The sequence below is a fragment of the Dreissena polymorpha genome, chromosome 8, assembly GCF_020536995.1.
Source record: "Dreissena polymorpha isolate Duluth1 chromosome 8, UMN_Dpol_1.0, whole genome shotgun sequence".
Taxonomy (NCBI): domain Eukaryota; kingdom Metazoa; phylum Mollusca; class Bivalvia; order Myida; family Dreissenidae; genus Dreissena; species Dreissena polymorpha.
This window is the reverse complement of record NC_068362.1, coordinates 54,229,190-54,290,137: the sequence shown is the minus strand read 5'-3', so window position 1 is coordinate 54,290,137 and position 60,948 is coordinate 54,229,190. Positions and strand designations below refer to the sequence as shown.

The window sequence follows — 60,948 nt, the reverse complement described above, 5'->3', positions numbered from 1 at the left end:
AAAAAAGAAAAAGTAACCCTCAAGTGGGCTCGAACCACTGACCCCTGAAGTGAAGGTCTAATGCTTAGACCACTCGGCCATCCGTGCTCATCAAATGAATGTTGTATTTTACACTTTATATAAGCAATCATCGTAGTCACACAAACTGTAACGACAGATAGATAGATAGATAGATTTATTTCAACATAAAATGCATAGATATACATGGCAGCATGTTATATACACAAAAAACAACAACAGAACTCCAAATTTGTCAATCGTTTCGCGTAACAACGCTTTACAAATTTCAGGTTTTAAAATCGTCAAAGATACATTATAAAGGATATTTTAGAGAAAGGTTAAATGTTCAGTATTACTGTTTTTCTCACAGATATCATAACAATATCGAACATTTGCGAATCTGAAACAATTTTTTTTCAATTAACCAAAACGTGAAAAAGTCAATTTAATGTCATTTCATTTTTGGCGTGTTTTTACGATTTTTTTGTGCCATTTTGTCTTGGTTGTTTATGACGTTTCATGTACAACGTCATTTGACGTTTAAAAAGATTTAATTTATTACCGGTTTTTGTTGTCAAAAAACATAAAATTTAGTTAAAAGATTTTGTTCATTGTTTTGATAAAGGCGCAATAAAAAAACGTTTATAAAAGGAATAGAATTAGAGGATTGATAATTATTTAATATCCCTTAGGATATTACACATAACCTAACATATTCTACAGTTTAAGAAATAATAGCTGAATATTTAATCAAAATGAGATATAACTCAGTTAATTATATTTAAAGTGTAAATGTAAAATATATGTGAAGTCTGTCTGTCTATTCATTCATAAAATACCGGATTATAAGGCTGGTGGAAAATGTATCGGCATGTTTTGTTTAGTTACAGCGCGTGCTTTCAGTGTATTAGCTCCGCCCATAATTATTGCAGAAGAACCCATAGACGATTTTCTTCTTTGTTTATATGAAATTTGGCACATGCCGTGTTAAAATTCTTTATAAGCTGTATTCCTTTCTGTCGCATAATCCAAACTTAATTTCCAGCATTTTGGTCTTGGATATATCAATACACATTTATTATTGGAACTTGGCTTTGGCTTATATCAAAGTCTGCTACCAGTAATCACATATTTACAGAAAAAAAGAAATGCAAAACAAGTGTTATACGCGTAAATATCGAATGTTGCAAAGATATTTTAATAAACTTTGATGGGTCTCTGAAAGGTGTGGCAAAGCTGCAAAGGCATACGTTTGTATTAACAGGAAAATATAATGCGTGTTATTTCATTAATACTAAAACGTTTACTTCATCAAATGAACAGTTAATAAAAAATTATTTATATGAACCTTTAACATTGTAATTACAATGTTAACTGTCTTTGTTATCGAATGGATAAGCGACGATGTGTTTAAGTCTTTTGAATTCTACCGGGGGATGTTGTTAATACTTTAAAAGAGGACAATACCAATAAAATACACGATTTTACTCAACCGCTGTGACAACGACCATCACAAATAATGAGAATCAAAATAATTGGAGTAAAGTGGTATAGCATTAATTACTTTAATTTGATTGCCACTTAAAGTTCATTAGTTAAACAAATTGGAAATAAATGACCACTCTTTGTTGCCACACGTTGACTCGTTTTACTAAAGTGTTACGTGTTTGTCACGCGTTGCTAACAAGTTTGTAACTAATTAAGGATATCCACGTGACGTGTTAATGACGATCAACTCGTGCGTTTAATTGACACGAAACAATTTAGTATATAAGTAATAATAAACCTCCTGGAAGCATACAAGTATTATCAGCTGAGAAAGAGTATTACAGAAAATCAAAAAAAAAAAAGAATCAAAGCGGGCTCGATTTTTCTTTGCAATTGTTACTGATATTTTTTGAACACAATGAAAATGTCTACTATGAAACAAGCTGAGTCGGAGGACTCCAGCTATTTGAGAAAGGTAAGTTTCAATCTTAGATAATGTATATTAAAGAATATTTCAAAAAGACAAAATATCTGCTGGAGATGTAAATTACACGAATTCAGAACCATCTTATCCTGAAACATTTTGAGTTTTAGTAATAACCGAACCCATAAAATGTATAACAATATAACTTCTGCTTCTTAGGAAGTTTCATTAACACACATACATATAAAGGATGCATTGTAACTTAATAGCAGAAATGCCTCTTATCTGTAATATCAGGGTACACCTGTTTACAAGTAAACGCATTTAATACAGGCCATTACCCAATTCGCTGCCAACAAAATATTGCTATTGTCATAAAAAGTAGCTCATAATTCACTTTAGAGCCAAGATGGTGGTATACACGTTGAATTTTTAATGGGCACTGAACAGCATCACTCACATTATGTGTCCCTCTGTTCTTAGATCCGAAAGCCGCTGGTGGAGAAGCAGCGACGGGAGCGCATGAACCACAGCATCGACCAACTGAAGCGGCTCATAGCGGACACCATTAGAGAACAGGTAACGCACGGTGTTAATGTTTTATTATTGTTTCCCACGTGTTACTTAAATATTAAACGTTATTGCACAAAACTATACACGACGTACGTGTATCTTGATATCATCAAGATCGTAAACTATACCATATTTATTCAGTGCGTACGGTAAAGTATAGATATAGAACTCATCAAATCTTGTCCAGTTTCATAATTTACCGGTATCTACTTTTGTTGTAAAACTTCTTACTGTTTCATTGCGCACTGTGTCTAAGTGTAAATTGAATTACCTGTAAATTTTCCATACTGGGAATGCGTTTTGTCATATATGTACTATAAGTGTATCTGTAGTGAGCTTTGTTTTACTAGTTCAATTAATGGTTGTTTGCATTGGACTATAATTCAGACAAAGATGTCGAACTAGTGTAATTGTTTTACGAGGTAACTTCAATAAATTAGTTCATATCCAGTAATGTGCATTTTTATAAAAAGAAGATACATTGTACTCATTATTTAAAAGCTTCACTAGTTTTATTTGATAATAGCAAACATGCAACTGCAATTTAAGACACTGACACAGTATGTTCGAACAAATACTGTAGCCTAAAGCATTACGTCTTTGATTTATTTTTCAAATGCACAATACATTTGTTTATTCTTATCCCCAGACGTCTCCCATGACGCGTGTAGACAAGGCTGACATTCTGGACCTCACAGTGCTACACCTTCAGCAGCTTCAACAACGCCACCGCTCAGTTTCCATGGCAACCGAGTCGGTCGCCTACACATCCGGGTTCCAAGCTTGTGCAAGGGAGGTAATCACGTACCTTACCTCTCAGAAATCTGCCGATATGAAGACGATCAAAGCGCTGAGTGATCATCTACAAGCGACGCAGCATGTTCCTCAAAGGTGTGTTCGAAATCAGATGCCCGGTGGATATCAGATGTCTACCCCAGTGAGAATAAATGACGTCAGCAAAATGTCGACAAATACTCTCAACACTCCGGATTTTTCTCCCATCACATACGCAAGTGCGTTTTCTAAAGGATATTACCATGAGCGACCTTTCTCAGAAAGCAATTCAAGCGTCTCGCTCTCAAGCAACGAGAGTATATCGGACTCGTGTTACTTGAGTATGAATGTCTCATCTATGGAAAACAGCGACGTCATATCGGAAGGCGTTGTTTCTATTGGACATGGTGACAAAATTGGTCATGTGATTAAGGATTCATTGTGGAGACCGTTTTAGTTTGAAATGAATTTTTATTTAGACTGTTATATTTTCGGTTTGTTAAGTTTGCATTTTTATGTACTACTATGAATAAATAAGAAGTCAAGTACTTTCGATTCGTTTTTTAGTGCAGTAAACCTTTGTTTAATCTGTATCTCACATTCCACGGCTAATTAAAATGTGATAGTGTCTTACTGCACGGCATGCAATTTATCTCTATAGGGTAGAGGTTGTGGCGAGCACCGGTAGGTTCATTCGGTGGTGGTGCGGATGTTTGTGAGTGGCCTAAAGTTTTAGGTCTGACCGCGTGTTATTTATTCACCCGATGGCATTGATATCACTTTCCCACGTTACTAGCACGTTCCCGTTACCACTTTTAAATCTTTAGTAACACATTCGCGTCTTCTTCGTATCCTGAATGAAAAGACCTGTGTGGCCTTATGTAAAGTTTGGGGACCTTCAGACAAGATTTGTGTTGTTAAGCAGATATTTATTTTACATCGGAAAAAACGTGAACTCTATTAAAATACGAAATGAATAACGGACATTTTTGTTCGCGAAATATTGTGGCTATGGAATTTATTTTTTGTCACCACAATGACGCAACTATTTACTATGGAATACTGTTAGTGCTATCGTAGTTACACATTAAAAATCCAGAGGGCGACAATGCGATAGTACGATCGCGTCAATGCGACAACGCGGTAGTACGATGGCGACAATGCGATAGTCATATCGTACTGTCGCCATCGTATCATTGCATTGTCGCCATCGTACTATCGCGTTATCGCACTGTTGTCATCGTATTATCGCATTTTCGCCATATTACTATCGCACTGTCGCCATCGTATTGTCGCATTGTCGTCATCGTATAATCGCACAATCGCATTATCGCCATCGTACTATCGCACTGTCGCCATCGTATTGTCGCACAGTCGTCATCGTATTATCGCATTGTCGCCATCGTACTATCGCATTGTCCTTATCGTACTATCGCATTGTCGCCATTGTACTATCGCATTGTCGCCATCGTACTATCGCATTGACGCCATCGTACTATCGCAATGTCGCCATCGTACTATCGCATTGTCGCCCTCTGGATTTTAATGTGTAACCACAATGGCACTAACGTTATTCCGTAATTTTGTTGTATAATAATCTTTTATTTCATTGAACAATATATAGAGGATATTTGTTCATGCGCCATGAGTGAACATATTATTTTTCTCTGAACACGAGTGAAATAACAAACGATCTTACACTGACATGTACAAATTTTCAGTTTCTTTTATGCCCCTTTTTCAAGAAAATAATTAACAGCTGTTTCCCTTTCTCTGAAAAGTTACCCTTTCTCCCGTGGCGTGCCTCAATACATTTCAGTACACAAAATGACGTCATTATACCAGCGAAAATCTCCGTTTTTTTAATGAAAATTAACCGTGAAAAAAGCATAAAATATAAAGAAAAATTGCTGGATTCGATGGAAATAAATTGAGTCATTTATTAATGCTAGTAGTGTGTGTAAGCGGATGTGTGAATTTAAAAATGAAGACATGTAACATTTACGTAATTATATTTTTGTTACAGATCGTATTTATTATTAAATATAAAACTATATTGTGTTGTGTTGTTTTATTGTTGTACCAATTTCTAAATATCGTTAACTTTAAATGTAAATCACGACTTGTCTATGAGTTTATAACGGTAGTTATTTTAATACTTATTGTACTCGTTGATTAGTTGGTTACTAGTATTCGATTTATTCGTTAAGGTCGTTTTGCTCTAGGTTAGATAGGTTTAGCTCATCTAATCCATACAGTTGCACGTTTTTAATTTGTCTAATACTCAGATCACTCATCCCTTTTCCCGTGCACTGATATTTTTAATGTCGATCTCGTGAATCGTATGATTGCTAAAGTCATTCGATTCTTTACATTCAAAAAGTATACATCTCTTTGTTGTATATTAATGATATTTATTACCATTAATAAATATATTACAGGTAACTATGTTTTAGTATTTTCACTATGTTTCGTTGCTAAATTGTATTTTGTATTGTGTGTATTGTTAGTATTGTTTGTATTTTAAGGATCACCGTCGGATCATGCATTACTTGTATTTGTGTATTGCTATATTTATATAGAATTTGATTCTTTACATTCAAAGAGTATACATCTCTATGTTGTATATTAATGATATTTATAACCATTAATAAATATATTACAGCCAAACGAGTTTATCCTCCACGATAGAACCACACGGAAACCTTCCGGCAACATATTAATTGTATTGACTTTAGTCCTGTTGATAAACACAAAAAAATGGTGTCAATAAAAAATAAAGTGTATTAGTTATGATTTCCCCCTAATATTATTGTGTTTCCATGAGAACTATTGTATCAAGTACATGTGTGTTTTTGTTTTACTTCTCACAAAGCGTCCCTGGATATATTAATCGCATACATCTTAGGGAAAAATCTTTAATGAGGAACCTAAACTAATCAATCCTCTGTACAGTTCAGATGAATTATAATAGTATATGATGTTTTATTGTTGAATTATAAAATGTCAATTTATAAAGTATGTGAATCACATATTTTGAAATAACATGATGACATGTAATATGTAAGTTAGGGACCTTTTCACTGATTTTGGCATGTTTAGAAGTTTGTCATGAAATGCTTTATTTTGATAGATGTAAACATTGAATCAAAAAAGCTCTAGTAAAAAAAAACAAGAACAAAATTAGAAAAAGTAACCCTCAAGTGGGCTCGAACCACTGACCCCTGGAGTGAAGGTCTAATGCTTAGACCACTCGGCCATCCGTGCTCATCAAATGAATGTTGTATTTTACACTTTATATAAGCAATCATCGTAGTGACACAAAATGTAACGACAACAGAACTCCAAATTTGTCAATCGTTTCGCGTTACAACGCTTTACAATTTTCAGGTTTTTAAATCGTCAAAGATGCACTACAAAGGATATTTTAGAGCAAGGTTAAATGTTCAGTATTACTGTTTTTCTCACAGATATCACAACAATATCGTACATTTGCGAATCTGAGACATTTTTTTCAATTAACCAAAACGTGAAAAAGTCAATTTAACGTCATTTCATTTTTGGCGTGTTTTTACGATTTTTTGTGCCATTTTGTCTTCGTTGTTTATGACGTTTCATGTACAACGTCATTTGACGTTTAAAAAGATTTAATTTATTACCGGTTATTGTTGTTAAAAAACATAAAATGAAGTTAAAAGATTTTTTTAATTGTTTTGATAAAGGCGCAATAAAAAAACGTTAATAAAAGGAATAGAATTAGAGGATTGATAATTATTTAATATCCCTTAGGATATTACACAGAACCTAACATATTCTACAGTTTAAGAAATAATATCTGAATATTTAATCAAAATGAGATATAACTCAGTTAATTATATTTAAAGTGTATATATAAAATATATGTGAAGTCTGTCTCTCTGTCTATTCATTCATAAAGTACCGGATTATTAGGCTGGTGGAAAATGTATCGGCATGTTTTGTTTAGTTACAGCGCGTGCTTTCAGTGTATAAGCTCCGCCCATAATTATTGCAGAAGAACCCATAGACGATTTTCTTCTTTGTTTATATGAAATTTGGCACATGCCGTGTTAGAATTCTTTATAAGCTGTATTTCTTTCTGTCGCATAATCCATACATTAATTTCCAGCATTTTGGTCTTGGATATATCAATACACATTTATTGTTGGAACTAGGCTTTGGCTTATATCAAAGTCTGTTACCAGTAATCACATATTTACAGAAAAAAAGAAATGCAAAACAAGTGTTATACGCGTAAATATCGAATGTTACAAAGATATATTAATAAACTTTGATGGGTCTCTGAAAGGTGTGGCAAAGCTGCAAAGGCATACGTTTGTATTAACACGAAAATATAATGCGTGTTATTTCATTAATACTAACACGTTTTCTTCATCAAATGAACAGTAAATAAAAAATATTTATATGAACCTTTAACATTGTAATTACAGTGTTAACTGTCTTTGTTATCGAATGGATAAGCGACGATGTGTTTAAGTCTTTTGAATTCTACCGGGGGATGTTGTTAATACTTTAAAAGAGGACAATTACAATAAAATACATGATTTTACTCAACCGCTGTGACAACGACCATCACAAATAATAATAATCAAAATAATTTGAGTAAAGTGTTATTGCATTAATTACTTTAATTTGATTGCCACTTAAAGTTCATTAATTAAACAAATTGGAAATAAATGACCACTCTTTGTTGCCACACGTTGACTCGTTTTACTAAAGTGGTACGTGTTTGTCACGCGTTGCTAACAAGTTTGTAACTAATTAAGGATATCCACGTGACGTGTTAATGACGATCAACTCGTGCCTTTAATTGACACGAAACAATTTAGTATATAAGTAATAATATACCTCCTCGAAGCATACAAGTATTATCAGCTGAGAAAGAGTTATACAGAAAATATATAAAAAAAGAATCAGAACAGAACAGAACAACTCTTTATTTTCACCCAAGTATACAAGGTATACAATAAGGGCAACATGACAAAAACAGGTTTTAACAGTATTATCCGGTTCAAGTTGATCAGCTATAGCATGCATAATGTAAACATATAATACAATACTATAATACACAATACAAAGGGAAACTATTAAGTGGAGTGTTCAAACACAATCAATTTTTACTAGTTTGTTGGGAGGGGGGGAGTGGATATGTCTTTACATGTATATATACAATAGTTATATATCGAGATGACGAATCCGGCAGACAATGATGAAAACAGAAAATGGGAAGTCTTTTTTAGGTATTGGGCTTTATAAGTAGATTTAATTCAATGTCAATCACTAGTAGTCGTAGTCAGGTGTAACCTGAGTTTATTTTTCGAGAGAGAGAGAAAAGTCCACAGTTGCGATATTTGAATAATATGTACACTATACATAATAAACAATTTACATACACAGAGCAATGCAATACAACACAGATTTTATACTGTATATTGTCGGGAGGCATATTAGCAAAATAACATTTGCTGTGAGTAGCAATTAACACCGACATTTATGGATAGCTTTCATTTTATTTACATTAGCTATTTTTATTATGTACATTTTTATCCGATGTTGGCAAACATACAGTTTGATTCTAAGAAAAAAAGGATAACTTAAATACAGCCGCAAAAACATAAACATAGAAAGGCAGTATAGTAGCGTGTAGCCCGTTCCGGGAATAATTGATTTGTTCGTTCGCGTTTTAGAGTAACGAGTGCAAAAAAAGAACACCTGAAGACGAACTCGTGACAGCAATTATCGGATAAAATTAAGCTAGAGGATGGAACGTACCGTTAAAGCGCCAGGTAAGCAGGTAATTTATTTATTAACTAAGCTTAGTAAGTAAATTGGTGTACGGTATCATTTAATAGTCTACTATATAACTGTCTTTTTTAAGCAGAAAAAGAAATTATCTCCCTTGAAGTTGACATAAAGATAAAACATTAAACATTGTTTTAAACAATGAAATAAATAAACGATAAAGAATCCGTTACTGGAGAAGCAATACGGAACAACAATAAACATATAATACATTGTTAATGGTTGTCATTTGTCAACTTGGGAAGATCAGGAGGCATTGGGTTGGACATATAATGCGACAAGAATACATGTATGATAGTAATGGGATGAAATGGTAGTGGAGTGGTGTGACATTACTGTTGTTTAAAACTTTGAAGAATTATGTTTAAGAATTTGCACACTTCTTTAAGTTGTGTTGTTGAAGTTGTTGATAGAACTGTTTTAAGAGTAAGGTTTGAAGTTGGTGTGTTGAATACACTTAAATACTGTTCTCTTTGTGTTTGAAGGTAGGGACAAAATAAAATGTAGTGTTCTTCACTTCCAACCTGGTCATTTGTACATTTTGTGCATTTTCTTTCAGCATATGGGGTGCCATCGTATCTACCTAGTTCGACTGGGAGGTTATGGTTAGCTGTTCTGATTTTGAACAGGCTACTTCGCTCACGCTGAGGCAAAAGTGTAAGGTATTTTTCCAGTTCAAGGATCTCTTTGAATATTCTATATGTTCTGGTTTTGTTTGAGGTAGTGAGACTGTTTTGCCATGTAGCTTTATATTGCTCTATTAATTTGTTTTTAATGATTTTATTTGTTTTTATAGTAGTATTCAATTGGTGTTGGTTGTGCCATAAGTCTATAAAACCTGTTGCATTGAGAATTTCTTTTATTTTATTTATCCATTTGAAGTTATTGTCAGGGAGAATCATCATATAGTTATATATCTGCGCTGCAAACTTATTTTGTTTCCCGTTAAGTATTCTAGTCCAGAAAGATATCATTTTTGCTTGAATTGTAATTGATATTGGGTACCTTCCAAGCTCTCCGTGTAAGAAAGATATAGGTGTTGAAGTTTTAGCATATGTGATTTTTCTTAAAAATTTATTGTGGATTCTTTCAAGTATATCAATGTTTTCGTATCCAAATATTTCAGATCCGTAGGTCAGAATAGGGAGCACAGTGTGGTCAAAGAGCTTTATAATGAGGTCGATTGGGAGGCTGGCATTGTTTGCCCTTGTGAAAAGTAAGTGCATGGCTTTGGTTGCTTGTTCTGCTATATGTTTGCGTGCTTTAAGAAATGATCCATTGCTTGAGAAAGTGAGACCAAGATAATGATAGCAGGGTTCGCCAAAACTTGAAAAATCTGTCAGTCATTCGGACTGACAGACTTGAAATTTTTGTCAGTCCGAATCAGTTTCTGTCAGTCCCACTGTCCGACTTAACTATAACAGCAAAACACAACAAAAGTGAGTACCTTTTAGATGTTTATTGGTTTTGATCACATTAAAATACAATAAAAAACATGTCCAAAGTCGATATAATTAAACTATTTTTATATTAATAATAAACCACATATAAACCAAAGGTTTAGACTTCTTTTTGTCAAACTGTTTTTTAGCCTGCACAGCTCTAAAAATCCGTGTTCTTGAGAAGTTAGGGTGACATCCAATCAAGTTTTACTTAATTGCACACACCCATTCACACTACTTTGGATGACTTCAATTTATGTCTATTAGCCAATTTCACAAGTTCTAAAACAACACCTATTGTTAAAATATTTCTCTTAGCCGAGGTTGATTTCCAGGTTCAATTAAATGAATGTCTTTTACACCTATTTCTTGATAGAAAGGCCCATTACCACCATCCATTCTTGTTGTCTGAAATAACACAAAACATATTGCTACAAACTATCAACAACAAATCAAACATAAATATCCCATGTCCGAATTTTAAAATATCCGAAATATAGTACATCGGGTGAAAAATCTAATTTTGATTTCAGAAATTGTTAGTGTGTAAATTAAAATATATCCTTCCCATAACAATATAATAATGAAACTATTTAACAGAAATGCTCACAAATGCCTGTTGAAACAAGTTTTCATGCGGTGTTTGTTGTGGAATAATTAAATGGAACAAACAAAATGGCGGACGCACTCGGTTGCTTTTTTTGAACAAAGACCGTTGATTTTGAACTCGCATGTGATAGTCAATTCTAATCCAACTTTAAACATCAAAACATCAAAATGAAGGTAAGAAAAAAAGGATTTTGACAGAAGTTGAACAAAAAGCATTTACCTTCTATTTATCCAATAGCATATTTTACACTTTGAGTGACCTTTTTGAAACCATTTTTCATCCGATTGTGTCGGTCAGTCGGACCGATTATCTTAAATCACTTGTCGGTCCTGAGAAATATTTGCCAGTCAGGACCGGCGGACCGACGGTTTTGGCGAACCCTGTGATAGTTGTCTGTTATCTCAATAGGTGTATTACCAATGTAAAAATTGAAGTTTTGTAATTGTCTTGCTCCGAATATTATTATTTTAGTTTTGTTATAATTAATATTAAGGTGCCAGTTGTTGCAATATTCATGGAAAGTGTTAAGGCTATTCTGGAAGTCATTTTGGCAATCGGAAAGTAATATAGTGTCATCAGCATAGAGTAAAATAAGGAGTTTAAGCCACAATGTTAGGTCTAAGGGGTCGTTTAACTCTACACCGACAGAACCATTCAGATTTAAAGATGATTGCATATCATTCAGGAACAAAGAAAACAGAAGTGGGGAAAGGTTTTCTCCTTGTCTGACTCCAATTTCTGAAATAAATGTAGGAGAGACAGTGCCATTGTGTGAGATACAGGATTTAATATTACTATACATGCTAAAAATGATGTTAAAAAATTTACCGTTTATTGAGGTTTTTAGAAGCTTGTGCCAGAGGCCTACTCTCCATACCTTATCGAACGCCTGCGAGAAATCAATAAATGCACAATAGAGTTTTTGTTTCCGTTTTTTTAGTATTTCTATTAAAGAGTGTAGTGTAAAAATATGGTCGCTGCAAGAATAACCTTTTCTGAATCCTGCTTGGTTTTCATCTAGAAGATTGTTGTTTTCCAAGAATTGAGTTAATCTTTGATTTAGTACAGAGGTGAACAGTTTTCCAAGACAGCTTAATATTGTTATTGGTTGATAGTTATTGGGATCTTTAGAGTCACCTTTGTTTTTGAAAATTGGGATGATAGTACCTTCAAGCCATGTTTGGGGAATAATTCCAGTATCAATAATACAGTTAAACAGTTTGCAATAAAGGGGTAGTAGGATTTCTTTGGTTGATTTAATATATTCATTAAGAATGTTATCTGAAGGGCTTGAGGCTTTAGAGTTTTTTAGGTTATTTATGCTTTTAATTATTTCATGTTCAGTGAGTGGCGCGTTTAGGTACATATTTGAGTCATTCATGGTGTGTATATCATTTTCGAAACGGTCATCATCAATTGTATTTGTATTTATGATCTTGAAATGCTCGTAGAATTCATCAATGGAGGGTGCCTTATTTAATTTGGTTTTAGGTTTCAATGAGTTAAAAAATTTCCAGTATTTTTTTGGGTTTGTTTCATTTAATGCTCTAAGTTTGGAAGAAGTGTTTTCATTATGTTTATTAATGAATATATTCATTGTTCTTTTGTATTGCTTACTTGCGTTTTTTAATCTTAATTTGTTCTCATTATTTTTATTTTTTGTATATTCGTCTTTAGCATTATGGTAGTTTTGTCTTGCTTGAAAACATTTTGGTCCGAACCAGGGTTTGTTGTTTGGCCTATTTACTATATGCTTGTTTCTAAATTTTTCAGGGAACGTTTGAAGTGCTGTGTTGTGAAAAATGGACTGTAGTTCGCTGGTTATAAATTCAACTGTTTCCTTGGATTGAGGGTAGGTGTTAAGTTGTGATATTAGATTGTTTATGTCTGCCATATTTATGTTTTGCTTAAAATTGTTTTCCATACCTTGTTTCCAGGCAGGATGATGAAAGGCTAATTTAGTGTCTTGTTTTGGCATTTGGTTGTTCAATATTCTAAAGGTCCATGTAAGAGCGCTGTGTCCATCAGAGAATAAGGGATCTGTTTCAATAATCTCAAATGAGGTAATGTTTGTGAAGCAATCGGCTGTTGCAATGACATAATCAATGACAGACTTATCTCGAAAAGTGAGGGCACCTGAATTTTTATCTGTGTATAGTCTACCATTGAGGAAAAAAATGTTACAGTTTTTACAGATATCGAGCATTCGGAACCCATGCATATTTGTTTTTTTGTCTAGGGAAACCCTTGTGAGTGGAATTGAAAGATTATCCAGGATAACACATTTATCAAGTTGTTGTTGAATTTCTTCGTCAATATCAAACAGGTTGTTAAGGTGTGGGTCAGAGCGTATAAAATCCTTCATTGAACCTGTTCGCGCATTTGTATCGCCAGCTATGCAAACATATTTAAAGTTACTGCATTTGTCATTGATTTCATTTTCCAAAACGTTAAACAAGTCTTCATTAAAAAACCTTGAATTTTCTGGTGGCAAATACAGTGCACCTAGTAAGATATCTTCATCTAAATTGAATAAGCTTTTGGATATAGAAACCCAGAGTATGTATTCCGAGTTATTTGGGACAGCGTGAACATACTGGCTAATATTGTCTTTTATATATATACCAATGCCTCCTGATTTTCTTCTATAATTTTGCATCCTGTGTTTGGATATTAAATGGAAGCCATTAAGATCAACAATGTCATATTCATCAAGATGTGTTTCTGAAATGCAAAACAAGTCATACATATTTACAAAGTCAACAAATTCAGGGTAATTTAAACGTTTTTTCAGGCCACTTACATTCAGACAACATAATTTTAAGTTTGTTTCTGATTTCAGGTTACGCAGAGCGCCTCTCCCCCCTTGGGCCTATTTGTGAGAGTTCGAGGGATTTGCACAGCTCGTGTTCAGGGGATCCAAATGAACATCGTTTTCATTAGTGTTTGTGTGAGCAGTTTGGAGAGTTCTGGAATTAACACCTGCTGCAGATCGATCAGTGTTTGTTTGGGTGTTCTTTGCCTTTGATGTCCATGGGCGCTGGAAAGCGGATTCCCCCGAGGCAGACGATCTTTGGTTTATCGGGGCGTGTGTGCGTCTTCTTGCTGGAGCAGGAGATTCAGATTGAGGACGCCTGGAAATGTGTGTATGTCCATTTGACGAGGAGGTTATTTTGTTGGTGTGGATTTCCTGGACTGTTGGATTTGGGGCTCCTTCATAGTGCTCTATGGACTGTGTATTTTGGATTTGACTGTGCTGCGTGACTTGTGGAGTGGGCACCTCATCGCCAGAAGCGGGCTTATGGTTCCCTTCAAATTGTTGGGATTTTGAACTAAGTGATTTTGGACTATAGTTGCTGTTTGGAGAATAGTTGTGCTGCGTGGCATGTGGAATGGACGTCTCATTGCCATAAACAGATTTGTGGTTCACTTCGTATTGGTGGGGTTTCAAACTAAGTGATTGGTGACTATAGTTGCCGTTTGGAGAATGGTGGACATTGGTCGTGATTCTGTCGCCATTTAGGACTTGGCTCCAATCAGGGAACATGTCTGCCACGACACAACCATCTGCCACTATCTTTGCTGGGAAGACAATGCTTATTTTGCTCTTTGGATGCATACCACGGAGTCTTGAGCTCTGGCCACAGAGTTTTGCGAGCATTTACAATCTCTTTTGGGAAGTCTCTATTTATGTGAAAATTTGTATTTCTTAATTTATTTGCATTTGCCAATATAAGCTCTGTGTCTCTAAAGTCAAGGAAATAAACGATGATAGCTCTTGTAGAATTTGAGCGGAATCTACCTAGCCTGTGTGCTCTAGGGATTGCAGGGCATGGGTCAATTTGGAGTTTGTCTTTCAGGAACCTGGCAATTAAAGAATGGCAGTCTTCACCTTTCATTTCATCTATGCCACCTATAATTAGGTTATTTCTCCGGCTTCTTGCTTCTAAATCAATTGACTTATATTCGAGTAATTTCAGTCTCACATCATGTTGGTTACAGTTGGTATACTGAATTTTCTATAGATTTCACTTGGTTGTGTAAGCTCAGACAGTCATCAACTTTCTGTTCAATACTGCTCATCCGTGCAAACATTACACACAGTTTATCATCAGTATTTAGGCTTCCATATTCATGTTGTGATATTGAATGCTCCTCACCTTGAGTACTTTGACTGCCCGTGTTTACTCGTGCCCGTTTTCTTGAGTCGGCCATTCCTTTGTTTGCTAGAACGTTAAACCGGTTTTCTGTCACAAACACGTCATACTCACTGTTATTGTACAAGTTTTTATTGCTTGAATGATCCATTGTTGCACATCTTATTTAATGCTATTAAAATATTATAAAACGTTTGTCTTGGTTGTATATGTTTTTAATTTAAATTTTTTCACAGCAGAGAAAAAAAATGTCGACCATCTTGACCGGAAGTAGAAAAAAAAAATAAATAAAAAAAATCAGAGCGGGCTCGATTTTTCCTTGCAATTGTTACTGATATTCTTTAAACACAATTAAATGTCTACTATGAAACAAGCTGAGTCGGAGGACTCCAGCTATTTGAGAAAGGTAAGTTTCAATCTTAGATAATGTATATTAAAGAATATTTCAAAAAGACAAAATATCTGCTGGAGATGTAAATTACACGACTTCAGAACCATCTTATCCTGAAACATTTTGAGTTTTAGTAATAACCGAACCCATAAAATGTATAACAATATAACTTCTGCTTCTTAGGAAGTTTCATTAACAGAACAGAACAGAACAGAATAGTTTATTTGACTTAAAATACCGGATTATTAGGCTGGTGGAAAATGTATCGGCATGTTTTTTTTAGTTACAGCGCGTGCTTTCAGTGTATAAGCTCCACCCATAATTATTGCAGAAGAACCCATAGACGATTTTCTTCTTTGTTTATATGAAATTTGGCACATGCCGTGTAAGAATTCTTTATAAGCTGTATTCCTTTCTGTCGCATAATCCATACTTAATTTCCAACATTTTGGTCTTGGATATATCAATACACATTTATTGTTGGAACTTGGCTTTGGCTTATATCAAAGTCTGCTACCAGTAATCACATATTTACAGAAAAAAAGAAATGCAAAACAAGTGTTATACGCGTAAATATCGAATGTTACAAAGATATATTAATAAACTTTGATGGGTCTCGGAATGGTGTGGCAAAGCTGCAAAGGCATACGTTTGTATTAACACGAAAATATAATGCGTGTTATTTCATTAATACTAACACGTTTACTTCATCAAATGAACAGTTAATAAAAAAATATTTATATGAACCTTTAACATTGTAATTACAATGTTAACTGTCTTTGTTATCGAATGGATAAGCGACGATGTGTTTAAGTCTTTTCAATTCTACCGGGGGATGTTGTTAATACTTTAAAAGAGGACAATTACAATAAAATACATGATTTTACTCAACCGCTGTGACAACGACCATCACAAATAATAATAATCAAAATAATTTGAGTAAAGTGTTATTGCATTATTTACTTTAATTTGATTGCCACTTAAAGTTCATTAGTTAAACAAAGTGGAAATAATTGACCACTCTTTGTTGCCATACGTTGACTCGTTTTACTAAAGTGGTACGTGTTTGTCACGCGTTGCTAACAAGTTTGTAACTAATTAAGGATATCCACGTGACGTGTTAATGACGATCAACTCGTGCCTTTAATTGACACGAAACAATTTAGTATATAAGTAATAATATACCTCCACGAAGCATACAAGTATTATCAGCTTAGAAAGAGTTATACAGAAAATATTAAAAAAAGAATCATAGCGGGCTCGATTTTTCCTTACAATTGTTACTGATATGCTTTGAACACAATGAAAATGTCTACTATGAAACAAGCTGAGTCGGAGGATTCAAGCTATTCGAGAAAGGTAAGTTTCAATCTTAGATAATGTATATTAAAGAATATTACAAAAAGACAAAACCTCTGATGGAGATGTAAATTACACGACTTCAGAACCATTTTATCCTGAAACATTTTGAGTTTTAGTAATAACCGAACCCATAAAATGTATAACAATATAACTTCTGCTTCTTAGGAAGTTTCATTAACACACATACATATAAAGGATGCATTGTAACTTAATAGCAGAAATGCCTCTTATCTGTAATATCAGGGTACACCTGTTTACAAGAAAACGCATTTAATACAGGCCATTACCCAATTCGCTGCCAACAAAATATTGCTATTGTCATAAAAAGTAGCTCATAATTCACTTTAGAGCCAAGATGGTGGTATACACGTTGAATTTTTAATGGGCACTGAACAGCATCACTCACATTATGTGTCCCTCTGTTCTTAGATCCGAAAGCCGCTGGTGGAGAAGCAGCGACGGGAGCGCATGAACCACAGCATCGACCAACTGAAGCGGCTCATAGCGGACACCATTAGAGAACAGGTAACGCACGGTGTTAATGTTTTATTATTGTTTCCCACGTGTTACTTAAATATTAAACGTTATTGCACAAAACTATACACGACGTACGTGTATCTTGATATCATCAAGATCGTAAACTATACCATATTTATTCAGTGCGTACGGTAAAGTATAGATATAGAACTCATCAAATCTTGTCCAGTTTCATAATTTACCGGTATCTACTTTTGTTGTAAAACTTCTTACTGTTTCATTGCGCACAGCAAAATGTCGACAAATACTCTCAACACTCCGGATTTTTCTCCCATCACATACGCAAGTGCGTTTTCTAAAGGATATTACCATGAGCGACCTTTCTCAGAAAGCAATTCAAGCGTCTCGCTCTCAAGCAACGAGAGTATATCGGACTCGTGTTACTCGAGTATGAATGTCTCATCTATGGAAAACAGCGAGGTCATATCTGAAGTCGATGTTTCTATTGGACATGGCGACGAAATCGGTCACGTAATTAAGGATTCATTCTGGAGGCCATTTTAGTTTAAAATGAATCCTTATATAGACTGTTATATGTTCTTCTTGTTAAGTTTGATATTACTGTACTACTATGAATAAATACGAAGTCAAGTACTTTCGAGTCGTTCTTTTATTGCAGTTAATTTTTGTTGATCTATATCTCACATTCCACGGCTTATTTAAATGGGACAGTGCCTTACTTCACGGCATACAGTTTATCTCTATGGGGTAGATGTTGTGGCGAGCAGTAATATATTAAGTTGTTCAGACTTGTCCTTATGCTGATATATTGAAAATAAGGACTGCCATTTTCTTCAATTTCAGAAAATTCAGACTGAAAAACAGATAATTGGATTTTTTTATCATTTATGGCGGCCATCTTGGACGCCATCTTGAAATACAAACAACGTACCATCTCACGGCACGTCCACCCAAAATTTTCTGACACTTCAGACATTTACCTACAAAATGATATATAAATCAGTTTTCACTCTTTTTTGCACACGGGAGATGCCAAGGGACTGGATTACTGGGAGGCATAACACGAACGAGGGTATACTAAACAACAATTGCTGGTTTGCAATTTTGCTTTTATCAAAGATTTATGGAACCATTCGTGATGTAAACCCCATAGTCGCAAATACTTTGATTTAATATGTACTGATACTGGTTTTGTGTTTTCACGTGGCTTGGATACGAACATGAAAAATTCTACTGATGAACAAGTTTTAAAAAAACAACGACTTTAGCAATGTGGGGGAGGGGTGAGTCAACTACAGAAGAAGTTCGTAAGAACAACGACGTTATTTTACGATTTAAAGTCGCAAATGACACATGGGATCTAATAAACTACTTGAAGGCTAAGGGCACATGCTCTGAGAAGCTTAAATAAAACATTTAACTGTGTCTAGGTGTAAATTGTATTACCTGTAAATTTTCCATACTGAGAATGCGTTTTGTCATATATGTACTATAAGTGTATCTGTAGTGAGCTTTGTTTTACTAGTTCAATTAATGGTTGTTTGCATTGGACTATAATTCAGACAAAGATGTCGAACTAGTGTAATTGTTTTACGAGGTAACTTCAATAAATTAGTTCATATCCAGTAATGTGCATTTTTATAAAAAGTAGATACATTGTACTCATTATTTAAAAGCTTCACTAGTTTTATTTGATTATAGCAAACATGCATTTGCAATTTAAGACACTGACACAGTATGTTTGAACATATACTGTAGCCTAAAGCATTACGTCTTTGATTTATTTTTCAAATGCACAATACATTTGTTTATTCTTATCCCCAGACGTCTCCCATGACAAGGCTGACATTCTGGACCTCACAGTGCTTCACCTTCAGCAGCTTCAACAACGCCACCGCTCAGTTTCCATGGCAACAGAGTCGGTCGCCTACACATCCGGGTTCCAAGCTTGTGCAAGGGAGGTAATCACGTACCTTACCCCTCAGAAATCTGCCGATATGAAGACGATCAAAGCGCTGAGTGATCATCTACAAGCGACGCAGCCTGCTCCTCAAAAGTGTGTTCGAAATCAGATGCCCGGTGGATATCAGATGTCTACCCCAGTGAGAATAAATGACGTCAGCAAAATGTCGACATATACACTTCGGATTTTTCTCCCATCACATACGCAAGTGCGTTTTCTAAAGGATATTACCATGAGCGACCTTTCTCAGAAAGCAATTCAAGCGTCTCGCTCTCAAGCAACGAGAGTATATCGGACTCGTGTTACTCGAGTATGAATGTTTCATCTATGGAAAACAGCGACGTCATATCTGAAGTCGATGTTTCTATTGGACATTGGTCACGTGATTAAGGATTCATTCTGGAGACCATTTTAGTTTAAAATGAATCCTTATATAGACTGTTATATGTTTTTCTTGTTAAGTTTGATATTGATGTACTACTATGAATAAATACGAAGTCACGTACTTTCGAGGCGTTCTTTTATTGCAGTCAATTTTTGTTGATCTATATCTCACATTCCACGGCTTATTTAAATGGGACAGTGTCTTACTGCGCGGCATACAGTTTATCTCTATGGGGTAGATGCTGTGGCGAGCACCGGTAGGTTCATTCGTCGGTGGTTCGGATATCTGTTCACCTAATGACATTTAGATCACGTTCACACGTTACGTTGTTAAGAAGAGCATTATTTTACAAAGAAACAACAACACAACGGGAGCGCTATCAAGGTACAAAAAGAATAACGCAAGTTGTTCTTCGCGAAACATTGCGGCTCGGCATTTCTTGACACATTAATGACGCAACTGTGAACTGGTATAATGATCTGTTTTTCTATTGAACAATATATTACAATAACGTTCAAAGTGAGTATTCTGGTTGTGTCTATTTTTTGATCGCTTGTGCAAATTAAATAAGGAGTTATTTAGGTGTTGACGAGTGTGATTAGAATGTAATTTATACATAAATATATTTCATGTTGGTCAGTTATTATTCCCCCATCGCAAAGCTTTATGGGGGAAAATTTACGACTGTCATTCGTCGTCAGTCTGTCGGTAGAGTCGATATATACTCTACCATTTGCAGATATTCATGAAAACTGCTAAAGTATTTACGTTACTTAATAAAGTACATGTACTGAGTCATACCAGCTCAGGTTCAAGGTCAAACGAGAACGCCAAAGGTTTTGAGCCTCCATGTGTGAGTCCACTCGATATCTTATATACCGGTACTTTTTGAAGGATTTATTTGCACAACACTTGCCCTAAGTGTTTAGGTAATTATTAAAATGCGCAGATTCATTCTAACCTTAGGTTAAGGTCACAATTAAAGGTATTATGTATTAGTCTTCATATCCCTTGTACTCTTAAAAGAATCGACGTGAAACTTTGATCATTTTTTTCTCATTTGGGACCTTAATATGAAGGAATTCATTATAAGCCAGTCATCAAGGTATTAGCCTTCATTCACATGTACAGTTATTGTGTCCGCTCGACTCATATACGATCCCATATGCTCTTAAAAGTATGGTAATGTAACCGTATCTCAAGTGTTTTTTGATTCATACAATGTACAGACGCCAGTCATGCCAACTCAAGGTCAATGTTAGAAGGTCCAAATTTTAAGCATGTATTGCAATTTTGTTGTTTATGTCGTATCAGTTCTCACTAAACTCTCAGGACGTTTATATCATACAAAGGATGGAACTATTAAGCCACAGTATGGTGAAGGCTACCATTTGAAGGGTAAGAGAATCACATCGGGAAATATAACGGTCTCGTGAACTGTTTTGGTATATTTGAAAAAAAAGTATTAAGCAATAATTATTCTACATTTAAAGTATACAATTATACGCAAAAAGTGTAAATCAAAGATGTATGTTTTATTCTACTATATTGACAATATGTTTAAGATTTTTTTTTTATATAACTTTTATATTTGTTTTATTGTTTGTAAAGTTTAACAACATAGTCCCTTTATACATGCTTGTGCAAAAGCTGATGTGGTGTTACTTCGTTTTTTTCTTTTGTAAGAGACAAAAGCTAATTAAATATGATGTCATAATTACATCCACTTCATACAAGATAATATATGGTTTGTACATTTATTGATATATTTTAGATAGACATACAATGTAAGTATTTGTTCAAGAATTCAAGTAAAAAATAAACCTATGTATTAGCTGTGTTGTTTACCTCCTAATAAACATGATTTGTTTACTGCTTTGGTCAGAGAAAATGCTCATATATTTATATGTTAATGTTTACTTGGACAGGCGTATGAGATCAACATTAAATGAAGCTTACGAATAAAATAGGTTGTAATAAAAAGAGTTAATGTGCCGGCAAGCATACAAAAATTGTATATTGTATCTGTAACTTTCAATTAAGTATGTATTGGGCTCATGAATGGTACTTAACGCCTGGTATTTATTACATAAAACATATCAGCATTATTTTTAACAGTTCTTTTTTGTTTTACGAATCCATGGACACATTATTTGATAGTTTACTCACATAACGCACAGCTTATAACACAGCCTATAATTTATTAACTTAATTTAATTAATTAAAACTAATTTAAAATATGTTAAATATAACTGGTAAATTGAAAAGTTTAAATAGTAGTATTATTTTAAATTGATGCTTATACATAGTCGCTTTACATATGATGTGTTGGGTGCTTCGAACAGGTTGGATTGAACAGTTTGGAGAGAACAACAGTATTTATTACATGAATCAGAGAATAATAACTATTATTAAATTCCTGTGCCCATACTTCTACTCTATCCGCCGATAAATTATCAATTAATTTGAGTAAAGTGTTATTTTATTGGAAAAATACTTAAATTGTTCCTTTAATTTATATAACTAATTGGTCTTTTATTGATACATACTTTGTGGCACACGTTGACTCGTTTTACTTAAGTGTTACGTGTTTGTCACGCGTTTATTACATGTTTGCTGCTAATTAAGGATATCCACGTGACGTGTTAATGACGGTCAACTCGTGCCTTTAATTGACACGTGTAAGTGGGGTATATAAGTCTTGATTCATATCTCGTAGTATCAAAATAGTATCAACTAAGATAGAAAAATATCGCAAATTCAAATTGGTGTTTAAAGTTGTTTAGATTTTCTCTTGAGCAAGAGTTACTTTCGCTGTTTCCATACACGATGAACATGTCTGTATTGCACAAATGTGGAAAGGAGAACTCCAGCTATTTGAGAAAGGTGAGCTTTGATCAAATATCATTACAAATTGAATGTTATTTTAATATGGAACTTTGTATAACCTACTGCAAACTGTCTTTTAGACTACATCTGTTTACCATTCAAAAGGGAAATATATCCTCGAAAGGGAAATATATCCAAGACCATCTAACATTAATCTTGAAGTACCAATCGAAGCAGTGGCGCATAATTATAACACATATTTTAAAACGTCAGCTTTTAACGTGATCGCATTTAATATTATGCACAACGCAATTTTGCAAGTGGTTCGAGACAAGTTGCAATTTCATACTCGAACGGCTGTTGCTCAGTACATCACAAAAGGTGAATTTACAGAAAGAATTGTATATAGGTGAAGAATCAATTAACTACCGACGAAATATTACCATTATCATAGAATCAATCTCAAAATTTGCATAATTCAATATGCTATGCTATTCACGCATCTTATATAGCTCCAACAATAACGCCATAGGATCCTGTGTTTTCAGATCCGGAAGCCGCTGGTGGAGAAGGAGCGACGGGAGCGCATGAACCACAGCATCGACCAACTGAAGCGGCTCATAACGGACACCATCAGAGAACAGGTAACGCATATTTGTTATTACTTATTTAGTCAAAAATTCAAGATGCATGTGTAATGTAGACATAACGGTATTTGTTGCGGAAATAGTAACTCAATCAACACCAGTATACTTCTAATAAAGGTAACTGTTAAGACAAGGTCATTATCACTGTCATCATCACCTCAAATTGCAGCATTTTTGCATGTGACAAGGTATGTTGTTGGATATCTTATCTGTTCACATACAAGTAGCAAAGGCAAGGCGTAAAGGGCTCAACATTAGTTCAATATGCGTGTATTACATTAACATACAATGTTGTTAATTTTGTGCAATTATTATAGATGTGAAACTTAAATGAACTAACCACAAATAATTAGCATATATATTATACATACAACAAATGCATAAACATTGATATAAGTCTTCGTTTTATTTTCCAAATGCACAATACAATTTTCATTCGTAACCCCAGACTTCTTCCATGACGCGTGTAGACAAGGAAGACATTCTAGACCTCACAGTGCTACACCCTGAGCACCTACAACAGCGCCACTGTTCAGTATCCAAGACAACCGAGTCGACAGCCTATTTATCCGGTTTCCAGGCTTGTGCAAATGAAGTTATGACGTACCTAACCGCTCAGAAATCGACAGACTTGAAGAAGATCAGCGCACTGAATGATCATTTACAAATGGCGCTGAATGTTCCTCAAAGATGTGTCAGAAATCAAATTCCTGGGGAACATAACATGTCTACACCTGTGAGGGCGAATGACGTGAGCAAAATGTCGTTATACGCGCTGAACACTCCTGGACTTTCACCAATTACCAATCCTAACGTGCTTCCTAGAGGGTATTGTAAAGCTTGGACTGTTCCTTTGAATAATTCTGGCGTCGCGTTTTCTAGCCACGAAAGTTCGATAGACTCATGTTACCCAAGTATGAACGTCTCATCGTTGGACAGTGACGTCAAACCCGAATCAGAAGATATTGTTTACATTGGTCATAATGACAAGATTGGACATGGGATTAAGGAAACCGTGTGGAGGCCTTTCTGTTTTGATGTGCGTGTTTTGTTCAAATGATTGTTAAGTTTGCATCGTTTTCGTCCACTACAAATAAATAATAATTCACTAATGGGTCGTTTTTTTTCCTTTATTGATGAAATCCATATATGTGTGGTATTTTTTTACATCACACAGACAGATAAGTAAATTCGAATATTATTTGTGTATACCTCGTCCAAAAATGCATTTACTATTACTCTTATTTAGCACCAAACACGATGTTTGTGTCGAACTAAAGTAATCTAGCGCCATATCTTACTTAATTTTTGTGTGTTTGCTTATTTACTGTCTTTTACAGGGAATGGTTAGCCGAAATAGTATATAGAGACAAATCTGACCCAACGTAATCGGAGTACGATCCAACATTTGGTAGACCGCAATTGATCCCTGGCAGCCTGACGACATATCTGTCATTCATAACTGTCATCCAATCCAATCAATATGTTTGTTTTAAAACGGGCTTAAAACATGTTATAGTACAAGAACGATGAGCTAAAGAGAATTCAAATTACTTAATAAGTTATTCAATCATTTTATCCCTGTGATGGTAGGAATATACTGTTTTACGTTCTGAAATTCAATTATTGCATGTGAGTTAGTTTTTAGATCGCATTGTCTAAACAGTTGACATTCTAGTTTCATCGTAAGCGGACATTTTTTATATTTCGAAGGTGTTTTAAATTGCCGCCCATGTTTTGCAACACAAATACCGCATACATTAAAATCATGCTTAGTTTTACATAGCCTGCATTGAAATTATCAAGTATCCTAATATCAATGATACTCTACCCTTGTTCAACGTTTTTTGTTCTGTTCACGGGTAAGCATGGCATTATACATAATTACACAATTATAATTGCTCATACTGCGATACAACCGTACATGCTAACGCAAAATACGAATAATTGTACAGGTACATGGGCATCTCGATTGCGATGCAAAAATATTGAAGTAAACGGTGTGCCTTAAGTCCACTACGGAATGGAAACATATAAGGTAAACGTCATTAAGAAAATGAAAGGAAACGTTGATATGTCCACTGGCACTCGGCATAAGATGCCATCCTACTCCAGCTGAACCCCTCTCCCAATTTCGAATCACGTTTTTTTGTTTTGTTATTGTATCACAAATAGTCATTTTGTTGGTTTTGGGAGGGGGGTGGTAGCAGGTGAGGGGTGGGTGAGGGCAGTGGTTATGTCTCAAAGGCTTTTTGTCGAAGATCGTCTGTAGTTGCAATTGGGGAGGCATTGACCTGCATTTGAGGTTATAACAAACAGGGGTCCTTGACAATCTTAGGGTTTAGGGGTTGGGTTAGAGTTAGGGTTAGCCTTAACCCTAACCTTAACCGTAACCCGACCCCTAACCCTAACCCAAACCTAACCATAACCCAGGGTTATCTCCCCTAGACCAGGCCTCGCTCGTTGTCGTTGCCCGCTTCCCCAATCTTAGAGGCCGTTTATTAGTTGTATGACTCTATGGTGTGTCGCACCGTCGGTGTGTTGATAGCATTATATGAATTATCAACTCCTCATTGTTTGTCATAATGCGTGTTTTTAATGATGCTGACCCGATGTTTGTCTGAAAAATATAACTTAAATAATGAAATGAACGTTTTTTATCCATAATTATAATTTATTGATAAATCTAAAATATATGTGCGAGTCTCTGTGTACACATTGACTATTCCTAATGATCCATGACATGTTTTTGGCCAGGGGCGTAGCCCTTAGGCCATAGCAATGCTACAAATTTCTGAGACAGTCAGAATTGGCTGGCTGCCAAAACCCACGAATGAATGAATTCCCAAAAGTCCGATTTACCACTTGGCGGTAATTAATCCGCAATCAAATAAGTTCTTCGCAGATCTCAATAACCCGCCTTGTACATACAAAACATCACTATATAAGATGGCAGTGTCATAAAACGTAAACAAATATTATTGAAGCAAAATTGCTAAGCATTGGCTACGACATAGTTTTTATAATTGTTTGCATATTCATGCAAGAATAAGTTTATCACTCGACGGTATAGGCCAAAGAGATACGAGTGTCTACGGAGACATTAAGAAGATTTTTTTTCTGATACATTTTTTGAAATCGTGACATTTGGTATTTATAAACATATTTTAAGATATTGTTATTTTATTCTGCGTTAACAAAAGAAAATGATGCCGGTATAGACACGGTTAGTGCCGGCGGTGTAACGGTATACCGGGGCTCTGCCGTCTTTCACTGGGGATCAACCGGGGCACTACTGGCGACAACCGGGGCTATGCCGGGACGCTGCCGGCTTTCAACGGGGCCCTACCGGCGACAACCGGGGCTCTGCCGGGGCTTCACCGGGATAAACCGTAGCCAGTCCGGGTTGACCGGGACTCTGCCGGGTTGTTGACCGGCTTCAACCGGGGCGGCACCGGAAAATAGTGTGACTGCGTGAAAAAAATTATACGAATCATCCCGGTCCTCGCCGGTCGACCGGCGTTAGCAAACTGGGATGGACCGGGGCTCTACCGGCAAAAGTGGGACTTGGGCTTAAGTGGATTTTCTTTTGTATAAACATTGCAAAGGAAGTATGAGTGTTTTCCTGATCTGTTAATTATGTAATAGAAAGCTATTTTAGGCTATTGAAAGTGATTTATTTGATGCCAACAATAACAGTTTTTTTGCGGCCATGTTGTTGTTGTTGTTGTTGTATATCTTCACCGCCTATGTAGACGAACCTCTACCAGATCTGTATATTTGAACAAAAGGTTATCGTTCCCACAACCAGTATCGTGTTGTCCTCCACCGTCTATGTACACTGAAGTATATGCACAGCTATTGTTTTGTCTTACAGTCTCTGAGCTTCTGCACTCAACCGCTGGGGTCAATCCGTATAAATTCGGACAAAGGGAGAAATTCGGACTAAACATCGTAAATTCATTTTACGTCACATTAAACCTAGCCCCAGGCCTTCAGTGCCTACAGCGCTTTGATTTCTTGTGTACCTAAATTTGGAAAGACAAAACCAGAAAAACATTATTATTTAGGTACATGGTGTGATATGCCATATTGGTTCCATTACGATGAGGTTGGTAATAAACAAAATTAGATTGTTTTCTATTATTTAATCGTATCTCTGACACAAGTTTGTGCATTAACATTATATAATAAATGTTTTGTATTGCTTTTGTTCAGTTATAGATTATGACAAACAAGTAGGTAACTAGTGTCGCTCTCAGGTCTAAAACGACCCAGACGTATCTTCAGACGTCCGTTACGACGGAGCATCTCTTAGACTTCTGACAGAGATAAATTAGTATATTACTAAAGAATTCGTTAAAGCGTCGCGATCGAGCATAGTTTGAAGTGTATGTAAATACCTGTTCCTAGTTTTCGTTTGCCAGCATTTTGTCGCAATGGTGTTGGTAGTAAACAATAACTCACAACTCATATCAAGCATAAACATCGAAAATGAAATACAAATATATGCTGTTTGCTTTGTGATTAAGTGTATACTTTTTATCAACTTAAATGTTCTAAATGTGAGCTTCGACACTGCCTTAAGTTTGCTTAACCGATTTAACATTTGGGCAGCACTTTATCAAATTAAAGTAGCCAATTGTATAAATCCGGATAATCTATCCATTAAGACAGTGTTGCATAGCAGACGTCCAAGTCGTCGGTTGAAAATAACACATGAAACGAGCTGTAAACGTTTCAATTGTCGCAAATATAGTTACATGCTTATCAAATAAATATTTATAGCAATGATTACAGAATATAATAAAAACCCATTTCAAACGTTAAGCATATAATAAAAATGAATAACAATATGTCATATTTATTTTCTGACTTTACATGTAGAATCCGAGCTTCAACAAAATATTTAAATAACTAATTTAAAACAATTTCAAAGTACAATAAGATTTACAAATTCAACTTTTCGCCATATTTGCGATAAATAATCAAACTTTAATTTTCGAAATCTGAATCATTACGCAAAATTACAGTCACTATATTTACTCTTTTTGATTGTATTGTAGAGAATTCTCTGTATCGTATTTAAATGTGTATACGTATATATTATGAAGTTATAACCCATGGCTCAAAAACGTACCACTAGCATCTACATAGGCCACTGCAACCAATACACAGAGAACCCTTAAGTCCATTTCAGTTAGAAAACATCTGATGCAGATTGGTAAACAGTTCAATTACGTTTAAGTGAGATATAAAATTGAAGCGGAAGTAACAAAACGCTGTCAAAGCGGTAATGTATATACCAGCGCTAATCAGTTGAGGTTCATTTGTAGGTGTTCTGGGTCATCGACTCACAATGACGATACTCAAGTTAATCATACCGCTACACTGATATCTGCCTAACATAACACTGCATGACATATATTTACATCATGTCAACAGAATGTTGTTATCTTGGTAAATATTAGCGGATAACTCGGATTTAACTATAAAATCATCTTTTTTGTTGAAATAGAATATAATTCAACAAAACTAACAATTTCATACCAAGATGAAATACATTCAAGACACAAACGTAACAAAACAGTAAAAACATATTTTACAAATATTAACCGCAAGTACTCGTGACGTCATTACAAACACGTCAGACGTCAATCTTCATAGTAATTCAGCCTTTAAATGCAACATAGTTGCTATTATATTTCATTATTTCTTTTTAAGTGCGTCTTAAATTAACAGAAAATCTGTTTACTGCCTTATAGTATTAAAACCTATAGGCAAGGGTTAATAAGTAGAGGTGTATAACAAATGTTCCGGGTCATCGTACGATGACGATAATTAAATGAATATTCTCGGAAAGACCTAGAACGGAAAGTTCATTGATGTGCATCTGTTGCCCGTTTAACATTTCCTTGATTACAACGTGTTTCTTGTTTAAAATCCTTTCTCCATTAGTCATACATGTATAACATATATACTATAGTTGAACGTCATTCAACGTTGCAAAATTATGACATTATTGGTTTCAACGTGGTTTTAAAACTCGTTAAAACACGTAGTTAGTAAAGCGCTATTTTCTGTAGGTATGATAAATGCGCAATGCTCAAACATAAATATAGGGATTTTGATCGCAAAAGTTTTAAATGTATATTGTATTCATTACAAAAAATGTATAACTAAAATTCGGAAATTTGGTAAAACATAGCTCGTAAAAATGCAAACGCTTTTTCCAACAATAGCAAAGAAAATTGTATGCATAATTGTATTGATCAAAATAACAAACTTAAACATATATTTAATACAAGACAAATTTTATATGGTTTTGATGAATGTCAATATGTTTATTGCAGTTGTACACAAACACTTATGTAGTTTCATATAACATTTTTACCAGCAATCTCTTGTCGGTTACATCAAATCCGTAGGGTGTATGTACCATTAAAATACAATAGTATTGAAACTAAAAGTACTACGTGGTACATTTAACTTCTCTAAAACATTAATGAGGGAAAGCATATATTCGCCAGCTTTTATTTTCCGTACCTTTTCTTAAAACTTATTAATCAGTGCTGTTTCCAGTTGTCAGTTTTACAGACATATCCACATCATTCGACTAAAGAATTAATTATGCTGATTATTTCATTAGTATTTTGGTGTCGATGTCATACTTGCATAGACATGCTCCTTCTCTCCATCAGTTTTTATTTTATCTTATATATCAACCTTGAAGGCCGCATTTGTTGATTCTTCACTCTTGTTTATTTCGTCATAAACATGAATCATCCAACTCCTTGTGCCCACATTTTTGTCTGCTGCGTACAGAATCGGAATTAATTTTCCTACAGAAAGAAGACACTAGTGTTTATAATATATATGTTCGCTGTTAAAAATAGCTTAACGGAAATCATTTAAATAGGTGTTTTTATTAACGTTATTGAATGTATTTAGGTCCGTGTTTCCGTGGATAAATGTTAAACGGACTGGACATACATGTACATGTTTGACTAAAGTTTTCTTAAATTTTATTGAAAAGTTATGTGCCTAACTAATTACGTATCCAAAAATTAGGGGGAATACTAATTACTGTTTTATTCATAATAATTTATCATTTCGCAAACGCAGACACCAAAAATGGTAATTGTTAATATGACCGCAATGCTTAGGCTTAAACCTAAACCGATGTCAAGAGCTGAGCCTGCACATGTATCATTAAGGTATGAAAACCATATATGTTACTAAAGTATCAACAACGAGCCAGTGCATAATATATTTATAAACAGAGTTCTCTAATTGTGCAGTTGTGATCGAATTTACAAGAACAAATTAATTAACAAAACTCTTGATTGGAGTGTTAGATACTTTTTTCTTATGACTGTAAACCACAAAATACTTATTTTTAAATTTAACGAAACAATATCATGTTACGTTCTTCACATACAAATTGTTTACTTACTTCACACGTGTTTAGACGTTAACTACTTTTATGTTTCGTCATTGGTCAGTCCAAAACAGTGAACAAATAGAAATGTGGCACATGAGAAACAAACAATTATGTATATGATAATGACACAATATGTGTTATTCAAGAAGATGCACTTTTTATTGATTGAAATTAACCTCGGGCAAGAACATTTTAAGATACTCAATTTCGCTATTATTATGGTGTTATACGATTTACTAATTTGAAGGGCTAGTTTCATTGAAACGAGACTCGATCAGATATTTCAAACATTTAATATATATTTTAAGCATATAATGAAATGATTTGGTTAGGCCAAAACAACCATCAAACGACTTAAGTTAACTTATAAGGAAGATCAAATAAGAAGGTGGGGACGTTGTTTTGCAATAACGCGAACCGAATCCGGAAGGCCAGTTTAAACACTGTCGATCTAACCACCTGGTCATTCCGACTGTGCTAATTGTGTTATTTGTCGTAATTGATCTGCGTTTTGTTAACGCTTTTAACGGAATCCAAGAATCATTACACGTATTTCAAAGAATTCCATAGCTGTATAAACTATAATTGCGTCACTTTAAGCGCTTAAATTATGTTATAGAAATGGTACTTACAATATATCTGTACGTTATTTACATTTACGTATGTATTATTTAATTTAAACAATGAAAATTATAAATGCATCAATCAGTGAACAAGTGCCTTTAACAAACATATCACAACACTTTATTGTGATTCATCCATCGCTCATGTATAATTTTCTTTAGAAGTCATGAAATGTTGAAATGTCATGCAATACAACTGAATAACTTTAAGACAGCAGTCAAAGAACGTTATTGTCTTCTGGATATGTTTGTCAGTGAATGAGCATCGTAAAATTCTGCATTTACATCGTTTATACCAACTTGGTAAATATCTTACTGTATTTTACATAAATCTTTTTAAATCATTCCCTGATTTAGTTTTATTATGATGCAATACGAGTTTGACCGATCCTTAGCTTTTCCGGTGCACAATACAAAAATAGAACATCAAAAATAATTATATCAAAGATACAGACCATATAGAACATTATTTTAAATATATGATGATCGAGTATTAAAATGGTGTTAGTTTTATAACATAGGTTATATGTTAAGCCTAAATTTATATATTTATTACTTTACTGCTGTTATTTACCGAATGAAGTGGAAGCACGACTAAGAACTATAGTTTCTGTTGACAGTTGTATTCTTTTTGATTGACATCATTGTTGATATTAATGTTTCTGTTTTATGTGAAACAAACGTTGATGGGTGGTTTGAGGAAGGCTACTTTGTTATAATAGTTAATCTACAAGCTGAAAAGAATTAAGTACGTCACCATCGAATCGTTATAAAACAGTAAACTGCCATGAAACACTAATTATAAAGATTCTTTAATGGGTATATTGGACTATGGTAAATGTTCAGTAATACTGTTTCCTCACAAATATCATAACTAAAACGAAAATTTGCGAATCTGAAACATTTTTTTTCAATTTTGTCAAATTACCAAACCATGAAAAGATCCCTTTAAGCATAAAAAAATATTTATTTCGGCCCGAGGCGTCTCAAATTCAGATCGGGCCTAGGAAAATAGAAAGATCGTTGTCCCGACGATCGAGTGTAAATCGTTTTGAGTTTTCTAATGCAAAAGTTGTTGTTCCTAAATTATTGTGTAAAACGTCCCTTGTGTGCAACCTTTTTGATTTTGCCACTTACATTATCAAATAATGCTGGTACTTTTTCGTCTTGAACGATTGGTTCAATAAAAGCAAAAAAAAAAATCATTGTTTTTATGTTCGTAACGTAATGTTTTTTCGGAAATTTCCGTCAGCATAAGATTATTCAGGAAATTTGATACTATCATTATTATTGTTTAATCCTGAAGTCTTTTTTTGTTTTGAAACTCAGGTATGAAACAGTTTACTAAACACCAGGATTAAAATAAGACCCCAGAGACACGTCCTGCAAGGCTATATTGGTCGTTTTCGGCTCGGATACAACTACTCGAATACTACAATGTGCCGCAGGTAAGGAAAATACGCTTAAAGGCACCCGGCCAAACTCTGGGGTACCTGTGAGTAGATTTTCCCAACGATGGGTAATTTGTAGAATACTTAAGGATGCCAAGTGTAATTTTAAGAAGTACGTGAGCGGACATTGACAAACCAGTTGGTGTGATAATCAGGCATCGAGAAATCTCTTGTTCTGGAAATGATTTACTAATCCCAAATTCATCTTGGTTGAGTTACGGTTCTGGCTTGAAACATTAAAAATAGGTTAAAGGTTATCAAATGGTTATTAAATGAAACTCTTAAGTAGAGTACTGCATGTAATGTTTTTGATACTTAACCTAGATTTACAATTATTTTCATTGATTTCTATGTTACTTTGGTTCATTGTAATAGTTTGCTTAGTATGAAAATGCCAGTTTGTTATTCGATTTGAATAAAGAATAAGGAAACAGTTTCTTATTCCTTATTCACACTGAATAAGGAACTGTGTTATTATTTTATAAAACTATGTAGATATACGTGTATATTGCAATAAATTTCTTTAATTTCGAACCTACATTTAGTAATGTCATTAAGTATTCTTTGGTTTATTTTAATTTTTGTTCGAGAAAGGCCATACCATTTCCTTATTATCGTCTTCATAATACTTGTTTTCAGCGTTTATTGTCAAATAGAATATAATACGAAATGGGACAGAAAATATCCATATAACATAACCACGTTTAAATAACACACACACAACATTTAAAATATAACATATCCGAAAGTGATCGTCCGAAATACAGGCTTCCGAATAAGGAACTAACTATACACCAAATTCCTAATTCAGAGGCCACACTTTCGGCTACTTAAATTCGGATCATTATCGCATAGCACAGCTTTATATTCGTTATTATTGTTGATGTTTAATCTAAGATTTGTTATTTATATCTCTGGTACAGTTCTTAATGGCTTATCTGACCCTGAACTTTGGTCAACACTATATGATAGCTGAAAACTAAACATGTTTTAAATATCTCATTCCGTTTTCATACGAAAATAGTTACAAAGGGGTATGATTAGGCATGGGAAAAGATTTCAACATCAACACGTCACCATAAAAGAAAGACTGCACCCGAAGCAGCGGTCCGTTTGCTTCTTGAAGACTGAAAAGTTTCATCGAAATGCCTAAATATTTTATTGTATATTATAATTGAAACGAAAAAGCGCGCATCCGAGCTGTAAAAGTGTGTTTTCGTCTTATTTTTGTTTTAGTGCGAATACGCGTTTTCTCGCTCATGCAGACCAACGACTTTCAACGTCGGCACACGATTATTGACCGTGGGATCAAAAAACGGCAATGGTCTTGATGGTTAACAGTCCTTCGTCGTTCTAAGCGTAACAGACCTGTATTCGCCCGAACGCCAATATGTCGGACAGCGTTGTCATCAATGCGACGTCACAATAAAGATGTCACAATAAAGCGAGACTGAACCGGAAGCATCGGCCAAGGTGCATCTATTAGACTGGAAAGTTTCATCAAAATTCCTCTGTATTTCGTTCTTGTTGTTGTGTGTGTTCTTTTCAGTTAAAAACCAAAACTCTCTATGATGTGATTGGTTTGTTTTATTTCAATAGATTTGTTAGCTCAAAAAGCGCGTTTTCTCGCTCTCGGATGCCAACGTTACATTTGGCAACCTTCAACATTGGCGCACGATTTAACGTCGTGGGAACCGACAATATGGCGCTGTTCTCGGTGGTAATCAGTTATATTTTAGATAGTGCAACTGGTTACGCTTTCCTTATCCAGCCGCAAAAAAGGCACTAAGTTATTATTACAAAAGAGATCTAAGAAGAAATGTACTGCAATAAAAAAAAATCCCAACCTACATTTACATAGATTTTCATTGATTTATGCGTCTCTTTATTCAAATTAATGTATTTGTAAAGTAAGAAAATGCCAGTTCCTTATTCGTGTTGAACCAGTTCCTTATACCGTATTTAAACCGAAGAAACTATATTATACTTAAATACAACAAAGTAGAAATGTACTGCTATTTATATTTGTATACCCGTCCTACATTTACAATAATTTTCTTTGATTTATTCGTCACCTTGGTTCATCTAAATTTATAATTTATAGAAAGAACATTCCAGTTCCTTGTTCGCTTTGAATAAGCAATATGGAACCAGTTCCGTATTCCTTATTCAAACTGAATAAGGAACGGGATTATCATTACTTAAACCTAAGTAGGAATGTATTGCAAGTAGTATTTTAAATATACAAACTATATATAATTATGTTCATTAATATATGGTTAAGCTTGGATCTGTGGCAATGATGTTTGAGAAAATGCCAGTTTCTTATTCGGCTTTAATAATGAATAAGAAAAGGAACTTAATTATAAATAAAAGCAAACATGTTGAAATGTACAAGGCTGCACTTTTATTCACAAACATGTAAGATAATGGTATATGCTTTAGGTTTTGTTGATGAGAATTTAGTATTCGTATTAGAAAATATCGGTTGGATTTAAACCAGGGCGAAGAAGGAACAATAATATTTAACGTAATACATGAAGTTAATGTATTCGAGTTGTTTTGTTTTGATTTACTTAAGAATGGTATGGATTATTTTTCTTTAAAACCCTATATCAAATATGTCAAGCTTTAATAAGGAATAAGAAACAATTCCTTATTCCTTATATAAAAAGGAACTAGTGTCGCGTAAGCGCTTATTGTTCGTGGCGAACACACAGTAACAAACAAAGTTCATTTCTCTTCATTTAATAGTGTGTAACCTATCGACCGATTTCTCTTGCCATATTGCCATAATGACGTGACTCGCATTAACTACATTTTGTTAGATGCGAAACGGGCAAGTCCGTCCCTTTCTATTAATGTCAATTTATCCGTATATAACAACGTGTAATGAAATACTCAACAACAACGCCATATGTAAATTCCAGTCAAATTTAATATCTAATATAATTCATATTTTCAAATATATAAGTACAGTCTGACAACTACATGATTGGATCTATCTCGATCCGTTCACCTCGAAATCTGAGTCTTTTATTCTGACAACACATCTACATTTTTTTACAGGTTAATTGCATAAAACTCAATTATAACTTTGATTTGTTATTAGTGTTTCACTGACTACTTGTTGACTTGTAATTGGTTTGGTCATAGAATTCTCTTGCTATTTGTTAATTGCCGATTGGTTGTTCGATTACTGTTCTACAGGACACTCCCCCATGAGTAAAGTAACCAACTTATTTGTGCGTGTACCCATTTAATCCCTCCAGACATTTGATTTGATTATTTGTGGTGATGGAAAGTTTTAATGTAATCTTATAGTTGAATAAGATTGCAATGGGTATATGAAAGAATCTAATAAGATTAGAATTCCTGTATCAATACTGTTGACTATTTTATCAATTGGAAGCCTTATTAAATATACGTCTCTAAGAGGCAGATTCTCATATCTAAATATACTATCTTTAACCTTTCAAATTGTTGATTTAGTCTACTTTACAATGAATGCAAAGATATGTCATGTTTCTACTTGCGAGAAATAGTAATTTTCAAATCCTATCATCATGGCCACTCTATCACAAAGATTTACTATTAAATTTCCAAATTTCATTTATGTTATTATTGTTTTTAACATTCAAATATTTTCCTTATTATTATGATATAAGATGTATCATTAATTACAACAGTTATTTTATTTATAAATATTTAGGTAAATAAACTTTTAACATTTTCTTACATTATTCAAACATTTATTTAATTTCTGACATGCATACATGATTTTGTCATATTATTAAAACATATCTTGATAATTCTCACATACAGTTATGATAATTAAATGTACTTACACATTCCTATCACATTATTTATATTATCTGTAAGCAAATTTCTATCATATTAACAATAAAAAAATATTTATGTTATATGAATAAACAATAACGGTGCTGTTACGTTACACTAGGAAAAATGAACCAACTTACTATCCATAAACACTTGTTGTTATCCGGATATCCTAATATTTTGACGATCACAATTTTTGTTCGCCATATAGAGACATAAGGTTCATATATTTGTGTACTTGAATATATCCGACAAGTTGAAGAAATACGAATCAAAACAAGTCAAGTGCAAGCATACACGGAAATAATATTAAGGTTATCTTACAATATATTTTACTAGGGATGCAAGAGGTTACAAAAATCATTAACCGGTTAACCTTTTCCCGTAACCGGTTATTAACCGGTTAACCGAAACGCCTTAAGTAGTGAAAATGATTTAGAGTACGTAAAAAATTTCATACCGCTCGAACAGCTCTGTAGAAACAAACGTTATTTCAAATTTGAAATCGCTTGCGTTGATAACATGCCAGTTTCGTAATAAAATGTATTGTACATTTTATTTTAATAATTTTGTAAATGTATGCTATATATTTTATTTAGTTTTCCTGCGTACATGCACAGGGGTAAAAAATTTAAAAACTACACAATGTTCATTTTCACGTGTTAATAACTTATTTTTGGTTGGGCCGCTTATTTTGCGTTCGCGTCGTATCGCTCACAAAAATGGTGTGTTCATTCTGTTTTAATTTTTGAAACTCAAATTGGCTTAATATAGAAACGTTTTTACCTTTCTATTCGCTGTAAAGTGGGTCATGTGTGTCCAACGAATTCGCATCTCTTCTTATTCGATACTTACATATTTTGTTGTTTGCATTTGAGCGTTTGTAGCCGAAGTAGTATCGTTTGATTTTCATTATACAATTAAAAAATGTGGGTAAAATAAAGAACACAGATGCAAATTAAATTAATTTTGCACGATACGTAAGTTGAATGTTTAATATAATCAGTACATTTATTTAATAGCGAAGTAACTAAGTATAATGATCTCAAATACTGATAGTTACGTATGTTTGTTAACGTACCATAGCGCGAAAATTTTAAGCAATTACACAAATACTAAATTCAACGGTTTTATTTTGTATCTATTTTTAATTGATGTTTAATTATTTAATAAGTTAATAATTTGCTTTCTTTAATAACACTTTCATCGGACGGTAATGGTGGAATCATTAGACGAAATATTATCATAATTATATTAATTTTTGATAAACAAAAGCACGTTAACTCGTAAAGATTTCAACTACGGATGCAATTCTTGATAAAAATGTTACTTATAAACACGGTATTTTTGCGAGCAATCAGTGTTGGGTATTGGTAAACAAAACATCAAAATAAGCCGTCTAATGTCTCAACTGTTTTTTTTATCGCGAGTTCAATAAACGTGTCAATTACGTCTTCGCTAATAGCTCCCACTCACCGCAGTTCGCTAGTTAAATTTAAGCGAGTCAAAAAAAAAATATAGTGTCAGTTATCAAAACGTACTGCCTGTTTGTTATCACAAAGGTATTGATTAATTGTTTTATTACTTTGATTGTTGACACGTTATTTATTACCGTCGATCGTGCGGCATGTTGTTCTAACTAGTCGCCAGCGCAAGTTGGCAGTATGTCACGCGAAAAAAGTAAAATCGTACGAATTATTCCATGAGAAAAAAAATTCAAATATTTTTTTCCAGGTTAACCTTTTTCCGAAAATGTAACCGGTTAACTGGTCGTTTCGGTAGGTTAACCGGTTAACCGGTTAACCTCTTGCATCCCTATATTTTACAATATTATATATTTTATTGGATGAAGCAACTAAAACATTATCGCTTAAGTGTAAAAAGCAACAACCAAAACAGATGATATTAACTGAATATAACCTTGAGTAGAAATATCAAAGTTTGGTGTGATCTTTACCGATTTCGCCACTCGAAATGGTTATTAAGTTTCAACCATTCAATGCATGAGCAGATTATTGAGACAAATAACGCTACATGCTTCGATTCAAATGTAATCATTATTCAGACAGTTGCACATTAAAGTAGAACACAAAAAGTTTTGTTCAAGCTTAAAGTCTCGTTTTAAATATATAAATTATCAAACACCAAAGAAGACTGCAATTAAAATGTAGAAAGTGTCGGTGTTCATTGTTATTGTAAAGAACGTTTATCTAGTCTATCGTAATCATTCATTCCTTCTTGCGTCTGCTGTTTTTGAGTACACGAAGCGACGTCGTATGCGTCATCGTGATCATGGCTACAAAGATGGCCATACACGTTCATGTTGATTGGTTCCGTTGTGGCAGAGAAATCATACTCGTTACTCGCTTCAACCGCGTTTTCAGCTTTAATTACAGTGGCATCACCAGAAAAGCCGGTGTTATTTTCTTTTCTAGACTGCAAATCCATCGTATTCACGTTCCTTTTTGTCCTTGGTATTACTTTACTATAAGCATTAAGGTCAGCAATTTCATGTTCAATACCCTTTACTCCACGTTGGTTAATGTCGTTTTTCCGCAGCCGACTTGGAACTGCGTACTCATAACTTTCATTTTGGTGCTCTGGTTTTCTAGGCGTCTCATTTTGGCTACTGACGTCATATAATGCGTTCATTTGAACGGACACTTGCTTATTTTGGGGTTTACGCCTATATCTGAAGCATATTCAGTGAAATAAAAACAATTGATGTTACTTGTTTGCTTCTAAATAATCGCCTAACGGAACTCATTTAAATCGTTTTTTAATAATTAAGTCTGTGTATGTACTCGGTCATCGTTTCAGTAGGGAAATGCAAAATATGCTACACATATAGCCACCATTTACTCAAGTTTTATGAACAAATTATAAGTTCAGCAATGCGGGATAATGGGGAATTCAAAGTAATGTACATCTACTAAACTTAAAAGTTTCGCAAAGGTTATGTATTTACCTTCTTCTATAAACGCAGACTCCGAAGGTGGTAATTATTACGATGACCACAATGCTGAAGCTCACACCTAGACTGATGCCAAGAGCGGAGCCTGAAATAAAGGCAATAACACAATATACCTAAATATATTATCAGTTATGAGACACCTGACGCATAATACATGTACACATATTGTTAAACACATGGTTTTGAACGACAAAAATCGTCTGAGTTCAATTTTACGAAAATATTTTGATGAATCCTACAAAGTCTTTACTGCTTTAACACGTCATTAGTCATTTAAGACATCTTGTCTTGCGATTTTTCAGGAAAGAAAGAGAACAATAAACATTAACAATGACGTGTCTTCAAAGTGTTACAGATGATATAAATACAATGGATGTAGGGCACGGAACAAAGAGTAATGTTACAATGGCACTATAAATAAGTAAAATTGACAAACAGTCATATGTTATGTTTGTTAATGTCGAACAAGAATATTTCGTGCTACATTATTTGACGTGAATTCAGGTTATATATCTATAACGATTTGAGTTTACCAGTTTTATTCAAAAGAGACTTGATCACTTTTAAAACTTTTAAGGTATTCCTATAAATGTTTGAGATTGGCCGAAATAAACATCAGACTGAAAGCGTTAAGTGTATTAATCAGGAAGATCACTGAAAAAGGGAAAATATTTGACCACAACGCGATACCGAACCCGTAACTGTTGGTTTGCAGACTGTGACATTCACCACATAACATTTCCGATCATGCCTACATTTTGTTTTTGCTCGTAACCGTTATCCACATAGTGATATATTACTCCCTTAGCTGCACTGTTGTTCCTTTTTTTAAACAAATTACGATAAAACTATAATTATTAAATATAAACATAAATATATAAAAGATTTAAAAAAACATCTAGAATATTATTAAAAAAATATGATGAATGAGATGTAACAGTGTGTAAGTTTGATAATCAAGGTAATATGTAAATCCTACATGGGCTTATTTATTACTTCACTGCTGCTATTTTACCTGATGAACTTTGAGCATGGCTACGAACTATAGATTCTGTCGATGTATTCTCATTGATTGGCATGATTTGTACTGTTAATCTTTCTGTGTTTTGTGAACCAAACAGTGTGATATTTGAAGAAGGCTGCGTTGTTACAATAAGTGATCTGCTCACTAAAAAAACACGAACGTATTAAATTGCTGTTAGTTTGCAAAGTGATTAAGTTTATTAAACAACGATTTGTTATTCATTATATCGGTGTCGCTATTTTACCTGATGAGCTTGAAGAATTGTTAGGAAGTATTGATTCTGTCGACGTATTCTCGTTGATTGGCATGATTGTTGTGGTAAGTGTTTCTTGCTTGTATGAAGCAAACGATGGGGCATTTGTGAATGACTGATTTGTTACATTAGTTGATCCGCACACTGAAAAAGTACGTCATCGAAAAATAGGTTCCAATTCAGCCAACTATCAATAAAATACTGCTTCTCGCGAATCTTTAATATCAATAAGTTGTCCCGTTCTTAAATGTTATTTTTTATTCGATAAACATTACTAAGGTTTGGATCGTAAAGTTGAGGTTCGATTTTTTTAAGGTGACATCTGCAATGCGAAAACGTTCATAAGAAGTAATACGACAGTTTCTGTTTCTTTTGACAATAATTAGATCATTCACAGTGTTTTTTATAAGTGAAATTAAGATACGAAACCATATAATGTTTGCATCTGTTATTTTATTTAAGTACAGATGTACCTGAAAGTTCACTTCTGGTGTAATTATCTGAAATGTATTGATAACAATAATGATTTTATTTCCATCATGTAAACATACATGTATATAAACTGTTAAACTATATACTTGTACAATTAAAGGACAATCGTGTTAATATATTGTTTAGTTTATATTTATGCAAATAATTAAATTGAACGTGTGTAATAATGCAAATATAGCAGTAAATATATTGTTTAATTATCTTCTTCAGAATATCTCATCGAGACTGCCACCATGTTTACATAGTGTGATAGTTCTTTGAGACATAATGTTTGATGATATTTGAATTGTATTTGCAAATACTAAACGTTCATATCTTATCAAATATATCGCACATTTTATATATACTCATGAACATTACTAGTATTTTATTTGAAAATTCTCACCAACTTCACAAAAAGAATACTGCGAAGTTGCACAGTTAGCTTTACTGACAAACTGGGGGTTTCCATCAATGCCCAATATCCCACATCGGTCAATGCTGTTCGGAAGTCCACCTTCAAACGCAGCACACATTCGTGTTTAAACCTTGTTATGTAATTAAACTTCCTTCTTAAGATTAAAACTCGCTGCACACTTATAGAAAGGTTCACGCAGATATAAAATGTATATTCGTCTATGTAAAAAATACGTAAGTCGGAGTGAGAACTTTATTTTTCTTAGAATTTACGGATCGAAAAAATGGTTGTTTGGTCCAACATAAAGGGAGTTTTTTTGTGTGTAATAAAGTATTATTTAAAAAAACCATTTACTTCAACAAGCAAGCATGACATTTTTATTCGAAAAAAACCCATATCAGAGAGTGTTATGACTCGACTTTATACAATACAATAAAAAAAGTGGATCTACTTGTTTGAATCGGTTACGTTATACAAATGTTATTGTCTACAATTTCCTAATCTGTAAAGTATGCCGTTCGCGTGTTTTATTGCAGTTGATACATTTGTATTTGTTATTCCAAAGTACCTGTAAATGTGTACAGCTGGTTGCCGTATGCACCTCTCAACCAGTAATCACCGTTTGGTAGCTTTTCTGGTGGTATTGGGTAGTTTTCAGTACATTTGGACGCTTCTCTCCACGTCCCATTCTTTACACATGATTCTGATTTTAAAGATGTGTGCTCATTTTAAGTGAATGCATTGAGGTTTCGAAATTGTGCCACATTTAGTTATTTTCACCAGATTTTGTATTATACTTTCAAGTTCTTTTATGATTGTCTAGTCAATTTATCTGTACAAAGTTACTGTAAATACTATTTACGTCAAACATTTCCATTCTAAACAATTTTCGTGAATCGCCGTTAAAGGAACTCGTTCATAGATGTTCGAGTTTTTTTAATTAATAAAAAGAAGTAACAGAAATGCATTATTAGGCATAGTTTGAATTATTAAAATAACACGGGAAATATATAATACAAAATGTGTTCGGCCTGGGGGTCGAGCCCGGAACATTCATAGGAAAAGGTTGTTCGCTACCTCTACAACACGCAGCGTTTTTTATAAGACGGTAGTTTGACGTTTTTCTTTTCATTATCGACCACACGCGATTAACACATTTTATTTATATTTTTTTTCAATTTCGATACATGATTTTTTTAAATCAGAATATATTGTGAACACTTTTCATAAAAAGAAGTGTTATTTTGCTTGTTTAATTATAATTCATACATTCTGTTTAAAATATATGACTTATTTGCATTGTTATTGTTCCAATTGTAATTTAGTCAGTTTGTAAACAAGTCCTTTTAATTCTTTAATGTCTTACACAAGTTTTTTTCAAAATAAGTTAGTATAAAAAACGTTACTTTTACAACAGTCAAACAATCTATAACTCAATGCATTATTGAAAGATACGAGTGTCGCAGGTAATGAAAACTAAAAAATGCATTTAAGTGAAAATAAGCAAACACAGGCAAAGAAATAGCCCAACCGATGCACGAACAATGAAATTAATATTTCAACAGTTGGAAAAGGTTGTCATACTTATCATGATGTTGTCGCAACAAATGTAATGCCTTATTTCTAAACAATTGCCGAACGTTGACTCGCTTAACGTATTGCCTTTGGCAAGCGTTCGGTACTCACAATCGACTGGATTATCTGAAAAACGTGTTGCGCGTTTAAAAATATTTATATTGACAATCTTTAAAATTTTAAATATTTCATATTCAAAATCAAGTATATTTACTTGTATTTAGTATAAAATGATCGCTTGAAGAACAGTACATCTTACCTGAAGTCGGAATCCGGGTTGCATAGTCTGAAGTCCAAAACGTTCCATTCAAATGCCATCTGGTAAGCGACGGAACGGAATTATAACTTACTGGAGTACCACTAAGATTGAGGCAGTGTTGCATTGCAAGCGTCCAACTCTTCCGTTGGAAATTACACATTATACGAGCTGTAAACGTTTCAAGTGGTGCTTACATGAAACAACATCCACAACGACCGCTAAAATATGTTTTTCACAAAAGGATTTAATTAAATTTTTAAAACTTATAATTGAAATCCAGTTAAATCGTAAAAATATATGGAAATAAATAGCAGTATGTAATAATGAGTGTCTGACTTAACCAGTAGAATCGCAGCAGGAAAGATATATTTAAATAACTAAGCAACAGTTAACTTTCAACCGCTCACCTCGTTCGCGATAAATGAGCTGGCTTTCCAATTCGAAATCTGATTCGTTTCATGAAACGTTATAATAGTAATTTATAAGACTGTTTTCGCTTATTACAATACCTATTCGTAAATAATATGAAGTTATAATTCAAAACTTACCAATAACATTGACATATGCCACTGCAACAAACACACAGAGAACTCGTAAGTCCATTTTTTATTCAACACTCTGGTGAAGATTAATAAACAGTTCACTTACGTTAACTGTGTGAAAAAAGTGAAGAGGAAGTTAAAAACCTTGTCAAACTGGGATATGAGCCATATTTATCAGTAGAGGTTTATTGATATGTTTTAGATGTTACGCTGACGATAACCGAATATAGTCGAGACGACACAGAGAGACAAGTTTATTGATTAACTTGTTTATTTTATACACCTGCTGTCAATTCATCATGTTCTTATTATCAGTATTTATCCTGTCACATGCCTTTAAATCAGCCCGATAACCAGGTAACATTATATCCCAAAAGATATTAGGCTAGATGACCACGTGACCTCGAATATCCGTCAGTTGCTGTCCGCGCATGCGCACGCCTGTACTATTTTCTATTTATAAAATACACTTGTTTTCAATTAAAAAAAATACAACATACGTGTAAAGTACTGTTTGTTTAAAAATTATTATTTTAACAGCATAATTTCGTCTTTGTGTATTGAATTAATAACGATTGACTCGATTTCTGTGTTGTTTAACAAGACGGAAGCTAGCCTAAGCGTTTTGCATGACGTGCCGTCACAATGTTTTTGCTGCGGCGTGTTTTTTCCCATATTAAATATTTAAACACAAAATACTGGAAAACTATATATTTTAGAAGCATTTCAACCAATGTTGTACATGTGACAGGATAAATAGAATAATAGGTTGGTGACGTGGATAGAGAATGGTTATCTGGCTCGTCGAAGGATCTTATCGGATTCGCCTTCGGCTCACCCGATAACTTCCTCCGACTTGTCAGATAACCATTCTCCATCCACGTCACCAACCTATTATTCTCTATAAAAAAGTGTTCTGTTCAATTTGTTGTTTTTAATAACAACGCATATAAATACTTAATTGATTGATCAATACGGTAATTACTCAGAGCACAATTATTGTGCACTCTCTTAAGGTAACACAAATGAATAATCATCAACGGTTGAGGTGTTCGCCTTTATCATTTTTACGGAAATTATATTTTAACAACATGGTGATGTATTTTAATTACACCATACAAAATTACATACGCTGTCAAACTTACTGGCAAAATCTGTAAACAACAGCGGAAGGCACACGTGGAGTAAAAATACATTAAAATAAAACTAGTTAAGAGATAATTTCAATAATTTGGATAAAGATCCAATGCTGAAACATTAATTAACGGAGTTTGATCATATTATATCTTAAAATGCATTATTATTTTAATTACCAAAACGTAATGTCTAAAGTTAAAATAATATATATAATTTTGTAAAGCATAACTGGAAGCATACACGCTTGTTGAAGCAAAAGTTAAAATTATCGTATACGTTGATAAATGTATTGTTTAAAATAGCAAACGTTTAAAGAAAAACATATATAAGAGTGCATCATGTCCGGTTTTTTTCTGCATAAATTGGGCAGGAACTGATTACCCTTCATGAGAAAGCTTCATACCCAGTAAAGTTATGAAATGACCCATGCAAAATGTTCGGCTTTATGTTTCTCGGTGTTCTGAGACTGCAAAATTTGTAATCGAGGAAAGCTTCATGACCCAGAGGCGTGTACTGAACAATCGGCTTTAATAAGGTTCCTTCAGAATATTGAGATTCCCGACTGCGAATAAGGTACATAATTCCAGCCTATTGTACTATCACACGTATACCTGTTTCCAATTGTCATTAATAAAGATATGTCCTGATCGTTCAACTTTATAAATAAATGAGAGCATGTTATTAATATTTAGGTGCCGATGTCACACTTTCATAGACATGCTCCTTCTCTCCATTTCTCATTATATCGCAAATGTCAACCTTGGACTGGAGGCTGCATTTGCTGATTCTTCATTGTTGCTTATTTCGTCATAGATATGAACATCACCCAACTCCGTGCGCCCAAGATCTTGTATGTTGTGTTCATTATTAGCATTCCTTTTTCTACAAAAGAATACTTGTTTCTCTACAGAAACTTATCATTGCATGATGTCTTTATGTCGCAATTTAAACCAAATATAACTCCGCTTTCACCTTTAATAAAACTTTTTTAAGCAGCATAGTGTTGGTTTTGGAGCCGCTTCATCTGAGAAAGGGACTTATCCCAAATGTGATTTGCATAGCTCAGGGCAAGCTTGCGCATTCCTGAATTATGGTCAGGAGCTACCGTGTCCGCTATAAAATGCATGCAAGACTTCATAGTCTTATTAGCGGAAGTGGTAGATCCTGACAAGTATGCGCGATTTCGTAGGCTGGTCTGGCGGTACACTGGCCGCACATGGCATAAGAACTATTTTCGCACAATGCGACTTATCTAAGGCAACTGACCAACAAAGTGGAGAAATATTAAAACATGTTAATCGCGGGTAATCGGCTTGGAATGATCAATGGAAATATTTTTTATCAAAGTAATAGGTTTATGTTTCAAGATCTAACTGTTTCATCACGTCAAATCGTACGTATGGTTCAATAAAGTTAAGACGTGTTAATGATATTCTAAATGTAATGCAGTCTACTTTACTTACATTCGTATGTAGCTGTTTTTAACAAGCACAGCCAAGAGGACAATAACAATGCCGAAAACAAGACAAACAACGGTGCCTATTATATAGTCTGAAATGAGAAATATCCCTCAAGAGTATTAGCGATAGAAATGGCATATTTTTATGCAAACATATCTTTTATTTTTTTAAACACACATAATAGATTTCTTCCTTATGCTTACGCAAAAATGGAATTATATAAATATACAAACATTCGCAAAAAAATAAAATTATACATTATTGTGGTACTACAAAGGTATTAAACTAAATAACTATAAATACAACTTACATGTATTCTTTTAAAACTATTTGACCTTTACTCGTACATAAATTTAATATGAAATAAAAATTAATAAAAAAGTGATACATTTTTTTTATTTTAACCTTAAAAAACCGTTGGCAACTTTACTAAGAAATAGGGCTATTACACAGCTTACGTATATTTCAAATGGAAAAAAGTTGAGAATGAAATAGATCGTCACAGTTATCACAAACAGATTTATGGTGATTTATTTCAATTCTTTGTTTTTGTGTCAATCAACATGTTTTAACAAGAGAATTCTAACATTTTCACGACCATACCTTTTTTTTCTAAAGCGCTTGGGGCCGTGGGAGTCGATGCTTCAAGTACTGGTTTCTCGGTGCGTGATTCTTTAAAATGCATTGATTTAATGATAATGAAACGTGTAATTTAGGTATTTAGGTTGTTTTTAAAGTTAATACAACATATTCTACATATGTGCAAATATGTTTAAACCGAATGTAAAAACAGTAAAATATGCTTTATTCATAATAACGTACAGGACAGTTACCATTACCTGCGCAATAAACAAACAAAATATGCAAGATGCAAACTTACCACTAAATTGAAAATGTGTGAGTGTAATAAATACACAGATAAACCGTAAGTCCATGTCCCTTGTAAGATGCAGCGTAAGTATTACAAATCAACATAGTGCACGGTGAGATATGAAACAAACCGAACGCTTTAAACATGCTTATGTCTGCTATCTTATCTGGTCATGGCCATATTTGTTTACATTTCAACAGATTTCATATTTCTGATAGATTAGGTAAAGTCATAAATTCATTAAGTAAGTATATACAGTTTTATTTTTAGTTTTTTTATAAAAGTTAAAACGTCGATGAACAGCAAACTAGAATAAAGATTTAAAAGAAATGGTGTAAGATTGTAAACAAACTTTTATACATCTTGACATACTTTTCGTTCGAACAATCAAAACGGTCATTTAGATAAAACATAACATTTTTCGCTATGCGAATTTGTTTTTTCACAGAGATATACTTTTGTGTAAGCAACAAATATGAGGAAGTGTTGGTATTAGCATAGTGCTTATAATAACTTGCGGTTTGTGAACGGCATTGAAGAAACGAAACTGTGATAAACTGTACCATTAACATATAATTTCAAATACCGCGTGTATATGTATGTATTGGTTTAGGATTTATAAACTAAATTGTTAAGATTATCATCGTTAGTGTAGTGTTAATTCCGACATGTACTATCGTATTCAATGGTTGGAACAATGGTTCGAATAAATGACAGTGCAAATTACAAACATTAAATTAATAGCATCATTTTATTAATCAACTTGATAATATTGCGCACATTAATAGTGAACATATATGTTTTTTTAAAGTTGACACTACTAAAGAAAACTATCCAATATTCCTGTTAGAATTAACAGACACAACGTTGATGAATAACAACACATAGAATGCAAATTCACTAGAAGTTGTACCAAAACATGTACGATAGTACCGACCATTTGAGTTTTATTAAATTGCAAATAATCATATTTTGTGCAATCAAACACTTATAAATGTACAAAAGACATGTTCATGGTTTGGAATTCTCCACGTTATTTTCAGATTTGTTCACACAATATTTAGACGCGAATCCTTCTATGTAATCTATAAAGTTTACTGAACCATAGTATGAAAAAAGCTCAAAATTCAATTCCAAATGCACATCAAAGACTGCATAAAGACAACCAAGACATGTATCTTTGAAAATCACTTTATTAAGATAAAGAAACATGTAAATCGCATTGTTCAAAATGAATGTTTTTAAATTTAAATGTTCTAATATGGACGCAGGTGTACAACTGGTCTTAAACACATTTTGTTAAATTGATTTAATATTTTTACAGAATTTAAGATATTTCTACAATTTTTGAGTACCCACAGACAATGGATTAATAAAAAATACAACTATTACGATTTCACTATGTGTAAAAAAACACAAACACTAAATTTGTTTTCCTTGTAGTCAATATTCCGGCATTTGTATTCAATAAATTAGGTACTGTAAGCAGCAACGTGAATGGCTTGGTATTGACCCAGGCGAAGTTTAACCAATAAAATTTCGTTTTAGAAATGCATGTAGAAAATTGTCCAAAATGACAGTAAAAAGTAAATTGTTCATTGACACGTTTACTACTAGTTTCTAGCAAATAATTCAACAAAGTTTTATAACACGATAAAAAGAACCACGCCAAGGAATACCAAGCAATATAAGATATTAATCACTCAGAAAATATTGGCATTTTCACAAGAATCAGTTTTCTGCGCTTATACATAGCTTTTTCCAAATAAAGATTTTCAGAATTTTGAGTAAACTTTAGGTCTTTATTCTATGAAAAGATGGTACAAAATATTAAAGGTGCCTTTATACTTATTGGCTTATTTACAAAATTAAAAAGTGTTTCAGATTCGCAAACTCTCGTTGTAGTTATGATATTTGTGAGGAAACAGTACTACTGAACATTTACTATGCTCTAAAATATCCATTTTATTCATTTTTTTTCTAGTTAAAAAACCTGAAAGTTATAAAGCGTTGCAACGCGAAACGATTGAATAACTTGGAGAGTACTGTTGTTGTCGTTATATTTTTTGACACTACGCCTATAAAGTATAAAATACATCATTCATTCTATGAGCACGGATGGCCGAGTGGTCCAAGTGTTAGACTTTTACTCCAGGTGTCAGTGGTTCGAGCAAAGTTTAGGGTTACTTTTTTCTTTCTTTAATTATATTATTTTTACTAGAGCTTTTTAGATCCAATGTTTACATTTATCAATATGAATCATTTAATTACAAACTTCAATAGTTTTCTGAAAGATAAATGTCTTTTTAAAAGATAATTTCTTTTAGCTTTTGTTGGTTTTTGTTCATGTTTAAAACACATTTTTTGTCAAGAAATTTAAGCCGATACTGCTTCCTCGTCTGTCCTTAGCGTGGCTACGTCGCTGGTATACTAAAATCTATGTATCCTTTCTGCAAGTTTGCCGCGTCGAAATCTTTATAGTCATGTTTGTTCGTAGCTTTATTCGGTCTCTTAGGGCCATCGCGGTGGCCTGTTTTTTTTTGCACTCAGGTGAGCAACCCACTATACCATGGTAATTTAGTTATCATATCATATTTAACTTATTTCATTAAGCTTCATTGAATAGAAAAGGCCGCCCTTTTTGTAAATGGTGTCATTTTAAAATAAAACCTATATTTTAACATAGGTACATTATATTCATGTGCACCGTTTATGTTACATATCGACAAATAGTTCTTTGAGTCCCCAGTTACTAAAAGTGTATCTTATGAATCCTTATATTCAAACTGTTGAGTACCATGTTGTTAATCTGTTAAAAATAAATAAAACGTTAATAAATTACACACTAGAAGAACAGTTTCAAAAAAGCAAACCATTGAAATAAGAATTCATGAAATTCAAAATACTGCTTCGTATTCCTGCCAAAACCCCATATTTGAATATAAGACAAGAACATCTTTGGTAATTCTCAACATTTCTGAGCACATATGATTTAACAACACTTTGCCCGGCAAAATACTTGGAAATACCTAAGAAAATATTGTTTACATGTCCTTATAGCCCTTAAGCAAAATGTGTATATGTAACCGTCAATTTATTTATTTTATGTCGCATTCCATGTGTCCATCACATTATCGGAAAGGAATATCTTTAGATTTAAAACCATATACCAACCAAAGCCCATGACTTACTGGAAAATTAACACAACACGAACTTGAATGCGAAAATTATGATTCTATGCAACTACCAAAGCATTTGAGATCTTACATTGCTCAAATCCGACACCTTTCCGCTGCGGAGTAAAACCGGGCGGTCAAGATACTTAAAGGTCGAAGAAAGACTGTGCTTACTGTGTAAAGAAGCATATCATTTTGAAACAGAATACCATTTCTTATTTGAATGTAAATCTTTCCTTTGTGTATTATTATCTTTTACTAATTGTCTCAAGCATAAACCAAACCTAAATAACATCCCGTATGGAGAGAGGCCAGCATGTATGCTGACCGATAAGAGACTTTAAAAAAAATCTGGATTGTTTATTCAAGATTGCTAAATTAAAGGCTCGGAAGGATTATATTTATGTCCGACAAACATTAAAAACACATCAAAATTTGCATAATAATACCTATGTTAAATAGTATGACTTATTTTTTAAAGAACTTGCAATACTATGATTGTAAGTCCACTTGTTTATAATTAAGGGAAGTAAATCACCTTGGTAATATGTAAAGAAATGTTACGCTTATTTATTACCACGATCCTTACACTTTCCTGCACTATATTGATATAAGTGTATAAAAACATGAAGACTTGAAAATGTGACAGGGAAAATAGACAATTCATAATTAAGAAACGTGGCACTTAAAATCATTCAATCATACAAGAAATAGACAATTCATAATAAAGAGACGTGGCACATAAAATCATTCAATCATACACGTTCATAAGAAAACAGATCGATGAATAATGATAACATTAAACTAAACATGGTATTCAAAACAGATACGTGATTTTCATCGTCGATTTTAGAAGTAGTCCGCCAGGTTAGAATAAGTGTCTCCAAACCCCGCTCGGTATTGGTGACTCTGGGCTGACAGTCTGAGTTCTTCATTATGAAAATATTCAATAGACCATCATTTCCATCACGTTCAAAGGGCATTCTAAGATGCACGAGGTTGATTTTTGCGCCAGCTATAATATTATATGTTGTTGCGGCCTTACACACTTGACTGTAAACAAGAACACTCAATGACTTCAAGTTCCTATCTTTTTCTTGGTTGAATTTGAGTCCATAACCTGTCGGGTCTCATGTTCCTCCTGCATAATCCATAATAATATGTAAGTGTCATCGCTTGTATTTATTAAGACATTCATAATATATCATGTCATTACTTGTATTTTATATGAAGCGCACTTTGGACTTGTTAATTGAAATTATTTTAATAATTTGAATAGGGATTAAAAATTGCAGAACGTTTGTTCAAAAATATAGCGTGCATGCAATATTTTGCGTATTTTCAAAGTCGTTAAACATAACAACAACAAAAAGAACAAATTGTTTCTTTCTGATTAAATGCAAATGAAGCGATCGTAACTGTATAATGATTAGTAAAAGAGCAATAAAAACATATATAATTTTGACCTTAGCTTCCGAATGAATAGGTCGTTCAGTCTCGTAAATAGTAATGATGAAATGATAACGTTAATTAAAACAAGAGCGTAAATAAAAGTCTAGCCAATCAGAAGAAAAGATTAATATCCGGGTATTTACTTGCTCGCAAATTACCAATCTCCCTTGATACATATTTCTGATTTTCGATTGATATAGGATGATTTGAAATATTTCACAACTTTTTGTAGCATTTTTGTGTACCCATTTAAAAAAAACTTTTATTTTTGATAGCCTTTTATATTTTCATTCAATTCATCTGTTCCTTAAGTATCTACTTCAGCAGGAACTTCCCGATATCTTACAAATGGACTTTTAACACCGTCGGCGCTCTCGTTTTACGTAGTGTTCGGGTCTTACATATCGAATATTCGTGGTTTTGGTACATATCCGGATAACGATCGGAGTGACGGATATGGACGAAATAAGGCGTTATTGCACGAAGTTCATTAGAGTGATAATATCTTAATTAATATATCAGAAATTAGAAAAAAAGATATGGGTATGTACGCTATGAATAAAGTAGTTTAATGAGTATTTTATCAAGAAATTTTATCAGCGCATTGCCTGTAGCGTACACGAGTAGTGGTTGAGGCCTCATCATTTAATCTATGAAAAATCGTTTGTTGTGTTGTTTGCGTTTGTTAAACGTGTTGCTGTTTGATATAGAATAACATTCAGACAGAAACAAACAATTACTTTACACTGTTTTGCTGAAATTATAAATACACGCTTTCTGTATGACATAATCTTAACTTTTTACATAACATACACGGTTACTCTATGAATAAATTAAATGAACAAGACGACTTTATGTACGTTACCTTTTTGTCGGTATATCAGTAACTCGCATATTATCATAAAAAGTCACTGCCACTCCCTGTAACCCTTACAAACGGTTTTTCACGAGGAGGACTTAGCCTCAACTCCGCGATGGTCGTATTTTTTGTTGTGAATTGATTATCCAGAAGAGATTCTGTCTTTAGACCAATTGACACTGTTATGTTGACCCTACAAACAAGCATTACCTAAGTACGGCATTCGAATGACAACGTGAACATTTGATTAGGCTTTTTGAATTTCCATATCTGAACACGTGTTAAACCATTAAAAATCTGCAACAACACCCAAAAGTCTTACTATTAATATAGGCAAAATAACTGATCAGTTACATTAAAAAAAACACGCGTCATGAGAACATGCATGATTAAGCTAGCTTCAGAAACAATACTTATATGTGTTATACAAACGCAAAACAGTATGCATACACAAATTATTGCAAACCAAAACAAGATTTATTTCCACAATATAAGCCTTGTTCAGTTTCAATTGCACCCACGATTGTCTGGCTAGTGCGGTGCAACAATTACATTCGTCAGCGTTTTGACATATATCGCCCTCATTGACTTTATACGCGGTCAAGTACCCATAATGAGAACTATCTGCTGTCACATTTATGGCCGATGTCGGGATCTGAATGGGCTCTGAATTGAAACAAATAACGACATGATTGCAATAGTGCAAACTAAAACCTTGTTAAGTTTCGGATGTGCATGTTTAAGTATTGCAGTTATTTACAACGTTCTTAAAATACCTTGCGAACTTCCCTGTCATCATAATTATTTTTTTATTTTCAATTTCATACTGTATGTACGTTTACTTTCAGACTGACTACTTTTTGCAGAACAAGAATTTTTTAATGTGTATTTTTAATTCAACAAATTTTTTGGTATGGCATTTCTTGCATGCTTAAATTATAAGTTATGTAAACAGAAAATAAACCAGCCGGCACTTCGTAACCGCGTAACTTAAAACTGATCAAGAAAGAAAATAAACTAAAATCTTTAAAAAAATATTTAAAAAAGCAACAAAGGAACACACATTATGTTTTCACTTGACCTGTTTAAGAATGTGTTGTTGTACATTGTTTTGATTGATGTTTTTGAAAACCATGAAGTTAACCTTTATATGCCTAGTGTCTAGAACAAAAGGCCTTGGAAACAGCGCATACCTAGATGAGACGCCGCCTGATGCGGCGTCTCATCAGGGTCTGCGCTGTTTGCTTATAGGAATTTCTGTGAGAAATATTCTAAATATAGAAATAAGTATACTAAAAATCCCTAATTTTGGAAATAAATTGATCCAATTTAGAAGGATGGGAGAGTCCACTAGGCATAAATGGGTTAATATACAGACATCGCTTTGACTTTGAATGTATCGGCCACAAAGGCTTATCAGGGACGACACGTTTCGCTTAAACTTGATTTTCATTTAGATGGGACTTCATTTCAACAAAAAAGTTAATTAAATTGCAAAACGTCGTCTCTGATAAGCCTGTTCGGACTGCACAGGCTAATTTAGGACGACACTTTACGCAAATGCATTATCCCAGTTTTCCCAAAACGACTCTTAATTTATGCTTGTTTACCTTTATTACATTATGAATCAACAAGTTGTTATTCTGTTGCTCAGATGATTGTAGCAGCAGCAACAGCATCTGCTGCTGGTGTAGTAGTAGTAGTAGTAGTAGTAGTAATAGTAGTAGTAGTAGTAGTAGTAGTAGTAGTAGTAGTAGTAGTTGTAGTAGTAGTAGTAGTAGTAGTAGTAGTGGTAGTAGTAGTAGTAGTAGTAGTAGTAGTAGTAGTAGTAGTAGTAGTAGTAGTAGTAGTAGTAGTAGTAGTAGTAGTAGTAGTAGTAGTAGTAGTAGTAGTAGTAGTAGTAGTAGTAGTAGTAGTAGTAGTAGTAGTAGTAGTAGTAGTAGTAGTAGTAGTAGTAGTAGTAGTAGTAGTAGTAGTAGTAGTAGAAGTAGTAGTAGCAGTAGTAGTAGTAGTAGTAGTAGTAGAGTAGTAGTAGTAGTAGTAGTAGTAGTAGTAGTAGTAGTAGTAGTAGTAGTAGTAGTAGTAGTAGTAGTAGTAGTAGTAGTAGTAGTAGTAGTAGTAGTAGAAGTAGTAGTAGTAGTAGTAGTAGTAGTAGTAGTAGTCAGTAGTCGTAGTAGTAGTAGTAGTAGTAGTAGTAGTAGTAGTAGTAGTAGAAGTAGTAGTAGTAGTAGTAGTAGTAGTAGAGTAGTAGTAGTAGTAGTAGTAGTAGTAGTAGTAGTAGTAGTAGTAGTAGTAGTAGTAGTAGTAGTAGTAGTAGTCGTAGTAGTAGTAGTAGTAGTAGTAGTAGTAGTAGTAGTAGTAGTAGTAGTAGTAGTAGTAGTAGTAGTAGTAGTAGTAGTAGTAGTAGTAGTAGTAGTAGTAGTAGTAGTAGTAGTAGTAGTAGTAGTAGTAGTAGTAGTAGTAGTAGTAGTAGTAGTAGTAGTAGTAGTAGTAGTAGTAGTAGTAGTGTAGTACCAGTAGTAGCAGTAGTAGTAGTAGTAGTAGTAGTAGTAGTAGTAGTAGTAGTAGTAGTAGTAGTAGTAGTAGTAGTAGTAGTAGTAGTAGTAGTAGTAGTAGTAGTAGTAGTAGTAGTAGTAGTAGTAGTAGTAGTAGTAGTAGTAGTAGTAGTAGTAGTAGTAGTAGTAGTAGTAGTAGTAGTGTAGTAGTAGTAGTAGTAGTAGTAGTAGTAGTAGTAGTAGTAGTAGTAGTAGTAGTAGTAGTAGTAGTAGTAGTAGTAGTAGTAGTAGTAGTAGTAGTAGTAGTAGTAGTAGTAGTAGTAGTAGTAGTAGTAGTAGTAGTAGTAGTAGTAGTAGTAGTAGTAGTAGTAGTAGTAGTAGTAGTAGTAGTAGTAGTAGTAGTAGTAGTAGTAGTAGTAGAAGTAGTAGTAGTAGTGTAGTAGTAGTAGTAGTAGTAGCTAGTAGTAGTAGAAGTAGTAGTAGTAGTAGTAGTAGTAGTAGTACTAGTAGTAGTGGTAGTAGTAGTACTAGAAGTAGTAGTAGTAGTAGTAGTAGTAATAGTAGTAGAAGTTGTTGTTGTTATTGCTGTTGTTGTAGTAGTAGTAGTAGCTGTTGTTGTTGTTGTTGTTGTTGTAGCAGCAGCAGCAGTAGTACTATAAATTAGGAGGAGTTAAAGTAGTACTAATTGGTATCATTGTCAATAAGTATTTATTTATTTAAAAAATATAAGATAATGATAATTATAATTTGCATGATCAAGATAGTTATGATCAAGATAAAAATGACAATGATGTCTATAATTCAATTCAGTTCGAACTTAACCTGCGCCTGAACATGACCTAAGTTATTATCCTAATATAAACAAAGCAATCGTTTCTTGCGCAGACATCATAAATCAAATTACTGCTTGGAAAGCAGCTACTAATCTCAATTAAAGTCTATTAAAAGTCGAGTATATTCAAGCGAACTTGTATGCCGAAAAATCCGGTTGTAAAAGATCCTACTTTAAATACATATCAGCAAGTTAAGATCGAAGCTTGATAGTTAAGCTCAAGTGAACATTAATATATTTTTATGTGTGTTGGTTATGTAAAATGTGTCTCTTTCTCACTGGCTGGCGAATGATTAATAACGAACCGCATATTAATATAATATATATAATTATGTAATATTGTATTTTGAAGGAGACCTTGCAATATGTTATTTTAGTTTCGCCCAGCAGTCGAATCATAATTGAAAATAATTGTACGATATTGGTAAAAAATGGGTTAGACAATAACGTCACCTTTACAAAGAATTACCGACAAAACGCTCCTATACGATCACTATCTTTCAAAACGTACACAAGTCACGCAATTTTACTTTACTTTTCACAAATTTTATTTCCAAAAGCATATATTGGCATTATCACAAATGTATGAAATAGGACCATATGTACATAAGAAAAACGGGAAACTGGGAAGGATTTGGAACATGGTAACAAGACTTCAATCCATAACGCTTTGAGAAAAACGGATTGGCAAGTAAAATGCACAATGCGATGTTTGTTAATGAAATCGTACTTTGGTTAATACTTACATACTCTAAATAACTTACTCTAAGTTTATTGTTACCATTTCCTTATTCGAAACTGTAATAAGGAGTAAAGCTGTAGGGGAATATCATATTTAAGAAAAAAACTACAACAATACAGACATTAAGTATAGCACGCTTTAAGTCTCGATTCGAACTCATTTGTATTTTTTTAAACTTAATAAAGTTAAGTTCAGAAATTGTTCGTTATGTACAACCTACACATGCATTTTATTCATTCGTATTATAGAGACAAAATACTGCTTACATTCCCTTCTTGTTATCATTTGCCCACATGATGGGTTTTTTACAAAGTGTACAATAACCAATAAAAAGCAATGCGATACAAAAAAAAGCGATCACAGTAATCCCACTTATCAATATGCATTTGTTTTAACAAAAAATAAGCACTGAACGATGCCTGCTCGCTTATCGTTAGAGGACCGTGCGATGACAGTGCGACAAACGTCTCCGTGCCCTGCACAGTGATATCTCACTAACTCGGAGCAGTTTCTAAGAGGATCATGTAAATAATCATTTGGAATTTCGACGATTTTCGTAAGACCATAATGTTAGCCCGTTTTTTCCGCAAAAATGTGCACTCAGCTGCTAACTAAAGTCCATACAAAGGCATAGCACGTAATAGCATGCAATTAAAAAGGAAGGCGTCGTCACCAACGATACACCTATACCGAACAACATATGCAGCGTAAATTGGTCTGACAATCGTAAATTAATCTTACTATTATATATTATATCTTGATCCAAAACGCGTGCGACTCCCACGTCTGTTTGTTGTTTTATCTACAACAGTTAAGCAAACAAACGATCATGAAACATACGGTAATTCTTATTTTGAACACTTAAATGTGAATGCCAAACATTATGTTCTTGTGGGATTTGTCAGGCACCATATTTGACAGAACTTGAATAATTCATATTACACACACACACACCTGAGAAACTTTTAATAGTATTGTCTAATGGTATTTTGATACGACGTGGGTTATGATAATTAGACTGTCTGACATTTCGCTTACAATTATTACATACTTTTCCTGTTGTAAAATTAATGATCGTAAATGGTACAATGCGTTAATATTGTATTTTATATCATTGCGACATGTATGTCGATATAACCGTTATTGCCAGTAATCCTTTACTTTCAATGTAAACAAACTTCGGTGACAGAGAATCAATGAAATACATTATTATAAATATTTCTCAATCGCGAGGTTACAACAGACAACAAGGAAAAGACTGTCCGTTGGTTTTCCCTATCGGTTGACGCTACTTCGATTCCTCTTAGTCTTCCAATGTTTATGTTTATGTTTATTCCTGCCTTCGAAATTTAATGAATCCGATACAGTCGCATTATTATTGGTTTAAACAACGTACAAAATCAAGCTAAATTGTAAAAACAATTAAATCTATAATCAATACATGACAAACACAATTCTATGAAACGAAGTTTTATTTTGCTCTCCCGACGTTGTCTCTTCAAACTAAATATAACGGTAGACTTTCACGTAGAGTTCACATATAATCCTCAGTTGTTTTGTATGTCATAAACACATTGTAAATATGTGTTATCAAGCAATAAAGAAAACCGAACTTAAAAGGAAATTACGTCAATATGTTGTCAAATTATCAAATCATCTTTCTACGCAACAGTATGAAGCGGAAAAATCTTCATACTTTTTAACCACACATTATTGTACAGTTTCATATGCATATATTATTCAAATCTACATTGTTTTTTTCTAAAAAAACGTGTATACTGTAGAGTAAAATCGTTAAATAAAAATACATGTTATACATATATTTATGATTTTAATCTGTGTTACGTGCATTAAAACACTGTGATACAAGGTCAAACTGTATTACCACTTGAGAAGCCCCATTTATTACTTAATCTTAATTATATTATTTTCGGTTCTAACCGTAACAAAACTTTCTCAATTTATTTCTTTCAATGATATATGTGGTTTTCGAATCTGGTCAAGTACGTCCAACAACAGGAACCCCAGGTTAAATCTTATGAAAGAAGTAATACCAAAGAAGAGATCACATTTATGACGGAATCTTCATGAACTTTAGTCAAACATGTTTATCTTTGTATTATCATGATAGATTTTGAATTAGGTTTAGATCAGAAAAAAACATCGTTACCTTTTGTATTGAATCCTACCTTACTGGGCCATTTAAAGTACACTTCGCGTTCAGATTGTGTTCGAATTAAGTCAAGAAAGCAACGACCATTGAAGGGATAACGGTTAATATTCAAAAGCAAACGACTAACGGTAAATATCATAAAGCGGACACCGACTACACTTTTACCATTTTGAAAATGCGTTGTTTGAACGGCTCTATGGCACTGCAGAATTGGACACGTAAAGCAATTAGATGACTTATTACACTGAAAATATGCTTGCCTTATCTTCTATATTCAATTAAAAAGAATAGCCGATTTCTGTGAGCGAAGGCGACTACGATGATATGTACAATTGCGAATTCAGAATAGTTATCTACATTAATTTGATGATAGTAAATAGATTATTTGAGTAAGGAGTTGTCTCACTAACGGTAATACACATATTGATGTTATTCAACTGATATCCAAACATTAAGACTAAACCATATCGTGTTTGATGCTACTATTATTATAGTAATAAAAACCATTTATGGTTAATAAAAATCTCCTTAGAAGTTATTTATAAAATTGAAAGAAAAAATATAAGGTTTCACAAATAAGCTTGTATGATTTTTCTGCACTATATACAACGCTTCCTCACACTTTAATAAAATCCAAACTCGTTTCTTTGATAGACAAAAAACATTTGCAAGAGAGAAGTGTTCTTATCTTGCTTTTAACACTAAAACAGCCTTTTTTTTACTACTCAGATATTAGATAAATACAACATTTACTTGACTTTTGTGCAGCACTTACTTTTCTTCTAGATAACTTGTTTGTTGGATTTAATGGTAAAATATTTAAACAAATTATCGGTGTTCTTATGAGTACTAATTGTGTGCTACTTATAGTTGATCTATTTTTATATTGTTATGAAAGCGATTTTATGTAAGAATTATCGAAAACTAAACAAGTAGATGTGATTTAACGTTTTAACCTTACTAATAGGTATATTGATGACATACACAATTTAGATAACCCACTCTCACGGGGTGGAATCATTGCGACCATAACGCTCGTGTTGTGTGCGTAAAATGTCGCAATGCAGCTTCCGTTGTGGTGGCAATTTCAAAAGATGGATGCAAACGGTGAGTACGGTTTTGTTTTTTACGTTTCCCGAAGACATACAGACCTTTATTTAAAAATCGGGGAATGCTATTCGATACCAATATAAATATTGTTTACTATTCTGGCAAAATTCTTGAGAAAAATCCGATATCCTACCCTCAAGGACTTTACAAAGGTGTGTTCTATGATGTTGACAATTAACAAGTCGCATATTTTTACGAAATCATTACATTTTTGTACAGAAAATCCAATTGTATATTCGTTTTTCTAATAACTATGCTCGGCTACAAAAAATATCGTAACCTCTTCTGAAAAGAAGGCGTTGTACCCGTTGTTTTGAAAATGTTGTGGTCGCAAGCACATGTTGTGGTCGCAATTTATTGTTGTGGTGCTGATGTGAAATAAA

General features: G+C 33.6%; 3 protein-coding genes across 11 annotated transcripts; 2 read left to right on the top strand and 1 right to left on the bottom strand.

The window, feature by feature from the left end:
* Positions 1-2,372: 2,372 nt before the first annotated feature.
* On the top strand, positions 2,373-3,716 carry LOC127840539 (transcription factor HES-4-B-like). Its single transcript, XM_052368953.1, has 2 exons — positions 2,373-2,491; positions 3,135-3,716. The coding sequence occupies exons 1-2, from the start codon at positions 2,435-2,437 to the stop codon at positions 3,714-3,716; spliced, it is 639 nt and encodes a 212-aa protein (XP_052224913.1). The 5' UTR covers positions 2,373-2,434.
* An 11,957-nt stretch (positions 3,717-15,673) lies between these two features.
* LOC127840538 (protein deadpan-like) lies at positions 15,674-25,503 on the top strand. Its single transcript, XM_052368952.1, has 6 exons — positions 15,674-15,715; positions 17,492-17,587; positions 19,402-19,521; positions 23,286-23,381; positions 23,833-24,212; positions 25,500-25,503. The coding sequence occupies exons 1-6, from the start codon at positions 15,674-15,676 to the stop codon at positions 25,501-25,503; spliced, it is 738 nt and encodes a 245-aa protein (XP_052224912.1).
* A 4,635-nt stretch (positions 25,504-30,138) lies between these two features.
* On the bottom strand, positions 30,139-47,861 carry LOC127841933 (uncharacterized). Of its 9 annotated transcripts, none has more exons than XM_052371072.1 (13): positions 47,736-47,861; positions 47,459-47,527; positions 46,859-46,946; positions 44,265-44,285; positions 43,717-43,934; positions 43,467-43,583; positions 42,451-42,585; positions 41,871-41,981; positions 41,467-41,493; positions 40,985-41,137; positions 40,732-40,884; positions 39,711-39,801; positions 35,823-39,434 (listed from the first exon to the last, which is right to left on the bottom strand). In XM_052371072.1, exons 5-13 carry the CDS (start codon positions 43,874-43,876, stop codon positions 38,933-38,935), a joined length of 1,449 nt encoding a protein of 482 aa, XP_052227032.1. In that variant the 5' UTR covers positions 43,877-43,934; positions 44,265-44,285; positions 46,859-46,946; positions 47,459-47,527; positions 47,736-47,861; the 3' UTR covers positions 35,823-38,932. The 9 variants fall into 9 exon arrangements, with proteins under 9 accessions (XP_052227036.1, XP_052227038.1, XP_052227032.1 ...); XM_052371070.1 differs by having other exon boundaries at positions 43,717-43,884; XM_052371073.1 differs by lacking the exon at positions 44,265-44,285.
* Between the last annotated feature and the right edge of the window lie 13,087 nt (positions 47,862-60,948).

What these genes read in the sequence shown, in the direction of transcription:
- LOC127840539 (XM_052368953.1), top strand. Translation starts at nt 2,435, where the DNA reads ATGAACCACAGCATCGACCAACTGAAGCGGCTCATAGCGGACACCATT. An exon ending in CGGACACCATTAGAGAACAG is followed by an intron (nt 2,492 to 3,134) that starts GTAACGCACGGT and finishes TCTTATCCCCAG; the next exon opens with ACGTCTCCCATGACGCGTGT.
- LOC127840538 (XM_052368952.1), top strand. Translation starts at nt 15,674, where the DNA reads ATGAAACAAGCTGAGTCGGAGGACTCCAGCTATTTGAGAAAG. An exon ending in CGGACACCATTAGAGAACAG is followed by an intron (nt 17,588 to 19,401) that starts GTAACGCACGGT and finishes TCCCATGACAAG; the next exon opens with GCTGACATTCTGGACCTCAC. An exon ending in CGGACACCATCAGAGAACAG is followed by an intron (nt 23,382 to 23,832) that starts GTAACGCATATT and finishes TCGTAACCCCAG; the next exon opens with ACTTCTTCCATGACGCGTGT.
- LOC127841933 (XM_052371069.1), bottom strand. Translation starts at nt 44,319, where the DNA reads ATGGACTTACGAGTTCTCTGTGTGTTTGTTGCAGTGGCATATGTCAAT. An exon ending in CCATGCTCAAAGTTCATCAG is followed by an intron (nt 39,802 to 40,731) that starts GTAAAATAGCAG and finishes CCTTTATTTCAG; the next exon opens with GCTCCGCTCTTGGCATCAGT. An exon ending in GTCTGCGTTTATAGAAGAAG is followed by an intron (nt 39,435 to 39,710) that starts GTAAATACATAA and finishes AATATGCTTCAG; the next exon opens with ATATAGGCGTAAACCCCAAA.